The sequence below is a fragment of the Macaca thibetana genome, chromosome 5 (genome assembly GCF_024542745.1).
Source record: "Macaca thibetana thibetana isolate TM-01 chromosome 5, ASM2454274v1, whole genome shotgun sequence".
NCBI classification, from domain to species: Eukaryota; Metazoa; Chordata; class Mammalia; order Primates; family Cercopithecidae; genus Macaca; species Macaca thibetana.
The window spans coordinates 154,376,874-154,448,962 of NC_065582.1; the positions used below are offsets into that span (position 1 = coordinate 154,376,874).

The 72,089-nt window shown below is 34.0% G+C and overlaps 1 long non-coding RNA gene across 1 annotated transcript; it reads left to right on the plus strand.

The window, feature by feature from the left end:
- Positions 1–17,583: 17,583 nt before the first annotated feature.
- Positions 17,584–53,731, plus strand: LOC126955669 (uncharacterized). Its single transcript, XR_007726038.1, has 3 exons — positions 17,584–17,839; positions 17,957–18,134; positions 52,817–53,731. It is a non-coding gene; the product is annotated as an uncharacterized LOC126955669 (long non-coding RNA).
- The last annotated feature ends 18,358 nt before the right edge of the window (positions 53,732–72,089 follow it).

Genomic DNA, 72,089 nt, shown 5'->3' on the forward strand with positions numbered 1-72,089 from the left:
AAGTGTTGGCTGATTATTAGGGATTCAGAACGAATCTTCCCATGGGATCAGAATTAAACAAGGGATATGGGCACAGACTTCAAATATGGATACGTGCTGTTCCCATTATATACCCAAAGCCCAACATGGTTGCTGATGATATTGACAATAACTTTTCTAAAAGAGTTTGAATTCTGATGCCCAAACCTTATCACCACCATTTTCCTCCTTCCAAAATTCTCATAACAGGGCAAGCAATCAGGGAATTTGCGCCTTTATATTATAACCTCACCTGGAAATAGGAGTGGCAATTTCCTGTTTTGTAGGCCTCTCTTTCAGAGGCAGAATTGGAAGGTAGTAGTGTGGATGCAGAAAGTATCTGGAGGAGCGTGCAGAGGTGGCAGACAGGAAGAGTTGGAGCTTTGAGTCGATCTATGTGAGGTAGTGGAGGCAGGCTTAAGTTTTTTTTAATGATTTTAGAAAAACAAATAGGAACTATTTATGTCAGATATTTATCCATGCCGAACATTTTTGTGTGATCAGTAAAAGCTTAGAATAAACTTACTGTTGCTTACTCTGTTCACAACAGCCAGTTTCCTAGTCTTTACATGTTTCTCGAATTACTCCTTTTAACTCAAAATGGAAAGGAAATGATCCCCAATATGTTTCACAAATTGTTACTGCTCTTCTACTCTCCCAGATTACTGATGTAGCACCCAGTGACACTTAACACATTTAAGTATCTGGAAAAAATGACTGTCTTAAAAGTAAAGTTGTAGTTGATTCTGTAGCACCATTTCTTTAATGTCTCACTTGAAGCCACTTGCTTAAGTTAAATACTACTTCAGCTACACAGAGCACATCTGTAAACAACTTACTTCACTGCTCCTCTTAGCAAAGTATATTTCCAGCTCCGTCTAGCAGACTCAAAAAAGTTCTAATTGCCAGGCTCCAACTATTAATCAGCTCCATGACTACCCCAAGCACAGACAGATGTATCCCTTGTAGGGATACAACTTATGCATGTTACTATCTTCCTTTTTTAATCAGAATTTTCACTGACGACAGAAAAAAAAAAATATTTTAACATAGTGGCTAATGTATTTATAGTTAGAGGAAAACACGAGTTTCCAGCTATGCCATTTCTGTGTCAAAAACCACATTCATGAACTATTATGATGTAAAAAAGTTGACTTGGGGCCGGGCGCAGTGGCTCAAGCCTGTAATCCCAGCACTTTGGAAGGCCGAGACGGGTGGATCACGAGGTCAGGGGATCAAGACCATCCTGGCTAACAGGGTGAAACCCCGTCTCTACTAAAAAATACACAAAAACTAGCCGGGCGAGGTGGCGGGTGCCTGTAGTCCCAGCTAATGTAGTCCCAGCTACTCGGGAGGCTGAGGCAGGAGAATGGCATAAACCCGGGAGGCGGAGCTTGCAGTGAGCTGAGATCCGGCCACTGCACTCCAGCCTGGGCGACAGAACGAGACTCCGTCTCAAAAAAAAAAAAAAAAAAAAAAGTTGACTTGGGTGTGTGAGTGCATGTGTTTATATATGAAGATACCTGTGTATGTATATGTGCTGGCACACGTTGACATGTGCATACCTGCAAGTAAAACTGTGAGCAGACGTGAAAAGAAGTAATAATATCTAGTTGTTTTGGCTTCTGTTTAGTTTGGAGTATGCTTCCAATAAACCTCTGTCTTAAAAAAAAAAAAAAAAAAAACTGGGCAGTAAACTAAAAACACATTTGCTGAATAGAGTCAACTGCTGTTTTTCAATACAGTTATTTTCCTTTAAGCCACTTAGGTTTTTCAGAATATTACTTTACCAAGGACAAAATTGACATTAAATATTTTGCAAGTTCAAAGAAATAAGAGGATCTCTTTGAACCTGTCTTTCCAGAAAGGACTAAGTGGAATAGATTGGACCTGAACAGCTGGTCATAAAAGATAAAGATCATTGAGGCCAGTGAGAAGAAGCAGGGAGGACATTTTTGATCAATACTACCAGTTGTTAAAATAATTCTCAATCTTACTGCCTACTACCTTGGAGTGATTGAAGACAAGAGGTACAGGAGCAAAATAATTCTATAAATACACAAACATGTATGATATTACCTATAGGATTACGTTGTGATAGATTCTAGTACAGAGTCTCGGATGCTTTTTCAGCTGAAAATCATCTTCATACATACGTGTGTCTGGACAATTCTATCACTGAATCTAAACTTAAAGATTTTTTAGGGCCGGGCGTGGTGGCTAACGCCTGTAATCCCAGCACTTTGGGAGGCCAAGGCAGGCAGATCACGGGGTCAGGAGATCGAGACCATCCTGGCTAACACAGTGAAACCCCTTCTCTACTGAAAATACAAAAAATTAGAATTACCCAGGTGTGCTAGCGGGCACCTGTAGTTCCAGCTACTCGGGAGGCTGAGGCAGGAGAATGGTGTGAACCTGGGAGGCGGAGGTTGCAGTGAGCCGAGATAGCGCTACTGCACTCCAGCCTGGGTGACAGAGCAAGACTCCGTCTCAAAAAAGAAAAAGAAAAGATTTTTATAGTTAAAATTATCTTAAACACATAAATGTAAAACATATATTACACATATAAATGTAAGTGCATATGCATGTACACATATCTCTATATACATGAATTTATATATATGTACAGCTGTATCTGTATATTATGCATACTCACAAATATATATTAAAATCTATATTAAATTATCAACATAATTAATAATTTATAGACAATTTATTTTTAATAATTTATATAATTAATATAATTCTACTATACTGATTAATTGTATTATATATAATTACATTAATGATTTATAGTAACATAGCTATCATTATTATCATAATGTATTATTTCATTTAACTGAGATTAAATATTAAATAGTCTTCAAATTACATTAAATTAAATATTAACATTAATATTTGATATTTGATTAGATTAAATATTGATATTCAATTATGATAGCAATATTAATAATTTAATATAGATTTAATATAGATTTTAATATGTATAATATACAGATACACCTGTATGTAATATACATTTATGAATATATAGATATGTGTACATGTATATGCACGTATATTAATTAAATATTTACATATTAATATTAAAATTAAGTTGACATTAAATTTTAATATATATTAAAATATTAAAGTTACAGTCAAGGAAAATAGGAAGTATAATTGTACTCATCTTATTCTTACTTTGAAGTACTCATGAATTCAGACAAGTCAAATTTGAATTCGTGCTTCTAAATACTGACTCAAATCCAATGTTTTTTCAAATCTAATAGAGCTCTAATTTGAAATAATTATCCTTTTATCATATCTCTCTATTTGACCTCTAAAATACCTTCAACTACATTGTATTTGAGGCTATCATTAGAATTGGCTCTCAAATATTTTTAGATAGATGGATGATGAATGGTTGAATTGGTGAATAACTGATAGTAGAAGAATCACTCATTTTCTACTATCTTGTGAAAAATCAAAACACTCTGACTGTGGGAACACCTTTACACTTCACAGCATATATCCTTTTGAGATCTCTTCAGCTAGTTGTCTTCTTTATCTCAGTATGTCTTCTTGGTCTGGCACAGTGCTGGGCAAATAGTAGAATATCAATAACTTGTCTATTCAATTTATGCCACTTCCAAACTTAAGAAGTTATGACCTAAAGACCAGTATCAATTTAATAGAATGATTAGGTCAACTCTGTGAAACTAGTCCTTTTTCAGTTGTTTTTTTCCTGTTTATTTTATCTGTGTTTTGCAAATGATCCTGATTTGCTTTAGCATTCCTTCTTCTCCTTTCTGGGAAGTGTGCATCTGCTTCTGACATCTGTCTTCTATCTTCCTTTGTAAATTATGAAGTGCTGCCAACTCCTTTTATCAACAAATTACCCGTAGAAGCATTTAGAGGGCTATAATGATTCTTTGATTTCCTTTGATTCTTTATGAATTTGCAAAATGGCATGATGCTTATATTAGCTTTGTTTGTCCTTTCTTTTTCCATATTTAATATTTATAGTTGGCAGGCCCAGATGGTGTACTTTGTTATGTCCTGAAATGTTGCTATTTTTTTATTCCTTAATTACAGTAATGTCAATCTGTAATATCCCCAGCCTCCATCTCTAGTTGACATTGTAGATTTCACATGTCGTATTATTTATTGAACAGACTGTATGTTTGACACTGTAAAATATACAGTATTTTTTTCTTAACCTTGCTGCTTTTTCATATTTGTCTACATCAACCATTTGCTTTTTATCATTACATGATGCCCTCGATGTATTGTACTTTTTAAAAATCTTGCAGATATTTAGATATAGATAACTCCTCATAGACAAGACATGGGATGATAAAAAGAAAACAATTGTTTCATGGTAGCGATGAGACGCCTTGTTGAAATATATGCAAACAAACCTTTTTTTTTTTTTTTTAATTTTAATATCTGGAAGGGGCCTTCTTTTTTTTTTTTAAGACAGAGTTTCACTCTTGTTGCCCAGGCTGGAGTACAATGGCGTGATCTCGGCTCACCGCAACTTCTGCCTCTGGGGTTCCAGCGATTCTCCTGCCTCAGTCTCCCAAGTAGCTGGGATTACAGGCATGCGCCACCACGCCTGGCTTATTTTGTACTTTTATTAGAATCGGGGTTTCTCTGTGTTGGTCAAGCTGGTCTCAAACTCAGGACCTCAGGTGATCCACCTGCCTCGGCCTCCCAAAGTGCTGAGATTACAGGCTAGAGCCACGATGCCCGGACTGGATCCCTTCTAATAATGTAATATTTGATAAAGAAAAGTTGACTATTTCATTTCAAATTTGACAGATTTTGTAGTTTTAAAAAATGCATTTTATAAAAGCTTATATTGAAGAGCCTGATTCATATCATTAAAAAAACATTGATTTGTTTTCCTTAACTTATTTGGTTTTCATTATTAGATTTTGATCCAGATCTCATTTATGCTCAAATAATCTGTGACAAATTCATACCACTCATTTTCCTCAGAAGCTTTTATAAAATTTACGAGGACTTTACACGTCAATCTCTTAAGGTCTTGTTATTGAATTCTATTCTAGACTTCCACAAAGGCTTTTCATTCTCCAACTCCATTTAAATTTTGTAAATGCTAATTTACAGAGTTTATTCTAATTAAGTTGAATGTCCTATATCAATAATCATCCAAATAACATATCATTCTTAATTTCTTCATTTAGCTAGATTGTATTTATTTATTTATTTATTTATTTATTTATTTATTTATTTTGAGATGGAGTCTCGCTTTGTCGCCCAGGCTGGAGTGCAGTTGGGCGATCTCAGCTCACTACAAGCTCCGCCTCTTGGGTTCTCGCCATTCTCCTGCCTCAGCCTCCCGAGTAGCTGGGACTACAGGTGCCCGCCACCTCGCCCGGCTAATTTTTTTTTTTTTTTTTTTCGGTAAATATTTTTAGTAGCTATGGGGTTTCACTGTGTTAGCCAGGGTGATCTCAATTTCCTCACCTCGTGATCCACCCACCTCGGCCTCCCAAAGTGCTGGGATTACAGGGGTGAGCCACTGCACCCGGCCCATTTAGCTAGATTATTAAGGAATCATCTTGGAGCATTCTCTCACAAATTCCCTGAGGGACAGACCTCGAAATAGAAGCATCCTATTCATATAACAGGGCCGGCTCTGGGCAACAAAGTTAGTACTTTGCCCTTGGATTCAACATCAAACAAGATTACAAAGATTTCTCAACTACTACACCTGACAGTGCAAGCCACCTTTTAAAAAGAAATTTGCAGTGTCACTAGAGACTGCTTTTCTCTGAGCTCAATGAGAGCCCTATACACATATCAGAGGGTGTTCTGTGACCCTTTGTTTTTCCTGTCTATTGTATCATTTTGTGTGTTCTAATTTCAATGTAGTACACAGGATCAAGAGCACTCTAAAATTATTACTTTAGAAGAATGACTGAGATTATGAAATATTTTTAAGTTAGCATTTTATTTTGTATTTAATTTGGAATATGTGAAATCACAATATATTTTTCCTAATATGATTCATATAAACAACACATAATTATTGAACTCTTACCCTATCCTAGGCAAAAATATTTACACATACACATTAAAATAATAGTTTATGAGAGAGCACTTCAAAGTTACAATATTTTTATGAACTAAAGGACTTGAAACTAATCATAAGGATAGACCTAACAAAACTGGAAAAGCTTCACCCCCCTCACCCCAGTGGTAATAACTAGCCACCCACAAATATCTCTGGCCTTCTGGGGCAAAAGTTTTCCACAATTCCCTGTCTTGTCCCTACTACTCCCTTTCTCCTGTTCTGTGGAAACATTGAAATTTCACCCTGGAAATTTTCACTCAGTTTATTAGCAATTAACAAAAGCAATTTTAAAGTTTTTAATAAAATATGCTCATAGACATGCTCATTTTCTGGCCTTTCTGTTCATACACCATGCTCCCTTTTGCAGAGTTCTGGTCTTTATATTCTTGGATTTCATTGGCTGCAGGTGCAGTAAAATCACGAGGCAGCTTAGGGCACAGGATCTCACCAGGTCTGAGAACAAGTTTCATCTCTTAAGCAACCCTGTTTATGCTATGCGCATTCCATCGCACAAATAGAAAATTTCCTTTTGTGGTCAAATGATGGTTTTTACTATCATATTTTCATTTCTCTTAAATCATTTCACAGTTTAGTTGGGTTTGGTTTTCTTGAACAGGACCAAGCATTCCAGAAAATGTTTTGAAACGCTTATTTGTTTGCTTGGTTAGTTGACCCCAGATAGTGACAGAGTGGAGGCTTTACTCTGAGTGTATTCATACTCAAGACATTTTTATTGCTGTGCAGAAAAGTGAACAAAATTATCTTACACACATTCCCCAACACCAAGATCTATGCTATTTATAAAGCTCTCTGTAGGCCATTAACTTTGTTTTCAGCCTGGCTCTTGTAGGCATTTTATTAAGCAGTTCCTTGTGTTATGCTAGAACTGAGAATTTTTAAAAAATGAATAAGATTTGTTATCCACTTCTAGAAACTTTGTCTAGACAATGAGATACACGTATAAACAGACATTTGGAAACTTTTGAAAAATAATGGAAGATGAAAGCTCAGCACTCTTGATTACAAAGCAATATTACTCATCTCTGGTGACTACTGCATAAAGCAAACAATAGCTTTCACCTGACGAAACTGCATGATGCTGATGATAAGGAAAGGGACAGGGAAATGCTGGGTAGAGAAGGACAGGGTCTCCGGCAAGGGCTCCACACTCAGGCCTGGGCCCAGGAACCTACGTGAGGACAGACACTACTGTATTCGCACCCAAATGTTGCATTTTCCAAAACCACTCTGCCTGCCATGCCCACAAGCAGCTGGACGTCGACAGGAACACACAGGCAGAAGAAGACACCAACAGACCCCGGCAGGCCATCGACGGTGGAAAGACATGGACACCAAGGAAAATTTGGCCAACAGTGGTCAGAGGTGAGCCCAGCCACAGAGTGGCCCAACTCCAGGGGAAGACCACCTTCCCACTCCGTCCCTCTTCTGGCTTGCCATCCATCTTCTGAGAGCTACCTCCATCACTCAATAAAACCTTGCCTTCATTCTCCAAGCCCACGTGTGATCTGATTTTTCTGGTACACTAGGGCAAGAATCCTGGATACAGAAAGCCCTCTGTCCTCACAATAAGGCAGAGGATCTAATTGAGCTGATTAACACAAGCCATCTGCAGATGGCTAAGCTGAAAAAGCACACTGTAAGACACGCCCACTGGGACTTTGGGAGCTGTAAACACTTAAGGATAGACACTGCTGTGGGTTCAGAACTCAAAAAGACTCCCCAAGACCTGCCCATCTGCATGCTCCCCCTAGGGGTTTGAGACCCCAGGCATCAAAGATGTGAGCCACACCCTTGTTGCATGCCCTGAGAGGGCTACAAGGAAATTCTCCTCAGGTTACAATGCCCCAAATGAAAAGAGCCCAGCTGAGCTTCATTTTTCCTAACCCCGACCACAATGAAATAGTTGCTGTTTAAGCTACTAAGTCTAGGGTAGTCACATATCAATAATATGGGGAAAAGCAAGTAATGAAATTGTGTATGCATTAGAAAATGAGAGTGAAAAAAGTTATCATCCTTCTCAATATTTGATGCAACACACTAAAGAAAAATGTATCTATTTTCCTTCTTCACAGGCTGTTTTTCTTTATTTCTCTTTTATATATCCATGACATCTTTCTATTGATTTGACTATTAGAAGCCAAGAAAGTGTTCATGTTTCATTGTTTAAATTTTATTTTTCTTTTTACCATGTTTGCCTTCTAAATCAACCATTTACCTCGCCTGGACACTCAGGACACTCTGTCCTCACCTCTCTCTGGTTATCACATTACTTTGTAACTATGTATTTACATATTCAGGACCTTCCTACTCTGTATTATAGTGTCCTTCCAACAAAATCTGAAATTTACATTAAGAGGCAGTCTATGAGTTAAACAGGAAATTAGGAAAAGTGCTTAATGGAGAAACAAAAGAAGATCAGAAATTAAGAAGTTAAATCAGTTCAGCAAGACACGATTCTGAGGAAAATGTGTATTACTTACATTTTTAACTTTATCTTCTACTACAAATTCTTGACACACAATCAAGTACTTCTTCCCTATACCTGAAATTGTCTGATGCCTTACTGACTTACCGTGATGCTTTTTCTTCATATTGTACTGTCATTTTATCAAAACCTGTTGGATTTTTCTAAGACCATTAATCAATTCAACATGTAGACTACACTCTCAAATAAGTATAATTTTCATGTCATAAAAGAATTCTCAACTATGAAAAAAATTCCCAATCATTTAAAAAGAACTGACAGGGAAATATGGTCACGTAATTAATTCTATGATCTTAATCTCTTTAGGGATAAATCATTGTTTACTTTTTCCCCCATCCTGCTTTCAGGATGATTTTGTACAGGTATTCAGGTGATCCAGTATTCATAACTTTCAAAACCCATGCATTTGTAAAATGTAGCTCTGCATAAAATATCCATATTATTTGTGTATACGATACTAAATAAGAACATATGCTGTGTGCAAGGTCACTATTGGGCTGGAGGAAGAAAATGAGAAGAAGAGGAAGTACTAAAACTTAAAATAACTGTGTGTTAGGCACAGTTGTTCCACGACTTTGCAGGTTTTTGATCATTTAATCCAACAAGAACCTTCCTTGATATGTATTCATGTATGGACCAGCCAGGCACACAAGTATTAGGTAAATGTGAGGTTCCTTTCTCTGTTTTGAATTGAAAAATGTAACTTATTTCTGCTTTATTATATATTAGGAAAAAAAAACCCTCAATGTACCTTCAAATCATTTGTAATTATTTATGTTAGAAATATGAGTTAGCCCCCTTCATTATTATTCTATCTAGTTCTTTGGATTTATTTTAATTATTATTATTATTTTTTTTTGCTCTTCTCCACTGTGTTTGATTAATGAATTTATTCTGAAATGGAGAAAAGCACAAGATTATATACATTAATTTTAAATAAATGAACTCCTTTCACTTTAAACTTTCCAATAATGCTTAATAGAGTAGTAGCATGATATTTAGCAGCCTTATTACATCCAGAAGTCATTTATCAGGCTTGGGAAGCCATATTGATTGTGTAGCTCTTACTATAAAACAGTCATATCTACTTTATTTTCATTAAATTAATTTCATTAAAATGAACTCTATTTGCCTGAGGTCAGAAAAAAATTTTAAATGAATCTCAGTATTTTTCTATCTTTACTACCTCTGGATTTTAATAGACAACTGAAATGAAACATAATGCATTAAAAATATATGAAAAAATTAAACTCTAAGCTCAACACTATTGTTCAGGATTTGTAAGGATTTCAATTTTAATACCAGGTTTAATCAGTTTAACGTAAGGTTAAATCAAAGGTCATTATGTATTAAATGTTTTCATTTCTTTATTTTAAGCTGTATTATTTACATACTCTCCTTTTGAAATCTGAATAGAGGAAAAACATTGAGTATGCTTATAAAAGAATTAGATGTGGATTTTTAAAGAAAAATCCTACAAATAAGTTATAAAATAATTTATATTTTAATATGTAAAAAATTAAGCCTAAAATAATCAAAAAACATTGTCATATTTGTAACAGAAAAAAATATAACGCCTGATATTCAATATAAAAATACATATCATTGAAAATACTTGTTACATTAAAATATTACAAATTTCCCCTTTCTTTTTGATATAAAAAATATTTTTCTCACATTTACATATTATTTACTTTTAAAGCAAAACACAATTTTGTGTGTTCAGGTTGGAAGCATTGTAGTATTACTTAAACATGTATGCAAAAATAGAAATAAACTTCTAATATATGTACCATTTAATCAAAACGTGCAAATTTTTCAATTAAAAATGAACAACACAATAAAAACAATAAAATATATTTTAAAACTATTTTATTAATGTGCTCTTCTGCTGAAATAAAATAGTATTCAAACCGTGGATATAGTTCTGACTTCTGTAGCCTAAACATGTTTATAGTTCTCTGTGTTTGCTCAATTTTTGCTTAACATTCTCTGTTTTCACTAAAATCTCAATGAAAATCTCAATTCCTTCAAGGTGCCAGGACAATATTTGGTCTTTGCCTGGTAGAAATGCCTTTGTACAGTATAAAGTTAATAACATTTCTCATTAATTCAACTTAATTTAAACAATACTCTGTGGTAAGTGAGTAGAAACAAAAAAAGAAAACACTTAAAAAGTTATGAGAAACACACGCACAGTAAATACCTCACTGTAATATTTTATGATAATCAGCTAGATAGTCAAAGATAGATATAATGATATGTATGAGATACACATATCTTATTAAAATTATAGAAAAGTAAAAATAAATTCATATTCAGGCATTTCTGGGCTCTGGGGCAACTTCTGTGGACTTCCAGGTGCTTATTAATCTCAACTTGATGAATATATTTATTATCTTACTTCTTGTAATAATTGTTAGCAGTGGTGAATTTTGAGACTAGTTGCAATTATGAACATGACAATAAACAGGTACTGGAAGCTCATGAATATTGAATGAAATTGTGGCCAGATAAAGTATATCCTGGATTTATATGTGACAACATTTTTTCTCCTTCCGTTTTGAAATTTGAGAAGAAATATAAAAGTCTGAGTCTAAAAACTAACAATACTGATTAATTAACTCTTGAAATTAATCATTAAATTGGAAATGTTTAAAGGTACAGCACTGAGACAAAAATATGCAGTAAATTGTGTGCATATGAATTTTATGAGCATCTGTAAAGCAGATTCACTTTCATATTTCTGTCATCCTTAGCTTGTCGACTACATATCCTGAATTTTCTGACAGAGTCCCGGTTAAATTTTTTAGAACAAAAATAAGTTTTCATTCAACAAAGTATTCTAAATTTGTGGTCCGTTAGGTAAAACTATAGCAAATGCTCTGAGTTCTTAGAAAAACTTTAACTCAATAGTTAAAATAATGCTTCAACTAAATGCAAAATTTTCCCTGGGAAAAAAAAAAATTTACTACGGTTTATTGTGTAGGCAGAGGACAGAAATGCAGAGGATCAATGAGTTATGTAAAAAAAAAAGCATACCTCAAAAAATGTTATCAAAATAGATCAATGATCAGCTAAATCTTTCAGTATGCAAATAATTTGGTTATTTTGAATAATAACTTAATTAATATTAGTCCTCAAATATCAAGTGTAAATCAATTACATTAACAATGACTTGATAATTTTTTATTAATTAGAGGCCTTGCAGTGAGAAATGAAATAAACACTTAATGAAATATTTTTCTTAGAGAACCTTTTAATGTGCAACCTAGCTTTAATGTTACCATCACTCAGAGTAAATTTATCTTGCAAACTGAACTATTATATTTATTTTGCATAATTATTGTAAAGTGTACATGTTAAATTAAGCTCTTAGATCATAAAAACACAATCTTTAGCATAGATGTCCTCCCTGCCTACTAGAGCTTATATTATAAAAGTAACATATTCTACTTTTATATCTCTTCTGAAACCTAATATCAAGAAATAAGCATTTAAAGTGAAAGAATAAACCTCAGGACTCCATTTGATGCCATAATTTACTGTAAAGTTTTTTCTGAGGACAAAGGAGTTAGGGCCATTCCACTCTATGTATTCTTTACCTAAAATTAAATTTTTCATTGCTGGCTATGGATAATTTGCGTTGCAGCTCTTCCATATGAAATACAAGTTTTATGCCATAAAAGTGTATAATATTTCAGAAATAAAATCCATACAGATATCAGGGTTTCACTAACCTTGACTTTATTTTTGGAAGAAAATAATCACTGCACGTTTCCAAGAAGAGTTAATACAGTGAGTCAGACGCAGTACTATCTGGGAGGAATTAGAATCCAGATTATATTAATCGGTATCTACATCCTCTCAACTTTGTGACACAGAATTCAAGGACAAAAAATTAAGGCTGAGGATTAAAACAGAAACAATGTATTAAAAGTATTGAAATGTATTTTCTGAAAACTGTTATTATAATTTATTTTAAATCAAATTATGATTTAAATGTTTTAACTACAGTACAGATAACCTTTCTGAAAAAAAAAGGAGTGAATTTAGGAAGAGATTTTAGATTACTTGGGCATTATTTGCAATTACATTTCAAAACTAGCTAGATTTTAAAAGATTAACTCTTTTACAACAACTATATTTTCTGAACAAATCAATGAATTAAAATATAATTTTCTATTTTGGTTTGATTATATATATAACAAGTATGGGATAGCTGTTATTGAGTAATATTTAATAGAACATTTTAAGGAGAATCATTGTTATATTAGCATCGGATGGTCATTTTGTGACTTGGAAGCGTTTATCACTTTAATATTCGTTTCCTTGTAGACAAATGATAGAATACATTTTATTAACATGCAGAAGAATCTCTGATTTTTGAAAAAGTAATAATTTGACAGTTTTTGAAATATTTGTCTTCAAACTACTCCTATTCCTTTCTTTTAACAGAACACATTTGGAGGATGATGAGCCTGAATTTAGAAACAAAAAATTACCCCATAGTGAGCACATCTCACAATTTTACTCCATTGGGGAACCTCACACATTCTGGGATTTCAGTTTGTTAATAATAAATATTTCATTTAAACCTTAAATGTCCAAAATGATACTTAATTTTACTCTGAAATAAAACTAAACTGTTAGCCACTTAATACAATATTATATGGGAAAAAAACTTTGTTTTTCTACATCATGTGCAATGTAGGTTCTATTTATTACTTTCCCTTGTAAGAACTAAAAAATAAATTTTGTTTATTACATTTCATTTTCCTTAGTACACAAATAGAATCATTAACATACAATTGGAAATTTATTTCAAATATAATGCCATTTCTACTACATTAACTATAATTTTATTTTTTAAATTCCCTCCCTCTCTGTGTCTTCCAATTTTTCATTCTCTTTCAGTTACAGTTAAGTTACCAGGAGACTGGCATTTCCTCTGCACTCAATTAAAAAACAAACAAACAAACAACAAAAAAAAAACTTTTACTCTTCAAAGTTTTATGACATGAGTTTAGATACAAAATTAATTATATTTACTGTATGTGAAAGTATAACATTTAGTTTTATGACAACAGTTGAAAAATCAATGGACAAAATTATCACTAAAAAATATGTTTAAATCAGTAACCCCACATACTGTTGTTGCTGCTTTCCCTAAAAGGAAACAGGTATATAAGACTTTAATCACAAAAGTATAGGTTAGTAGGTTTCAGTTAGTACCTAGCAAAAAAGTCATTGATTGTCTATTTCAAGAAGAAAATTTATAAAGGCAGAGCATTTTTTAAACCATTTGTAAATAGTGTAAATATTTTTTTCTTGAATTAGCACTGCAGGAATTGTAAGATCATTTTGAGATATACAAATTCACACAGACACACAAATATGAGTGAGCAATATTCTACAGTAGAGTGTTTTAAATAAAATAACTATTTTTTTCTGCAACCAGAATATTGAGAAATAAAAACTGGAAAATCTAATGTGGATTTCTTATATATAACTTACAAGCTTGTTACTGAGGTGACAGTGTCATCTATACTCGGTAAAGCAATTTAGATTCACTGTAATTTGTACAGCAATGTCAATGTATTTGTTTGATATTCAAATGTGATGCTATGCGCAGCTTGAAACACTATTTTTATATTTTCCCATCAGCCTTGGTGGATGTGACTTCATATTCTTGTACATAAAATTTAATTCTCCATTATTTAGTTGTAAATGAATAATTCATATAATTCAAAACTCTGCTTACAAAAAGTATAACCATATATGCATATAACTACATATATGTGAATATAAACTAATATATAGAGAATAGATTTTTTCTGATATATGAAAACAAATGTGAATACAAGTCACTGTTATTTGGACTTACATAATATATAACTAAAACAGCATTAGCATGAAATGATCCTCAATATCTATAAATGATGAAGCAATAACCTCTTTTTGTCCTTTGTGATGCCTTTTTACAAGTCTGGAACATCTTTGGACTTGACTGAGGAGCTAAGAAAGCTTCTAAAAACTCTGTTCTTAGTAACACCTGAATTTTGACCTTGAGGTTCTCATCTGTCCTCTTTCCGTAAATTCTGTACCACTTCCAGAGACGATTTCTAATATAATACTATCTTTTACATATCCTAATAAGAATAACACTAAAAAATTAGTCTCTTAAATATCAAATAACATTCTTCCAAGATTGCTGCTAACACTGCAATAATTGAAGCCATTAAAATAATAGGTTAGGAAAGTTGTTTTTAAAGTTAATTTCTAGCTATAAAATGTTATGTGTTTGTAAATTATTCTAGGATAAGAAATTTACATAAGGATAAATAAGTTCAAAGAAAAAATTCTAAAAAGAAAAATATGAAATTAACATGTTTTCAAAAGCATGACTACTCAAGTCTTTAATCATTATTTTCTATGGCTTTTTCTTCCACAAGTGGCTAAGGTCCCAACATGAAAAGTCAGATAAAATGTGCAGTGATATGAAAAATGAAGTGTTAATTGTGCTTTTATGGATAAACTAAATCACTTTCTATCACTTATAATTTTAGGAAAAACTCAAAAATAGTTCATCAATGAGTTCATCCTATTTACACATGCTCTCACATATCTTCTCTACTTTTTAACCTTAATTTATTTAATTTACTGCTTTGGATTTTTCATTAATTCTTAAAAATTTGATCTTAGTACACCAAAAAGCAATTCCAATACTTTTTTCTCCTGGCCTTTTTACCTAATATTTATTTCCTTAAGTAGTATTGCAGTCTAAAATTTCCCTGAGGGCAGGACTCCAGTCAATCAATTTAGATGTTCATTGATTGATTTTTTAATGAATAAATATTTACATAACTTCTTAATATAACGCACACATGTAAGATATATTAAACTTAAGATCCTTTGCCACATTGTACCTCTCCGCCAAGTACCTATTAAGAGGCATTACTAATCACGCAGTGGTTGCCTGGATATGGAGCGCACACTGTTAAAAAATATACTTTTAGACACCTTTCTTTCCAGTGTCTCTGCTTTTAGCTGCCTCAGTTAAACTTGCTGAAATATAAACAAGCTTTTCAAATATTTATTTGAAAACCATATAAAGTTCAAGGGCATCCCAGTAGGCTCACTGAAATCATTCTGAGGATAAAGTTCTCAATCAGGTTTTTTTTGTTTTTTTTTTTTGAGATGAAATCTTGCTCTGTCACCCAGGAGGCAGTACAGTGGCACAATGATCACAGCTCACTGCAGTCTCGACCTCCTCTTGGGCTCAAGCAATCCTCCCACCTCAGCCTACAAAGTAGCAGGGACTACCACTGGGCACCACAATGCCTGGCTAATTTTTGCATTTTTTGTAGAGACACGGTCTCCCTGTTTCCCAGTCTTGTCTGGAATTCATAGGCTCCAGATACCAACCTGTCTCAGCCTCCCAAAGTGCTGGGATCGCAGGTATGAGTCACTGTGCCTGACCTATTTTCTTAGATTTCATGGCAATTCCAAGTTTTGCTACTATGAAATAGTTTTCAATCCCAAGTATGTATTTGTATATGCTATCTACATAGATAAGTTAATCTTTCTGATAGAGAAAAGGCCTACCAAAATAAATTTTGACCATATTCATAGCTATCTCATACTCTTTCTTGACAAACGAACCCTTATTTCTAAAAAAATCTGTTGGATATGTCCAAATGGAACATTTGCAGATACTTAAAGTTGTCCAATAACAAATACAAACTGATACTTCTAAAAACTTGTTTTTTTTTCTATTACTGTATTAACTTTACTTCATTTATTAAAAATGCTTTAGATTTTGAAGAGTTTTATCAGGACAAAGGTTAATTTTTTAAAAGTCTTTTGGACATACTGGGCTTGAGTCTGTTGGTCATATCTTTGTAGATTGCACAGATATATGTTGAATCACATCAACTCATTGTCAGAAATAAAGATGGAACATAAGAATACTAGCTGAACTTTGATGTGGTAGATAAAATTCATTTATAATGGTACATTTTTAAAACAATTATCATAGAGTATTAAAAATGTCCTTCTATATTTAGTAATAGATGGTATTAATATCATCTACTATTCACTTACCACAAAAATATTATATCATCTAATTCTTCTTCTTCTTTTCTGCTTTCTTTGTCTAATCATCTGATTTACTGGTGTAGAATCTCACATAGCAGCTTTCCAGACCAAGGCCATGGGCACATAACTATGAGATCCACAGACTGTACCACATATAGTACCATCCAGAAGCTTGTTCCTGATAGAACACCTGATAAGCCCTATTATAACCTCCTTAAGGCACAGTTAAGGTGCCAACTTGAAAATGAGGTTCTGAGGGAACCGGTTGCTATTCATTAGAATGTTTGCTATCTCCTGTAGGAAAAGAATACATTCACCTCTTGCCTGGATTACTCAGCCTCAGAAATCTCACTAGCTTTTACCCTCACTTTATTTGACCTCTGATCAAGGAAGTACCAAGGAATGACTCAGTAGGTCACTTGAGTACCAAAGTTATTTCTCCCTGCCCCATTTATAGTAGTTATTCTACCTTGTTATTATGATGAGGTTTCCTTATTTGTAAAAATTCTAGAAGTACGGTGTATCTTTCTTCCCCTACCAATGTACCCACATGAGTAGGCCTACATGGCCAGGATGCAGCTACAGTTTTATGTTTAATGGTATTCTTTAGAGTCTCTGAATAAAATAAGTCCTCTTCTGAGACCTAGTACCACTATTCCCACAAAGTCTAAAGTGTAATGGGCAAAAGCATATATCCACAATTAGGTCTTTGGAAGGGCTTGTTAGCAGGGTCACTTCTACCTTCTACCTTGAAACTACCTCTAGTCATTGGTTTCTGTACCCATGTGTCTTCCTATTAGGGCAACAGCATGAGATAATAATGCTTGGTGCATTCTACATTCTAATGAATAGCAACCTGTTCCCTCAGAACCTCATTTTCAAGTTGGCACCTTAGCTGTGCCTTTAGGAGGTTATTATAGTCCTTATTAGGCATTCTATCAGGAAGAAGTTTCTGGATGGTACTATATGTGGTACAATCTGTGGGTCTCATAATTATGTGCCCATAGCCTTGGTCTGGAAAGCTGCTATGTGAGATTCTATGCCAGTAAATCAGACACTGAAAATTCTCAGAAAACGTTGTTGGATGAGACACTATGACTGGAAAGGAGAAACTCTTACCTGAAAAAGTATGCCGGCTACAGTCAGAATGAAGCACTGCCCTTTCCATGAAAGATGGGGTCTGATGTAATCAACTTGGCATCTAGTGTATTTTATTTTTATTTCATTATTTTTCTGTCCTCAAGGTAATGCGTCATAGTTGGACCTAAGTGTTGTTCATTGTGAAGACAGGTTGGACACTACAGTGGCAGTGATTGGATGAGACTGAGTGCGAAGGAGCCTTTTCTGTTGGGTCCAAGTACTCTTTGAATAAGTTAATATTCAAGCAATAATATCAGAAACTGGTTGGATAACATCTTTTAGGTGAGTTATCTTGCCCATTTTTTAAGCTTTTGTTTCCTAAATGCTCTCTTGTGGGTATTAATGTGTAATTAAAATATTCCCACACTTTGTGCCTAATGTTGTAAGTCCAGTAACATGTCTTTCCTTTGGGTCTCCTTAAATTTGTCCTTCTCAGCATTCTGTATAATAATCAAAGGCATTTACCACTGCCCACACTTTCAAATAAAGCTCTGTATTGGGTAATGTGTCTTTCCAAATAGAGTGGATGTCCAAGAACTGTGCCCAAAGCTCTGCCCAACATGAAGATTGCTCATCACCACTATCATTTAGGCCTCCCAGTAAGTGAGGCTGTAATGGTAACAGTACGTTTTCACCTTCCACCCACAAACTTATCCAACCCTTCCTTGAAACAAGTCTGGCCTTTTCTATCTCTGTCAGCTGTTCATAAAGAACCGTTTGTAGAGGCATAGGTGTGAGTTACAAGGTATCGAGGGAATCTGAGCCAACTTTTCACACAGCTTACTTGTACCCTCTCAATCTTCTCAAACCCAACCTTCTATGTCCTGTATCTGCTGTATAATGAATTGCTATTGGTGTCACCAACTGTTTACATTTTGACTGTGTGACATTTGCCAATCTGGACTCAGGATTGTCAGTTTTAACAGGATGAGACCTAAGTTTTGTGCCTGGTCTTCAAATCTGTCTGTCCTCTGGGTTTAGGAAATAATCTGTATCTGTAAAAACTGCCAAGGAGACTCACACTCTTTCCTTTCATTTCTGAGTGATTAATTTGAGCCTGACATGTTCTCTTATTGGCCTATCAATGGTACTTGTTAACAAACACTTAATTCCTCAGTTCTTGAAGTTACTATTTTCTCTGTACCACTCAAAAGCTAGAAATGGTGCAACAGTGCACCAGTTAGTATATCTCCTTCCTAGTCCACCACAGATTAAAGTCTGACAATCACACTGCACAGCATTCCAGGGACCAGCAAGATCCTACCTACCACTATAAGAAGAGCATAGATTTCAGCAATTTGAAAAATTTAATTTGACCGTCTGTGAGGTGCCAAATCTGCCCTAAATTAATAAGATGAATTTTCTGTTTCATGCTTGCTTTATTTTTAAGCTCTCAGAGAACCAGGAGAACACAGACATTCCCTTGTCACTTGGGGCCGATAATCTCATTTGGATATATGTGTTTTAATGTTCAGACACAATGTTTTCAGTGGTTATCAAGAACAAAGCTGAACCTGCAACCTGTGTTCACATCATCATTCTCAACAAATATCAGCTTACTAAAGTAGGAAAAAAAGAAAAAAAAGTTGGAAGTCTGAGATAAATTTTTATTTATATTTATTGAATAATGGCAGTAAAGTATCCTCAGACAGAGGAATAAGTTCATGTAATTCTGGGACTTAAATGTCTCTGTATATAAATAGTTACTGTTCCATGGAAGTCAAATATATAGATTTAATATTTTGAATTTATTTCATTCTTTTTCACTCAAGCTGACATACTATAACAGTTCATTTCTCATAAGAATAAATTTGTAAAAATAAAACATTTATTATTACAATAAGGATTTTAAGTCTCGGAGATGTATTCTTGCTGGTACTTCAACATCAGTGCAATGTCACCATAGTGATGTACAATTCTGATAAATCGTTTCAGAGATACCATTGTGATGATGTATTATGACTCACATATACATCATCATGGTTATCATGATGCTTTATTAGTGTCATATGTCACCAAAATGATAGGGCTTTGATGATATAGAATTTCTCAGTAAAATAGTGATGACAGAAGTCATCTCTTTTGGACAAATGCTTTGTAACTGCATTCCTGAAAGTTTATAAATATGCCATCTACCTTTTCTATACTATCTTGAGAAAAAAAATACATTCAAGAATAGAAACAATGTGTGGTTCTTTTGATGCACAAAGCTGAATTTTGCAATGTGACATGCATGAGGCTTTCTTGTTATGGAATTCTTCCACATTGATTAACTTGGTTTTTTCCCATTCTAAATTGAAATATTTTTCTAATCTCCATATATCAGTAGGCTGAAAGGAATCTACCACAGTCTATGTTACTATAAGGAAGAGATTCAAAATGCAGTGACTTAAACAATACAGATATCCATTTCCTTTGTGGTAGTCTAGAGATACCTGAATATTACAGGACGGCCATACGGTCCTACTCCTTTAGGTCATTTTGCATTCAGACTACTTCTAACTTACTTCATTATCCTGTAGAATGTAGGCTTTATTTACACGGTTAAAACTGTCTCACCAAGTATATGGACTCTTTCCAGCACAATGGAAGGGGGAAAGAGACAGAGGAGAGAGCAAATGATCAGTTTCCTTTGAAGACAGTCATGCAGAATTTCACAACACTAGCCTACGTAGAGTAATATAATTCTATAGAACATAATACATTTCCTGTAATTTTTATATTTCTATTACTCTATTAAATACTTCATGTATCATATTCCTTAGATAAATATGTTTTATTAAAGTAAACTTATCAACAGCAAATAGAACAATATATAAAAGTGTCACCAAACTCTAAGACTAATATTTGTCACACAGTTAGAAAATACCATCATAATCTTAAAGTTGCCCAACACCACCTTATCACATCCATAATTACATGATCTATTGTACAAATAAAATAGCATATACAATCTTAAATAACCATAGCAATAATATTGTTACAATAACCTGTGACAATATTACTTCTTTCCTCTTCCACACTGCCATAAAACTTTTTTTATGTAACTCTGTTATAATACTTGATCCACATCTTGTAAATGGTCATCCTATCTACCACCAGAATAAAAGCTGATTGAAAGTTTACGTTTTGTTTTGATTTTTGCTATGACTTGCTCACAGTCCAGTGCCTGGCATAAGGAAGAGTCTCTACATTTGTTTCAAAGGAATAGTTTTCATGGTGTTGTAGATATTAACATTTAGAAACAAAACTACTAAATTATTATTTTACCTTAGCGATTTATGGACAACATTACTCATTTAAAATATACGCAAGCAGACTCTTTAACAGTAGGCAATTTTATATCATTAGTTTTCTTTTTAAAATGTATTACCATTTCACTTATACCACAGAATTTGTTCTAGTTTATTATATTTTTGTGCTATGAAACACTTTATTGATGACACTATACTTTTGGACTGAAAATAGGTATGTAGATAGATAGATAGATGGATAGATAGATAAATAGGTATATAAATATATAGAGAGAAATTTATAATAATCTTATAATAAAAGATCTAATTAGGAACAAAAATTCAACTGTATTGAATTATTATATACATTATGTTATTAATACTTGATTAAAAATAAAAGTATACTATGTGTCAATAATTATTAAACAATAAATACAATTTATTGGAACACAATCTTTCAATGAGATTAAGAGGGTCATTTTTGTAATTAGTTGATTATTACATTACTGTTAAAATTAGATAAGGTTCATAATGAAGTCTAGCTGTGAGTTTCATTTTTATAAGTAGGTGGGGAATATTAAAGAAAATATATTGGATTTTCTAAACTCCTCCCAGATTATAATTTAGACATAAAATAGTGATATATTATCAAAATGATGTACTCACTGAAAAATCTACTAGCTTTTTCTTTTTTGTTAGAGATAGAAAACTACAAAATCAATTGACTGGCTGGGCACAATGTTTTGTGCCTGTAATCCCAGTACTTTAGGATGCCAAGGTGAGAGGATGGCTTGAGTCCAGGACCAGCCTGGGCAACATGGAGAAACCCCATCTCTACAAAAACATACAAAAAAATAATAATTCAGCCAGGCATAGTGGCACATATTTGTAGTTTCAGATTCTCTGGAGGCTGAGGTGGAAGGATCACTTGAGGCTAGGAAGTCTAGGCTTCAGTGAGCTGTGATCGATCGTATCATTGCACGCCAGACTGGGTGATGGGAGTAAGACCCTGTCTGAGAAAAAAATATCAATTGCCTAAAAAAGAACACAGACATACTTAGTAGGACTATGGTTTTTGTTAATTTCATGTTACAAAATGTTCTAGCAAGACTAGTGGTTATGCTGTCATTTTTGTTTCAGTCCATGACAATTTCCTTGCCCACTTTTATCATAAAGAGTTGTGAATTTGTTTAAGTTTGTTTCAACCTATCCATTTCAACTTTTTTTTTCTAGAGAATATATGTCTGTCTTCCTTGGGTTTTACATATATTTTTGTCCCAACATTGTATGTGTATATATTTATCTTATCCAGTCTAGTAATGAATGTATCTATCATATTAATTCATCAGCATAATCAATGCCCAATCTTGTACCAAGTGGTTAAATCTGATTTCCTTTCCATCAAACAGAAAGGGTCTTCATATTTGAAGTAGATAAAGCTGTTTCTATACATGGAAATAAATATAAACACAATCAAAAACACATTTTAGAATATATATTTTAATTAGTATTATTAATAACATTCAAATCACAAATAACACAATCTAGGTCTAATGTAGAAATAAGTTTTATAAAAGGACAAGTCTATATGTTATTTCTTACTACTTAATTTCAAAAAATACGTAGCTAAAATTATAAGATACTTATGAAAAGATAATTAGCATAGAAAAGATGCTATCCCTTTAGGAAATGCGTTGGCATGAGTGTGCCTGGTATTCTGCCTGAAAAAAACATTAAGCTTCATATGTAAATATTTAGATATAACTCCATTAATTTCATTATACCTTATGATATATTTTTTTCTATCTCGTTATGAAAGACAAAGCCCTACATTATTTTCAATAAATATCTTTAGCAACTAATATGAGAATAGAGAGATTTTTAAATTAGAAGATAGCATATAGTAAACAGAGATAAATCAAGAAGAGAATAGGTTGTAATTATAAAAATGTGTTATAATTTGATTGGATTACATATTTTTAAGTACCTTTGTAAATAATAAATATACTACACATAAAATAAAATGTATAAAATATTTAGTCATGTCTATATCCACCATATATATTTTAAAAATATGATACTTTTGAAAACTTTTTCAGTTACATATAATTGTGTCAGTGTCACTAACCAGAATTGCTTTTGCTGCTTGAGATGCGTTTCATTTCGGCAGTTTATGAGAAGAACATAGCTAAGAAAAATTTCTCATGTTTAAATTTGTGGAAAAAATATTACTTTTTTGTTTTGTTTTGTTGAGATGGAGTTTCGCTCTTTGTTGCCCAAAATAGAGTGCAGTGGCGCAATCTCGGCTCACCGCAACCTCTTCCTCCCGGGTCCAAGAGATTCTCCTGTCTCAGCCTCCTGAGTAGCTGAGATCACAAGTGCCCGCTACCATGCCCGGCTAATTTTTGTATTTTTAATAGAGATGGGGTTTCACCATGTTGGTCAGGCTGACCTCAAACTCCTGACCTCAGGTGGTCCTCCCACCTCGGCCTCCCAAATTGCTGGGATTACAGGCGTGAGCCACCGCGGCCAGCCAATATCACTTGTTTTAATCAATGCTTTCTTTGTTTCGTTCTCACAACATTCTCTAAGGGCCATATATTACTTGAAAAATTTTAGAAAATTGCAGATGTAAAGTATCTCCTTGCTTGTATTCTTTAAATAGTCAATTTAACAATATTCTATCAGGCCAAACTACCCCATTTCTAACACCATGCTTATGTAGAGAAAGACTAGTTGCCTCAATGGGGTTTGCTGTGCTTTGATTCACCATAAAAATAGTCTTCATTGAAAATAATATTTCCTGTTACCTTTTTGTTTGGTTGCCTGGAAGTTTTTATACATGAGGCAATATGCTATAATAACATGCCAGGTGAGGGGAATGCCTTTGTTCTGTAAAGTGGGAGAGGTTACTTTGCAAAAGGGGAAGTAACAAAGGAGTGTTAGGATTCAGTAAATATAGAAAAGTATTAGTACACTCTTACTACCTTAGTTTGGTTTGTGCTGCTACAACAGGATACCACAGACTGGGTAATTGATGACAAACAGAAATGTATTTGCTTATGGTTCTGGAGGATAGGGAGTCCAGTATCAACATGCCAACATCTGGTGTAAGAATTAAAGAAAGAGGAAAGAAACATGAAAGGCGGCTTGCCAATCAAGACAGATTTATTTTGGAGAAAACGAGCCTGAGAGGCTCCTTCTGGCCCAGTTAGGTCAGAGGCACACTCTCTTACAGACTAAGAATTTTTAAGGATTCAGGGTGGGAGAGTCTGTTAGAGGCTCGGACTGTGTCTGTGTCTCTTTGTTGTGCTTATCTGGGAGGAAGAGTTGTGTGTCTGTTTCCATTCATCTTCCTGCAGCTGCAGGCATATTCCCAGAGTTTGCTTTTAGTTTCCCTATCTTAGTGCACCTGAAGGGAAAGGAATGTGCTTATTAAGGCCCACCGTTTTACTGGCGCCCATTGTATGAGGGTGAAGTTTGGCAGTTACCCAAGAGAGGTTCCCCCCACCTCCCTCTGTGCTGAGCTGCCTTATCTGTGTTTTACTGCCTGCTCTTTCTGGCTGCTTGTAGTTAGAAGTGATTTCCTTGAAATCCATGAGGCTAGAAAGGGAGCTGGAACTTAAAGTGGCGGTGTTTGTCTGAGATGATGGTGCTCTTGCTCTGTCATTCCAGGCCCTATAGTTATAAAAGGACAAGGGGTGACGTGTTCTTTCTGGCTACTTGCTGCTGAGAGTGAGGGTGGAGAGTTTCATATTCTTGGCGTTGTCTGCAGGAGCAACAAGGTCTGTAGATGTTTTTGGGTAGTTGTCTGCGAGATGGCCATGATTCTGTAGTTAAATTTTGTTGTTGGTTTTTTTAAGTTTAATTAAGCAGGGTAAAAACATTAGTCCTAGGCTTTTTAGCAGCATTTATTATTAGGCCCGATTAGTTGAGACAGAAGCAACATTATTATTATTATTATTTTTTTTTCCAATCACAGGCAGAGACACATGTTCAGAAAGACCCAAGTGTTATATTTTTTTGTTAGTAACTGTAATTCCTGCTCTGAGGATAATAATTAAACAAAATGCTACAGTAATTGACATTCTCTGTCCGATATTCCACCCTGAGGGTGCTACAATAATATATAGTCCTACTGCAAATAGTAGAGTGAGTAAAGCAATTCTCCCAAGGGTGGCATAGGAAATAATTTCCATTAATAAAAAAGCTTTTAATATTTGGCTTGAAAGGAAAGGTAGAAAAAACAAAAAGTATTTGATGAAGTAGGATTAAGACTGAGTAAGATGAGTAATTTTTACTGTTACTTTTAGGATTTTTCAGCTTAAGATTTATTTTACTTTATTTTATTTTGTATATTTATGTATGTATGTATGTATTTATTTTTTGAGACTGAGTCTTGCTCTGTCACTCAGGCTGGAGTGCAGTGGTGCAATCTTGGCTCACTGCAACCTCTGCCTCCCAGACTCAAGCGATTCTCCTGTCTCAGCCTCCCAAGCAGCGGGGATTACAGACACCTGCCACCATGATCAACTAATTTGTGTGTGTGTGTGTGTGTTGTTTTTTTTTTTTTTCAGTAGAGATGGGTTTTCACTATGTTGGCCAGGCTGGTCTCGAACTCCTGACCTCATGATCCACCCACCTCAGTCTTCCAAAGTGCTGGGACTACAGGCGTGAGCCACTGCACGCGGCCTTTATTTTATTTTTTTACATTGATAGGATGTTTGGGCTGTTAGGGGTTGCATTCTCTGCTCTTTAGGCTTTGACTTGAGTGTGATGTATCCAGAAGTTGACTTCTGTAACAGATATAATTTAAACTGTAGAAAATAATAAAAATTGAAAAATATTAGGCCAGACTAAAATTTAAAACAATTGTGCTATAGTTTTTGCGACATAATTTTCACTCTTCAGTTTCCTGTTTGTATTAAAAGACAAACATGGTAGGACTGGTTTGCTTTATTATACTTTGCTTAATGATCTGTATACAGTGAAACAAGAATAACGATTTGCTACAGAGGCCTTTTAAATCGGCTTTGATGGAACTTCCTTATATGGAAGGAATTTGAGATAAGACTTGTTAAAGTCAAGTCCAGCCATGGGTTTGTACCATAAAATACCTATGAGTTGGGTGAATTCCTCTCCTCTTGAGGTGTTAAGATGACTTGAGGTTCCTGGCCTGTTAGAAAGTGACATTCTTCACTCACCACAGATCAGAAACCCTGTACAGGGACTGTGTACACAAAATATGAGGCCAGTTTTCCAAGGGTTTTCTTGCTTTATAAGTCAAGTTCGGTTTCTTAAAGGCGAGCACACCATTCCAGTTAAAGCCTTGGTAAAATAACCAGTTTTTCCAGTTGTGTTCTGTTACAAAAGAAAATAAATTTCTATTGCACTGATGCAAGCAACTATATCGTTGTAATTTAAGAATACTTACAACTAGTTTTTAAATTGTAGAGGAACTAGGCAGAGAGAAACAAACACTATTTAGATTCTATTTTTAGGAGTATACTTAGTTGTTACAGGCTGTATCTAGTTTAAGACATTTTCTTTAATGAAAAATAAGAAAAAGATTAGCAGTGTTCTAAGCAAGAGGTAAAAACTCATTTTTTTTATTAGTTTAGCCAATTTTATTAACTTTTGTTTTGCTTGATATTTACAAACATTTTAGCTTTTCATGAGTTCTGTATGTTTTGTTGTGTTGTTGCAATTGTGAGAAACCTGCATTTGAGAGCACTTGTTAAGGTTTCACAGCCTGAATATAAACCATGTTTTGAAGAGAATTAAAACAAAATAACAGTTGTCTGTAAATAACAAAATGTCCGGTTGGATACAGTTAGAAACATAATTGACAAAGAAATTTGGTGACTTTCGCGGTTTACAATAACCCAATATCTGGTAAAAAATTCTTTCTGTTTCATTACACTGTGGAAGGTGAAGTGGGGAGAGAGAGGGCAGGAGGGGACTGAATTCACTCTTTTGTAATGGCATCAATCCCACTCCTGAGAATAGGGCCCTCGTGGCCTAACAACCTCCTGAAGTTCTCGCCACTTAGTACTGTTAAAATGGCACTTAAATTTCAACAGGAGTTTTGGAGGAAATAAATATTTAAACCACAGGACTTCCGTTTGAAACGTTTTTCTGTATATATATCTCTACCTGTTTGAACACCAGTGTTCAAGCAATCTGTATTTAACTTTGTAGTGGTGGAGTTTGCGTGATTTATTTCTTATTGAATAATTCATTAACTATGTAATGAATTAACTTGCAATAATTATCTGATTAATTAACTTCATTCTATTTATTTTCACAAAGTAGAAAACAAGGTTGATCTGTGTGTAAGCCTAGGACAAGGTCAGTTGATTTTGGCAAGAGAATGTGTGGAGCCAGGGGAAAAGAAAGAAGCTAAAAACATAAGACTTAGCACAAGTACTGATTATTTTCCATTTGACAATTCATTAATCCACTCTTGGTTTTAAAAGCTCTCTTAAGGCTGAATATCTTTTCTCTATGAATGGCAGAGAAGGAGTAGAAAAAACAAAATAAATATGATATGAATCAAAGAAAAGTGCTGGAAAAGTTATTTTGCCTAATGTCTCTAGTTATAAAAATCTTTGACTTTTTTGTTGTTACAAATTTAGTGAGTACTAGTCACTTAAAGATGCAATCTAGAAAAATCCTTTTCTTCATTAAAATAATTGTATTTTCATTCTTTTCATAATTCTTAGCATGTTAAAAATTGTTTTCACCACTAAGGAATAAGGTTGACATGCAGGAAATAAGCCCTGAAATCTAGACAATAAAAATTATCATCAAAGAAACAGATTCTGTGAGGTTTAGCTTATCTCTAACATATCTAGAAAAAGTATATATTACATATTCTACAACTTTTGAAATATTATAATTAAAGCGTAAAATAATAACCTAAATATTATCATATGTTTACATATATGCATCAGTAAATGTGGTATAACTTACATGTGCTATATAATAGTCTATAACTTAAAACAATCATATATTGAACTTTTGTGCCCAAAGGGCTATGTCTTTAAGAACCGTTATCTCAGGAAGGTTCTCACTAATGTAAAATGGTTAGAAATCAGGTCAAAAACTGACCAAACTAAAATTTATCCCATTTGTTCACTGAGCTAAGATGGCTAGAATTTGTCTGGCCTTCTCAGATTTACATCGTACTGATTAACTTAGTGATGATTTCAATACAGATTATTTATGTCAGAAGCCACTGATTGATCTAGTCTTGAATAACAGTCACAGACCTCACTCAAAGCTCTGAGCTTCTATCCATTCATTGAGTACATATTCTACCATAGGCATCCACCTTTTTTTGTATCTTGGCTTTACATATGTGTAATGCTTTTGAAAATGTACCTCATACGTTATTTCTAAAGTGTCATGACCTTGAGATATACTGCGCTATCAATATAATAATAAAAATTCACAGATGACCTGATATAATGGATTGAACCAGAATGTCAAGACACATTTTACACTAGACAAATATGAAAAATAGCTAACTAGACTTATACCAATTGATAACTATATTTCAAAAAGTTTTTCTGTACCTTAAGAATCACCATTATAGTGAGTAAACATTTTGGTCAAACTTAAGTTTGTTTTCATGTGAAATATTTTCCTTCCCTTTTTCAGCTATTTTTAATTATAAACCTAATCCACCAGTAAAAGTGGTTTTGCAACCCACTTGATCTCTAAGTGAATCTTTGATCTCTAAGTGAATTAGTTACCCACACACAAAAAAGAATATTATACAATAGACATGCTAAAAATAACTACATAATAGCAGGAATCTACAATGTAAGCAATATTATAATTTCTTTTCTATCAAAAAAGCAAGGTTATATAAAATTTTGGAATTTTATTTCTAATTCCAGTACTTGAAGATAGTTACCTGCTCTAATGCTGTCAACTGCCCTTTATTATCACTATAATTATTTTGGCTCCATGAAATGACAACAAGAATTTACAATGGTTCTTTTTTTTATATAAGACATGTGCAAAAATAAAGTTGATGAATCTACTCAAGACTAAGAGCTAACCAAAATCCAAAATCATTTTAATTTATCAAAATTGATGAGAGGCCTTCACTGCCAAAGTCATTGCTGGGTTTTCACAATTCATTGCAGACAATCTGCCACCCCCATTACATTGAAAAGATAGGAGATTCATAATCAGTGAAGAAAATGAGATTAATACTTGCAATTATTATGGTGAGATTAATACTTGTAATTATTATGGAATTATGTAGCCTGCTATAGGATTATTATTATTATTAGTGTCATTTGACAATTCTTTCTCTCATTTTATTAAACACAACTGGGAGTAATTTTCCTTCCTAATATCATTCTGTATCGGCTGACCTGCTAGCATATATTCATGGAAATATCCATTAACCACACAGATAAAATGTTTTATTATGATGCTGTTGATTCAGTACATGTCACTACACGATTCTTTAGCTCTTCGGGAATTTAAGTACCAATTAACTGTGTGTTTTCTGGATTCTTTTCAATATCCAGTATAATATGAAAGTATTATTATACTCTTAATGATCATTATTTTTACCATATTACACCTGCAATTGCACTTTAAGTTTACAACAAAAATATAAATATAAGAGTATATGAATTTTGATCATTTTTGCATTATCCCGTCTAGACTCTAAAATTCTATCCTTAGGTTAAGATACATCAAATATTTTGATTGAACAATGAATGAGATAGTTCCGAGACATTCTGTTCAGTGTTCCCCAAAGGACTATACAACTCATTTCTTATATTGTTACAGTGTCTTATACCAATCTTATACAGTGTCTTATACATATATTAACATTTTAAATAATCAATAAATGTTATTAAACCTGAGTAAAATATAAAGTTTTCTCCTTTATGATTTTATACCCTCCATTTGCAGTTTATTTATAGCCTTCTGATAAGTAGAGTCCCTTTGTTTATGAGAATCTGGACAGCAGTGGCTCCAAAAGCACCTTTAGACCTAGATATAAGGTTATCGATACCTCTTTTGGCTTGGTTTCTCTTGACACCAAAGACTTGGACAAGGATTTGAGTAGGGATAACTTATTTGGGAAATTATTTAAGGTAGAAAATGTGAGAAACTAGGAAGAGTGTGACAGAGAAGAAGCAAATCAATCATAGACGTACATTATTTATTTTATTGTAATGGGAAAACAATGGGGGCATGCTTCATTGGAATCTTCTGAATAGCTTCCCAACGTTATCTCCATGAAGATATGGAAGCTGACACATTTATCAATGGTTCCTATCTTCTATTTACTGGGAGTTGTCCTCAGAGGATATTAACTCCTTGTACTACTGGGCAGTGCTTAGGTTAGCCTTCACAAACTTATGTTTTGGAGAAGTCCTAAGATGAGAAATAAGAGTTGAGAAACTACTAGTGTGAAGTAAGTGTAATTTCCCATGGTACCATCACCACAGGTATAGCCAAAGTCAAAGGTTGGGATGTGACATTATAGATGTTTGTGATGGTATCATTTTAAGATAATTACTGTATTTGAAATTTTTAAAGACCTCAAGAAATAAAGCTTTACTTATAAATCTATAAATAGAAAAGTTTTATTTTTTATTCATGTATTTTACGGCAAATGTGCAAAAAGCTACATCAATTGACTTAATATTTAATTGTCAGAGAAAAATTTAACTGAAAGAACTCTTTGCTAGACTTTTGGAGCAAAGAAGCTTATAGTCAAAAATGAGTGAGAAGAACTCATGCTGCTATGGGGATTTTCTGAAATGAGGAGATAACCGAACATCTTTACAGGTTTGCTAAAAAATCATTGACTTTCAGTCCTCTGATGATTAGGCAGGAATTTTAAACATTTTCCAAGAAACTATTATATCTGATTACATAATGGCTGTAAAGGGTGGATGAGGGTAAATAACATACAAATCCACAAGGACAGAGAATATGAGAGAGAAAACAATAATCGAATAATAAGAATAACACCTTTGAGGAAAATAGTAATTGAACTACGCAGTGGTAGCTGAACTAGACAGTGAACTTTGAGACAGAAAAAAACAAGATATTAGTTCACAAGGTCTTAAATACATGATAAGCTATGATACCATATGGAATCCTAGGAAGCTCAAAACTTGGAATGGACAGGAGGAACTGTGTGTTGGGACATTTGGAGACAAATGAATTAGAAGACAGCTTGATGAGTTTTGTTTGGTACAGTTAAATGCTCAGATTTTTCTTCCTTAACTTATTCAGGGAATAAAATATCTTTTCGCTTGCCTTTCAGGAGATCATTGGTTTGAAAATAGGTATTTCAGTTAGGATTTACATTTTGCTGCATGCAAGATAAACTGACTAGAGTGGTTTAACTATATTTTCTAATTTAACAAGAGGATTGGAGAGAATAATTTCTGATGTTGCTTCAGACACTTAAAGAAATCAAGTAAAATGTCTTGGGGATTTGTATGGCCTTTTACTTATGACTGCAAAAATGGCTGCTAGAATTTTAACTAAGCCCAGATTTCTGGAAGAAAGATAAAGATATCAGAGAATGATATATTTTATTGATTAATGCTGTGTCATAAGGCCATGATCTAACCACAAGGAGTCAGGAAAACATTTGCTCTTGTTTTAGGACTGTCTGTTGCCAATCTCCCATTGGGTTCTAATATTAAGGATAAGGGGAAGAATATTGGCCTGATGTCTATCAATATCTGCCAGTTCCTCTTTAGTAGCCAAAATCTCTACATGCTGTCTTCCCAGGAAAAGAAGATAGTCACAACATACACAATGTCATCTCCAGAGTGTATCAAGATAAAATCACAATGAAGCTTGTTTCTCCCCATATGGACAACTGTCCTTCCTTATCATCTGCGTACCTGTAAAATAAAAGACAGTCTGTCTGCCTCTAATATGCCCAGATAAAATTGCAGAAGAGATATAAGGAAAAAACATACAATATTTATTCAGAAAAAGGGACCACCAAAAATACCTAAAAAGAGTAGTTTATAGTAATTCTTAAGTTATTTTAGTAAGGAGTAGCATAGAATTTTTGCCCATTAGCCGGACAATATGGCGACCCTGACTGCTGAGGATTCATTCTTCCCCCGATACTTGAATGCTACAGCTGAGAAGTAAGGTAGATGATGTCTTCCCTTGGGGTGATCCTGTTTTCACAGACACATTACTACTGAAGGAAATGTGGGGACACTGGATTGTTTTAAGAATTTGTTTACTATATCAGTTTTTAATTAATTTGAAGTGGGTTTCAATTTGTACAAAAATTAGTAGAACTCTAACTTATTTTCCATTTCTAATTGCCGTGTGCTAATAAAGCCAATGATCTTGACTGCTGGAACTCTTGAATACTAATGATTCTCTAATTTTTTGTTTAGCCTAAGAGCCTCATGTTTTACTCATGCTGCTTTAAAGTAACAGAAAAAAAAAAAAAAAGCTGCAATGGGACAGTAACACCCTTAAAATCAGCTTATTTTAATGTACAAAATTCCTTTTCCTGGGAAATAATACTTAAGGAAAAACCTTTGCGACAGTACTGGAGAATCAACTTAAATTTAAGTGGCAAAAATTTATGACTTGCCTAAATATACAGGGAACCAAATGATGGGACACTCTCAATCAATTTACGTTGAGAGGCTACAGGGTGAGAGTATTCCTCTAAGCACTATTTTATTTTCTGTTTGCTAATTATAATTCAAGTTTTTTTTCTCTTTTTAAACAGTGTATAGTGCAAATTGGCAATAGATAACAATCACATGCTAATATTCTACCTTTTTCTATCATTTTCCCCAAAAGTATTAGCACTGCTGTGCTATTAAGGTGACTTCTGTGATAAAATTGGTGAGGATTATGACTTCATTCTATGGTTATGCTAAAATGTATTTGGTTTTCCCAAATTATAAATGCATATTTATCATAAAAATATAAAATACTCGTGTCAAGAAGTTTTATTCAACTCTTTAATGAGATAACCAGTAAGATGTTAAAATTGGTTCACATGAAAATTTGACTTGAAGAAATTTATGTTTTCTAGTGGAAATAATTTAATAGCATTATCATTAACAGGAATTATTTGCATTGCAATCAGTTTTTATAACTTCTATCGCTGCAGCATTGTAAATAGCCTTGTCAATAGCAAGCACCCTATAGAATCAGATAATCCCCAGAGATCCTGCTAGACAATGCCCTCTATTTCCTGAAGAGAAAACCCTGGAATTTATTTTGCCCAAGTGTTGGAATTTTAAAAAAAAATTCATAGTCTCTACCCATTTTCTAAGCCTAGTCCTTCAGTCCATCCCTTGAGTCTATGAGCAACCCAGTATCTGACTAATTCGTTATTTCTGTGAGTGGTTCTCAGATTGGTTTGCCAGTCAGTGCTTCTTATTAACACCTGAAAACCCTAACTGGTTAAGACAACATTATTAACATTTTCAAAGCTCTCTACGATCATCACTACATTGTAAGTAATTCATGACAATAATTTATTATAAAGAATTCTGACAAAAACACACAATAGCTTCCCAGTGGTAGAGAAAGCACATTTGAATACATCAAATTTGAAAATGGCAAATGAGACAGAAAATAAGGGAAAGCATTTATATCATCTATTAATATATTGAAGTATTATATATATTTTCTTTATTTCTAGTAATGTTAATGCTACATCATTAAATGAGGTGTTTTCATAAACCACACTTTTTTTCTAATGTATTGCTTATGCTAATAAATTTCACTTTAACCAAAAAAACTGTAAGTATATTGTGAGATCATAGTCTATATTTTGCAGACGAGAAAACTGAGATTTAGGAAAACAGAATATGAGCTACAATTCCTCTGTTAGGAAGATACCACATAGAAATGTCTGTTTTTCTTCTCATTTGTTCAAAAGAATATTTAAAATTAGTTCTACAATGCCTTTAAGGGCTTGGGGACGTAGCTTAGAATTATGTTTAAGTGTTCAGTCTATGATATCAATACCTTGGCTTAAGATCTTACTAACTGTGTTATTTAGTACAAGTTATTTAACCTTTTTAAGCCTGAAAATCCTCATCAGTAAAATAGGAACAATGATAGTTTCTAAATGAGAGGAATGTTTTGGAAGTTAAATAAGATGATGAATGCAAGGCTAAGTGTCATGCATTTGTAAGCCCTCAAGAAATGATTACAACATCATTTTATAAAAGATTATTTCTAGCCGACGATACTGCTTCACAAATTTTTCTTTGTAACAACAGGATTTTTTTTCACCCACCCAATACCAATATTACTCTTCATTCTTTTCTCAGTGTATCACTTCCTAACATGAGTAAAGAGGTTACTTAGGTTCTTTAGAGGTTATGAGGTTAAGATGCAAGAGGTCTGATCAGTTTTTCAGCGGCAGTTTGATCACTCGCATCATAAAGAAACTCTTTTTATTATGACACTCCAATTCCAAGTACTTTGAATTACACAATAGATTACTGGGTGTGTCATTAGTGAGAACTCTATCTTCGTTTTGAAATCATAAGAAACTGAGCTGAGGATGCAAAGAAGATTTGGGTGTATGGCATAAAAACTTAAGAAACTTCATGGGAGTTACAATGAGCAAACTATCAGGTGATTTCTGTTGTTAAGACAGGGGATTCCAGGTATCCTGATTTCAGAGACAGGTCAAGGTAAGTCAGTAAGTAAAGTGATGAAATTTCAGAAACCAGAGGTCAGTGATAATTTTGAGTTTTAAAGGATGCATGCATCTCGAGCTTTCTTTGTGCCTAATGACTAAGGTTTTTCCTGGTTCCACTGGTGAGAAAAATTACCACAACACTAGAGGAATGGTAAGGTCTACATAGGAGCCAAATCTCAGTGTATTATTCAATATCCACGTCCTACAGCTTCCTCTAAAAGTCAGAATGTGCTGTTACTCTTTCAAATATAAGTACATTGATACGTACATCTTTAAAAATAACAAAACACTCTGCAAAGTCATCTACTTTATTTTCCTATTTCCATAAGGTCCCAACACAAGCAAAGCAGACTGTCTCAACATTTTAATGTCGTCACAGTTCTGGAAGGATAGAGGATGATTAGAGTCATCAAAATGTGGGGTGCTAAAATGTATTGCAGGGAAGTGACTACTATCAGGAATCAATGCTTTGATCAGCTGGCTTTGTAGAGGAAAGAATGGAATGAATGACACATCCCAGGTGGAAAAATAAAAGGCAGTCATAGGAGTTCTGTAAGATATCAGCAGCACCCAAAGACTTGCTTGATTCAAAAGACAAGGAGTTATGATGAAATATCCACTAATGATTCGATTGGCATAATAATATCAGTTTGTATCAGATATTTACTATTGTTCTATTACTGGAAGCTTCTGATTGTACTCTGGATATGTGCACCTTGTGAACATATGCAATTTTTAGCTAATAAATTTCCCCTCTCTGCCCTGGGATTTTTATTGTGGTTTATTTGCTTCTTTTTTGTAATGTTTCAGACTATCTGAAAACGGTAAAGCGACTATATAAAAGCCACTGTAGGCTGGGCGCAGTGACTCACATCTGTAATCCCAGCACTTTGGAAGGCTGAGGTGGGCGGATCATGAGGTCAGGAGTTCAAGACCAGGTTTGCCAACATGTTGAAACCCCATCTCTACCAAAAATACAAAAATTAGCCAGACATGGTGGCGCACACCTGTAATTCCAGCTACTTGGGAGGCTGAGGCAGAAGATTTGCTTAAATCTGGGAGATGGAGGTTGCAGTGATCCGAGATCACACCAATGCACTCCAGCCTGGGTGACAGAGCAAGACTAAATCTCGGGGAAAAGAAAAAAAAAAAAAGCATTGTAAAGGACTATAAAAAATAAGTCCTTATTAAATATCACATTTACGTATATATTCCTTCTTTGAATTTATTTTTTCTCAAAATGTCTTTATCAATTTGAACTTTTTTCATTATAAAATTTCTTCTTGAGTCTGTCAAGGTTATTGCCACCAGTAGCCCTCTGAAGGGTTTGTCAAAAGAATTGAAAAATAAGAAAGATGTAAATGAAGATGTTTGCCAAATACAAAAGGAAGCCTCTGAAGCATCACTCATACTCTTACTTCTACTTCTAAGCCTTTAGATGTCTGACCTTCGAAAATTTTGCTTCTAGCAAAAATCCCTAGGTAATTCTCACTGTGAGAAACAGTTTACTTTTATGATTTTCCATCACTTTAACATCTGATATTTTCATTTAAATTAAGGTCTGTTATTATTTTTTAAATTAATACAAAATAAATTTTTAAACTTCTGAACAGTACCAACGTGAGGAAGTTTCATAATATTGAACCTATATAATTTTTAATAGTCTTAAACCTTTGTTTCTAGTATATTTCTTATCAATAACATGTTGAGTGACTACAATATAATAGCCATTGAGGATAAAATAGAACCTAGCAGGCACTTCTTATCTTCAGGAAGTTGAGAGTCTAGTGAGGGAGTCAAACCATTCATTCATTTAGTGAATGCCTGGTGTGGGTTGAGCACAATTCTAGTTAAGCAAAATTCTAGATACTGGGAATAAAAATGGAAGATGAGAAAAGCTACTTCCCAGCCCTGATAAAGAATCATTTTCATGGGAGGAACATATAATAGAAAAGCCAAGTGTGAAAAAAAAATGCAGTTTTTAAAATAGTGATGCATATTTTGAAATAAAGCAGATAACAAGGATAGCAGTGACTGAGGAGGGCCTTTTAACTGAGTGGCCAAAAAAAAGCCTCTCTAAGGAAATCAGCTTTGAACAGATTTTTGAATGATATCAAATATAAAGCCATACAAAGATCTCTGGGAGGGGTTTTTAGTGAAACTCCGTCTCTACTAAAAATACGAAAAATTAGCTGGGTGTGGCGGTGGGCGCCTGTAGTCCCAGCTACTCGGGAGGCTGAGGCAGGAGAATCACTTGAACACAGGAGGGAAGGCTGCAGTAGCCGAGATCCCGCCATTGCACTCCAGCCCGGGCAACAGAGCAACACTCCGCCTCAAAAACAAAAACAAAACAAAACAAGACCTCAAAAAAGAATTTTAAAGGCTCTGAAGTCCAAATACAGACTGCAAGTTTCTATAACAAGGAAAACTCTAACCAAGAACAAAGAGACATAACTAACTGGAGCTTGAAAAAAAATGACTGACTCCCTGTGCAACTGAAAAATAATTTGAGCTCTAAAGGATAAATTGGGCCGGGCGCAGTGGCTCACGCCTGCAATCCCAGCATTTTGGGAGGCCGAGGCAGGTGGATCACGAGGTCAGGAGATTGAGACCATCCTGGCTAACACGGTGAAACCCCGTCTCTACTAAAAATGCAAAAAATTAGTCGGGTGTGGTGGCGGGCGCCTGTAGTCCCAGCTACTCGGGAGGCTGAGGCAGGAGAATGGCGTAAACCTGGGAGGCGGAGCTTGCAGTGAGCAGAGATCGCGCCACTGCACTCCAGCCTGGGCGACAGAGCAAGACTCCTTCTCGGGAAAAAAAAAAAAAAAAAAAAAAAAAAAGAAAAAGAAAAAACAAAACAAAAAAAAGAATAAGTTGGACTTAGTTTTCACAGTCCCAGACCTCAAGAACCTCACTTTCCACAAGACAAACAAAATATAGACAGATACACATGCAACAAAAAACAAAAATCAACAAAAAATACAACAAAGCATAATTGTGATGACAATTATACATATAGGAAATAAGTGTTTATATGAAGGGAAGGATTATAAACAATAGGCAGTTAGTCACGATTTCGTAGGCATGTCAATAAAATCGTGGAGAATGAGCAATCCATGAACATCTTAAATGAAAATTCTTGAGCTGTGTTTTCAAGCATAAGTCGGAGTTTTCCAAACTAATTAAAGAAGATGCCTGGACTATATGAGGCACAAAGCTGACAAGGTGTGAAAAAAAAAAAAAAAAAAAAAAAAAAAAAAAAGCAAATGTTTTGATGTGTGTTGGCTGCTGCTTCCAGTAATGGTGATTTAAATATTTAGCGCAACACCTCTTGCTGAGGACAATTTAAAAGGTACCAAAAATAGAGGAAAAAAAAATTTAAATTTAAAAATGCTACATGTTAAAAATAAGTGAAGCATTATTGGGCCAAGAGACAGAAAACAATAAGAACTTAGAGGTTCATGCCCTAAAAGCTACTTTTGCTGTGAGAGCACTTGTCCAACCTGAAGAACCACCTGGGGCACACTGATCTGTGCCTTTGATAGATTCTTCAGAGGCAAACCTCAAAATTCAGAAGCAATCAAATTTGAGGACTTTGGCTTAACCCAAATTTAAGTGGAGACCCCAAGAGTAGAACCAGATGCAAAAGTAAAGAAATCCACACAGTCTAGCTTGATTTCTGTGTAATCGGAGGAAGTCAAGTGTTGAACTTATAATGTGATTGCAAAGTAGAGTCCCAGGTGCAAAAGAAAAAAAAAATATTTCAGGAGGGTGAAAGCATGACTGTAGGTCATAGTGATTTCTAACAACAACAACAAAATTGTTTCCTTATACGTCTTAGACCCAGCCAAGGGAAATAAGGTTCTTATGGAAAGAAGATGCTATTAGTAAAATCTAGTAGAGGCAATAGAATTAAGATATAAAAATGATCTGACACAGATTATAAAGCAGAATATACTTACTATACACAAAATAATAAATTTATGGTATGAAAATATTAACAGAAAACTGAAAACTAAAAATGATGTCAAAGTCAAATTTTTATAAAAGGACCAGATAGATATTCTAGAAGCTAAAGATATGATAGTTGATTTTAAAACTAAACCAAACAAAACACAAAGCGAATTATAAAAATAAATGTGGAAAGTTTGAAACAAAAAACACATACAAAAATAAAACGGAGAAGGCCAGCAAAGCAAAAAGTTCACTCAGAAAGTACAAGGATCTTTTAAAATTTAAAAATAAATAAATAAATAAATAAATAAATAAAGACAACACTGTACTAAAATGTCAAGAGATTTGAACACACCCTTCACAGGAAGGGTGATTCAACTGCCTCCTCAAATATAAAAATTGTTTATCTTAACTAGATAACTGGAAATATAAATGAAAACTTACTATTAGACACTACTATATATCCATCATATTGGTCAAGGTAAAAAGTCTAACAAGAATGTGGAAAAACTGACAATGTTCTTATTTTGCTGGTAGGAATACATACTGATACAAGAGTCTTAGGTAATTTGGAAATACTTAGAAAACATGAAGATGTTTATAACCTCTGGTCCACTCCTAAAAATATACCTTAAAATGGAATGTACTTTTACAACTAAGTATGCATAAGGATGATGACTATAGCAGCTTTGTTCATAACAGTCAAATAAATTGTGGCATATTTATACAATTGTATATTATACAGTGATTCACATTAACAAATTGGGAGAAGGGATTAGATTTGTTTCAGGAAGAGGTCTTCTATAGTGCTATGTTGTATGTCTCAAGAAGTCAGTTATATAAGCTTTCAATTTATTTTTGAAATATATATGTCATGTGAAGTATATATGAAATATATTTATATAAAATAAATATACAAATGCATATATATATATATATCAGATTACACCTCAGTGTTCAAGTTGCCATTTGTTTCCTCAGTTTTCTAACATTTTGTTAAACTGACCTGATCTAGAATTTTGATCACTTTTGTCTAGATTATCCTATTTTACCAAAGTCCTTTTCAAAACTTACTCCCTAAAACTTGGTAAAATAATCTGTTGTTATCTCACCAGAATTAAGCATAGTTGTACCCATTAACTAATTATATCAACCTCTACCCTATGAAATGCATGTCTCTTTTAATTCTTGTGGAGCTCTTGGTTGAATAAATTTTCTACAGCTTTTTTTTATGATGTTTAAAGCTATTGGCTTATGAACCCAATTAAAAATGAAAACAAGCCAAAAACTTTATATTCTGTTATAGAATATGCAGTGTAAAGAGTAATGTTCTGAAGTTCTAAAGCCTAGGGTTATGTTTTGAGTGTGCCTTTTGCTAGCCATGTAACCATAAACTAGTTATCTAAATGTCGTTAATCTCAGTTTTCTGACTCATGAAATGGTGCTAATAATACTATGCAGAGTTGTATGAATTTAATGAACCATAGAACGTAAAAGTTTCACATTTGATGCTAAAACTATAGCTAACATTATACATATACCTAATTATTTAAATAATGGTAATTCAGTTGTTCAAAATAAATTGTCATATTTATGGGACTGTTGGTTGACTATAAGCATACATTTACCAAGATATATTTCATTCTAGTTTACTCTAGAATAAATTCCATAATTCAATACAGACCACATTATGATTAATAATAGATATAGTAAATACTCTGATTTTTTCTTACATTTATTTTTAAGGCAAAATCCTTTACTGTTGAATACAGAGAAGCTTTAATAAGCCTGCCTTGTTCCAAATTTGTATGATGCTTTCTTATAAAATTAGATTATAGAATTGTGTGAAATAAATTCATACAGTTAATACATTTATCTTTAAAAGACCAGATGGTCATTTTAGCATTTTTTAAAAAGATTTAAAATTTAAACCTTAAAGCCAAGTTCTTTCAGCATTATTTACAGTCTGTCCCCATGCACCGTAAATATTGCTTTAACTTAAACTAAATAATATGTGCATTCACAATATATATAATTTAAATGAATTTTGTACCATAGTTTTTCATGGTTAGTTGCTGTTTCTTCTTCTTCACTTACTTTTTTTGAAAATAATAAAGGTAATTCTACAAAAACAAATATTTATTAAACTTTACTTTGGCTTATATTGGATCATATTGTATTTTATATCTGCTGATGCTGTCAGTTTGACTGTTTTTAAAATTTCTTTTCTCTTTAACACAATAATTATTAATATCTATTTCCTTTTTAATTTTATAAATGCCACTACATTTGTGACGTCAGCCACAAAGTCAATTTAAAAATCTAGAACATAAACTCCATGATGGCAAGGATTTGTCTTGTTCATGACACAAATAATTGGCACTAAATGGATCTTTGTTGATTGAATGAATGAATTATGTGTCTGCCAGTAGCAGAGCTGACAGAAACCGAGATGAAGCAGAAAACGTAATGACTGTCAAATGAGTGAACCCGAAGATGAAAAGACACTTTTAGCTTAGTTACTATGACATTCACTCTAAATAACACTCCAATTTTGCATGAGTTTTTGGAATGAAAACTGCTCTACTCCTAAATAATACATGTATTAATTGCGCTCCTCATGAGTCCTGACAGCAGTCAGTTTTGTGAGTTTCTGATTTGATTCCAAGGAGTTGAGTGTCTCTGTGATTTATGTAATAGGCAGCAGTGTCATGAGGAAAGGTTTGTAGGATAGAACTTCTTAAAGACAGGGACACAGATGGCTGCCTGTGAGTGTGTGGCGAGTGTTAATGAAAATGCACTGAACGGTGAAGAAAGGCCGGCAAACAGAAAGGTGCCCAGAGTTTGTTTTTTTTTTTAAAGATATACTAGATACTTTTTTTTTCCCCCTTCATGGAAACTTTTGCTGTGGCAATCCACAAACACTTAGGAAATTATGAACACGAGGTGGGCATTAAAGGATTAAAAACACCAACAAAAAAAGAACTGATTAAATTATAAGGGTTCATCATTGATGTCAGCTATGCTTCTCTGTGCTTAACTGCTAACCAATAAAATTACACAGGTGATTTTTTTCGAAACGACCTTCTCAGACCAGGCTGTTAAACCAATACAAAGGGCCTTATGCAATGCTTTATATCATCATCTAGATTTTCTACATTGATATCCTGAAAACCATCCGTTCATGAATGTTCATGCATTGAACCACCATATGCTTATTATAACCATACTCACTATATAATTAGTTTACTACTCTATTTTTATCCCACCAATTGTTCGATTTCTTCAGTGTTTTGTGTCTCTTGTTTCTCACAGAAGTCAATTCAATGCATATTAGGCAAAATAAAACAAAGAGCCATGGTTGTTCAGAAGGTGATTTGGTAAGTGTTTTTCTGAGAGCATACTATGTCACAGACAAGGTATTTCTATAACATCTTTCTAACATCTTCATGTAATACTGCACACTTAGTAAGCTTTCATTCCACAGTCCGTCTTTACACATTTTTCTAATTCAAGAGTCAACCGTTCATAGCCCAGGCAAAGTCCACTCATTTTATTTGAAAATTGCTTTGACCGCCCAGTCCAATTTTTCATTTAATCCACTGCTGTGGAAATCTAAAAGGACAGAAAAGGAATATTTTATAAAATGGCATTTTGTGCTCCTAACCTGTGGAGTCTGTATAAGCATTTGCTCAGAGATCTAAGAAGGAGTTACAAACTGACAAAGAACAAACAAATATATTACTTGCTCCTAGCCATTCAACATTATTTTATCTACAGGAACCACAAAAACAAAGTGAGAAAAGTTTTGTTTTGTTTTGTTTTGTTTAATTTTTTAATTGGACGGTGCTCTTTAAACTCATCTGGTGCCATGGACGTAAATTGAAAGTAATTCATATAACACGACAATTCAAGGTGCTGCCCTTCAGAAATTTCACTGGTGGGGAGTCTTAGTCTCTAAAGCAGGTGAGTTTTGGAATCAAAACTGTGAGCCTCGGCTTTGTTAACTGTTAAGGGCAGTCATCTCATATCTACATGGTATCTGGCTTCCCATGCCCAATCATCTAATGCATCTTATTTTTACGTCCATAACTCATAAAAAGCTACCCCTGTATTCCAGACACTCAGTCAAACCACCTTGAGAAACATATTTTTAAGTATACACATAGTTCAAAAAACTCTTAGTGTGCTAGGAACACAGCAATTCCCACAGCTCCTGCTGCCATATTGCAGTACCTCTGCTTCCCTATGTTTAGCTCCATAACCACATGGCTATTACCAATGAGTCAATATTTTTCCTTTCAAAGAATTCTCTTAACAGATACTTAGCCAAAAAGCCAGAGAGCTGTCCTTCTATTGATACATTGTTCTGCAACAGCTTTCAAAATTATTATTTTCAGTTGTTTTAGTACTTGTATCTATTAACGAAGATCTTTGTTGATCATGCCTGTTTCACTATATCAGGGTCAGAGTGTCAGAAGATAGAACGTGATCCAATCTTCCTTCCTACTGTACTTGCACTGTTCCTGAATATATGAGCTCGCTTTAGTTAGTGCCTCCTTGTGGAGTTCTGTAGTAGAAACTATAACGCCAACTATTTTTTTTTTTCCTCAAAGTAAGAACAACTGATGGAAGTGATTTATACTCAGTATAATCCAAAACAGTAGAATTTGGCACTCTAGCAAATTTTGTAAAGAAAATATTGCATGGACCCTATGTCAATTATTTGGTAGTTTGGACCAATTAACGTCTCTAAATGTTGGATACAATTTCTTCAGATTTCAAAAGAGCTCACAAAATAATGAGCTTCTCACAATTTCTGGTGGGCGCAAGGCAACACCTAAGTTTGAACTGCCTGGGTCCTCTTAAACATAGATTCTTTTTCAACAAAAAGTGGATCAAAATATAGTATTCATGGGATTTGAAACTGATGTATATGAGAATGGTTGACTTTTAGTATACACGAGTTCCACGGGGTGGTTGAATATCTTGATTATGCACTGATTTTGGTATACGTGGGGGTCCTAGAACCAATCTCTGTGCGTACCACAGGACAACTGTGCATCACTTACTGAAAGGAGGGAGTTCAGGTTGGCCACAGACCAAGAAAAATCCTGAATTCACTCTTTGGTAAGGACTTTGCACTTTGCAGCAATTATATTTCTTTCTAAAGTAAATACTATAAATAATTTTAAAATATTTTTGTGAAAAGTAAAACAGTTAATTTTCTCATCAGTAATAATGCACCATCATTTACAACAAACTAGCCTTCTCTTATGGTTTAAACTGTGCTGGCACCACAAAACCAATAGAGAAAAATCACTTTTTTCAGATCTTAATAAGCTTCTGTCAGTCTCGATGAGCCATCTGCTTTTCAAACCTGCCAAATCAGGCCCTTTTAAAAAGAATTAGTTAATTATTAATTCAATGTTATCTTTTTCTAAAACCACTTTAAGTTTTCACTGAAATCTGCCTTTTTGCCTTCACATGTGCTTTATACCGATGGATCCTTAAGTGGTTGATGTTAGCTCTGGCATCATCTAGAAAATAAAAATTCTAGAAAATAAAATATATTTGTTGCATACTTATTATATACATGTTATATTGTCCATTGGATTTCACTCGTCTTATGCTTATTCATTAAAAATATTTTGAGCAAATTTATATATATATATATATTTACATAAAATCTGCGTTAGAATTATGTGAACTAATTAAAATTGTATTTTGCTATTGGGAAAGCTTTTGAGATATACACTGGATTGTTGAAGTAGGGTTTATGAATTGAGTTGGGAATCATTAATTTACATTTCATTCTGCACATTATAAAAGCTGAAAAATTGGTAAATTCAGTTCATGGAGGTAGCTTACTTTATAATACCTAGGCCCCTTAACCTTTTTGTAATTTAAATTACAACTGGGGGTAAAATAATACCTATAATTAATTAATAAGATGCAAACTGAGTTTAATCAGGGAACTACCACACCTTTATCTTTAAAAATTCTTACAGTAATTTGCAAAGTAACTTATTATTATGTCATTTTTACTGATGGGGAGATTTGAAGTTCAAAAATTAGCTTCTAATACTTGCAAATACTTTATTATCTACATTTTTAATTACTTTCAAAATTATATGGGAAAAAATTTCAGATATGTAATCACATCTTAAATAATTACTTTTTTTTTCAGTTTTCTGGAGCAGAACAATGAAGGATTCAAAGATGAGACTGTTCCCCATTCTTAAGAATACAAGCACGGGGAGCTAACCAAAAGCCTACACAAGGGCAAATTAGCAAGGAAGGGAGGTTTTGCTATACACTGCATAACCAAGTGACTGCTGAGTCAGCTGTATAGATGAAAAAAGGCTTCAATGAGCAACTATTACTGTTGTTGAATTTTGTAATGTGAACAGTCTCATCTGCCTGTTTTTTCCTCAGAACTCTTATGTTTGGGTGCTGGTTTCCTAACACTAGAATAAGAATATTATGGTAAGAATAATTTAGTAAAAGCAAGTTTATTTATCATCTAGATATTGGGCTGACTGTATATATTCACTGGATGTATGAATTACCTGGAAATGCAAAGCATATTGAAGTCAACAGCATTTGTGTTTTTTTTTTTTTTTTGTTCAGTGTTGTATCTTTAGTACCAGGTTGTTATGGGAAATTTAAAAAATATTTATTGGATGAAAGGATTATTTTGTACTTAACTATAGTTTTCTGAATTTCTACCTACATGTCTGGCACCAGCAGACACTCTGGGGAGGTAAAGTATGAAATTCAGTCCTCAATATCCTATAAATTAGGTCTTCATAATTATTTTTAAAGACAAATTCTAAAATCTAATGTGAAAGAATGTTTATAACCTGTATAGTGCCCATAGACAGTGCTGTGGGAATTTACTTCAACAATCACAGTGATCCTTTTAAATGCAAGTGAGATCATGTTACTCCACAAAACCCTGGGATCCACAATTAATTCAGTGTCAGAAACAAAGTCCTTTGGTAATGCTGGCATGATCTGAATCCCTTATTAGCTCTTCAATCTCATTCACTATCCCCCCACCACACATTTTAACTCTCATCCACACCTACTGTCCTATTTTCAATTCCTTAAACATCGGAGATATTCTTGAACCTCAGGACAGTTGTACTGTTGGATTTCTTTTTCTAGAACACTGTTTCCCTAGACATCCACATGGCTATTTCACCTTTTTCAAGTATTTGCACAACTAAGTTCTCAAAGAGACATAACTGTTATCACTCAATATTAAATTACTTATCGCCTCCCACAGAAATCTTGTTCTTTCTTTTTCTGATCTCTGTCTCCTTGCAATAAGCATGACTTCTAATGCATTGTAAGATTTATTCATTACTTATTCTGTATCTTCCGCTAGCATGTAAGCTCTATAAATTTAGGGATCTTTCTTTTTTGTTTTTTGTTTTTTTTTTTAGGTCTTCTAAGCATCTAGACCAGAGTCTAACTTTTAGATGGTACTTAGTAAACTTAAAATTATTTTTAATTTTGTCATTATATGGGATAAAATTGTGTTAAATGGCAAAAAATGTTTGAAAGTACATTATATCTCATTTGTAAAAATGCACATCAGTATATTCAAAATATTCAGAATATTTAATTCAGCTGTAAGCACCTGCCTATCAGTTACCTTATCTTATATTTCTTTGGGATTATTTTGCTAAGTACATTACCATCTGCCAAGTAAGTGCTCACAAAATACATGTCACATTCACTGAATAAATATGAGCATTATTGTTTCTAACAACTTTCATAAAACAAGCATAATGTAAAATGTCAGATTTGATTGAGCCAGTCTTTCCTCGTACTCTCATCTAATGCAATGAGAGCATATCAAAGCACTTGGTAACAGACAGATGGTTTAAGTTCCTTAGATGTTAGCAGCATTGCTAATTATGCCTATTCAAATTTTTTTACACATTTTCAGATAATATTACAACTCAACGAGTTTCTCCTAAAGCATTGGAACCAACTTATACAACTTTGGGTAGAATTTTGTTAAGTGTATGAGAGATTTTCTGGGGCATGATTTTTTTTTTTTTTAATTTCTGTTCATTAAAAGCCACATACAGAATCTTCACATAGATATCTTCATGTAGAGAAGGTAAGGAATCTTCAATGCCTGAGATAACCCTGGAATTTCCTGGCAAATATCCTATATGGGTAAACTTGCAGTGAAAAGATAATGGCGGAGTGGAAAAATCATTTTCCAAAGCATAAATTTATTCGCCAGCAAATAACCAGTAAAAGGTGAAAATATTTTAAGATTAGGAATTTATTTCTTTGTTTTGTTTTTATATAGAAAGAAAAGCTGTTATAAATGTTTAAATATTAAATTTATCATATAATCCTTTCCTTTTATTTCAAAGAAATGTTTATTTAGTCAACTTCGTATATTTTTTAAAATAGAAGCATTTCTTTTTCATCCTGATAGATTTCTGTAAGAAAGGTCACTGGAACTTCACAGAACAACCTTCAATTTCATACTATAAAGCTGTGGACTTCTTGCTATATTTAGTTTATCTACTGGAAAAAAGATAAACAATATCAAGGACTTCCAAATCACAACTCTATCTTCTGTCTTTGTAGTTAATGAAATAATAAATTATAGGCTACAGTTACAAATTACTGCATCAAATACCAAAGACACCTATTAAAATGAGATTTAAACACTTTCCATATTTTTATACCTTCAAACAGAAAGCACAATATATTAAAGTGGAGGATATCCTAAAAATATTGTTATATTGTTTTTCTTCAAAAGTGATATTTCTTTGGGGAAAATTACTGTTTTTTGCTATATCTCTAAAATTTTGTTTCTTTGATTTAATTGACAAAGATCTTTCCTGTGGTAAAAGAATAAAGGAGGACGTATGGCTCATTTGATCTGATGATCATTATCAGATCAGGCTTTAAAGTGAAACAAAAAATTAACGTATTAAATTGTATGAGCCATGCAGCCTTCAATTATTGAGAAAAATTTTAGTGATAGAAAATTAATTTCTCCAATTATTTTCTAACTACTCTTCACTTTTTTACATATTTATTTTTCTAGGATTTGTTTTACTATATCATGATAGGTTGTACTCACATATTACCTTTCAACAGAAATATTTTGTCCCAAACATCACATGCAAAACAGAGCCCCTCATTGCCATTGTCTCTCCTTATCATGCTTTATTCTCTTTCAAGGCACTTGTAACCACATGGAATGTTATTTTGTCTATTTGTTAATGATCTACATTCCTTGCTTTCTCTATCCCATCCCCACTCATAAGCTCTTAGAGAACAGGGGCTTTGTTTTGTAACATATATCTAACATGTAGAATTTTCTGAGGCAGGTAAAAGATGGTCAAATGACTATTGAATAAAACAAGTGTTCAGATACCAAGTAAAAACATTAGATCAATATGAACTTGCTCATTTTTCTGATATTATAAAGAATCATTTTATAACAATATTGTAATATAGTCAATGACTATGATGGGAAAAACAATAGTCAATAAATTATTATTTATATTGAACTCTTTACCATTATGCAATATCCTTCTTTGTCTTTTTCATCTTCGTTGATTTAAAGTTTGGTTTGTCTGAAATTAGAATTACAACTCCTGCTGTTTTCTCTTTGCCATTTGCTTGGTAGATTTTTCTCCATCCCTTTACTTTGAGCCTATAGATGTCATTGCATGTGAAATTGGTCTCTTGCAGACTGCATACCATTGGGTCTTGCTTCTTTATCAAGCTTGCCACTCTGTGCCTTTTAATTGGGACATTTAACCCATTTACATTCAAAGTTAGTATTGATATGTATGGATTTGATCCTGTCATCATGTTAACTGCTTATTATATAAGCTTGTTTGTATGGTTGCAGTGGTAACAAATTCCCTTAACATTTGCTTGTCTGAGAAGAATCTTATGTCCCCTTTTCTTAAGAAGTTTAGTTTGGCTGGATATGAAATTCTTGGTTGGGATTTCTCTTCTTTAATAATGTTGAATCTCTTCCGTCTTGTAGAGTTTCTGCTGAGAGGTCCACTTTTAGTCTAATGGGCTTCCCTTTGTAGGTGATCTGTCCTTTCTCTCTAACTGCCCTTAACATGTTTCAATCACTTTGATCTTGAAGAATCTAATGATTATGTGTCTTGGGGATGACTTTATTGTGAAGTATTTTGCAGGGGTTCTTTGCTTTTCCTGAATTGAATGTTGGCCTCTCTAGCTAAGTTGGGGAAACTCTCATAGATGGTATCTTAAAATGTGTTTTTCAGGTTGTTTCTATTCTACCCATCTCTTTCAGAGATACCAACGAGTCATAGATTTTGTCTATTTACATAATCCCATATTTAACAGAAGTTTTCTTCATTTCTTTTAATATTGTTTTATTAATTCTTGTCTGATTGTCTTATTTCTGAAAGCTGTTCTTCAAGGTCTGAGGTTCTTTCCTCAGCTTGGTCCATTCTTATGTTAATACTTGCAATTTCATTATAAAATTTTTATAGTAAGTTTTTCACCTCTATCTGGTCAGTTACACTCTTCTCTGTACTGACTATTTTATCTGTTCACTCCTGCATCATTGTATTGTGATTCTTAGCTTCTTTAGATTAAGTTTCAATGTTCTCTTGAATCTCCATGATCTTTGTTCCTATCTATATTCTGAGTTCTATTCTTGTCATTTCAGATACCTCAGCTGGGTTAAGAACCTTGCTGGAGAACTACTGTGGTCATTTGGAGGAAATAACACATTATGGCTTTTTAAGTTGATAGAGTTCTGGTGCTGGTTTTTTCTCAACTTTGTGGGCTGATATTCCATCCATCTTTCAAGTTGCTGTCTTTGTTTTTAATTTTTTATTATTATTTATTTATTTATTTATTTTTCCTATATGATGACCTTGAGAGTTTGATTTCAGTATAAGGTGGGTTTAGTCAGCTGGCTTCATTTCAGGAAGATGTTAGGGAGCCAAGCTCAGGACTCCTGGACTACATACTCTATCTAACTCTGGGGGACTGATATTAAGTTCTTGCTTTGTTCTTTGGCTTCTTGAGGTTAGGGACCTGCTGCACCAGAAGGGCTGACGTGTTCCTGGACTGCTGGTCACAAGATTCCAAGGGATGGTGCCAGCACTTCATAGGGTGGTAGCAGTGGGATCCATCCTCATTCACATATGCCAGTAGCAAATGTAGCTGCAGTGTGGTGGGATGTACCCCTGTCAGCTGCAGCAGGATGTAGCGGCCCACCTTAAGGTAAAGGGTGCAAAGAGAGAGAGGAGGGGAAAAAATAACAATTGGGTAGTAGGCTTAGTACCTGGGTCATGAAATAATCTGTACAACACACCTTCATGACACTAATTTACCTATATGAAAAACCTACAAGTGTATCCCTGAACTTAAAATGTTTTTTTAAAAAAATAAAAACATAAAACATACTATTGCTAAAATATTATTTTTCATAATATTGTGAACAATTGAAGTAAAAACAAGTGAGAATGTAGGTGAATATATGACACTATGTAAAAATATTTTTCGAATTTAGGCCTCATGTACAAATATTTCCATATATAAATATAAATATTTATCATATATAAAACATAAATATATGGAAATATGTACATATAAATATATATCATATATAAAACTATTTTTTAAATTTGACATATACATGTAAAGATAACCATAACTACTAATTAACTGATATTAGGAAATTATATGTATAAAATATGTATAGATTCAAAATTTAGACTTTCTTAGAAAATTTAGTGACAGGAACAGATGTGTGTAGATGTATAAATGTAGGAATATAGATATAGGTACACAGTGTTAAGTACTTACATATGCAAGAAATATAACCCATTAAAAAACCAATTTAATTATGCTTTTAGTTCTCATTTAATGGGGTTAGTAAAAAATTTGATGTGGAGCCTCTCTCCATCCCCTAGAAATCTAGTGGTTATTGAAGTTCTAGAGCCATGCTTTCATGAGGAAATTTTTAAAAAACTGTTTAGAATACCATTTGTCTATATGCATCAAGTAGCTATTCCTCTTTGGAGTTTTACTACATTGTTAAGGCAGAGCAAAGTATCAATACAAAGCTCTCACAGCTCTTTTTCCTCTCTCCCAAACTGGCCCAATCTCTATTACTGGAGTAAAACACACTGTGATGATTAATACTGAGGGTCGACTTGGTCAGATTGAAGGATGCAAAGTATTGCTCCTGGGTGTGTCTGTGAGGATGTTGTCAAAGGAGATTAACATTTGAGTTGGTGTACTGGGAGAGGCAGACCCACCCTCAATCTGAGTGGGCACCATCTAATCAGCTGCCAGCGCAGCTAGAATAAAGCAAACAAAAGAAGGTGGGATAAACCGACTTGCTGAGTCTTCTGGCCTTCATCTTTTTCCATGTTAGATACTTCTTGCCCTCGAACATCAGACTCCAAGTTCCTCAGCTTTCGGACCTACACCAGTGGTTTGTCAAGGGCTCTCGGGCCTTCAACCACAGAGTGAAGGCTGCACTGTTGGCTTCCCTACTTTTGAGGTTTTGGTATTGGGACTGGCTTCCATGCTCCTCAGCTTGCAGACAGTCTATTGTGAGGCCTTACCTTGTGATGGTGTGAGTCAATACTTCTTAATAAACTACCCTTATATATATATATCTATCCAATTAGTTCTGTCCCTCTAGAGAACTCTGACCAATTACACACATCTTATCTGCTTTCAAACTGTTCTGCTTGTTCCAAGAAAATTGCCACTACTTGCCATGCCTTCTGCAATACAATGACTTTCCTCAGAGTCTTAGGTGTTGAGAAAATAGAATATTTTGTATGAAATTTTGCTTTTAGACATATGACCTTGCCTGAACCAACATCTTACAGAAATAACTACTTTCTTGAATGGAGTATGGTGGAATGAAAGTACAATGCAGAGAGACAATATATATATACATATATTTTAAAACACCATTCAATCATATGCAGACATAAAAATATTTGTAATATAAATATATTTGTAAAATTCGTTTGTTACTTCTTTAAACCTAGTAAAGGAAGCATATAACTCTAGTTAAAGCTTAGCTCTCATTAAAGGTTAGATTAGTGTTAAAAGATATTTAATCAAATTTGAAAATTTTGAAGATTTTAATTTTACAACAATATTTTACTGAACTGATGTATGAAATTTCAAGAGAATGGGTTTTCCTTCATGTAATAAGCACTATGTAAGCTTGCATGTGTTCTCAGACTATATTCTGACCTCTACATTACACAAAAATGTTCACAAACATATGTTGAATGCTTACAGAAACTTGAGTTAACTTCTTCCTTTGTCATGCATCAGCTGGCCAACTGAGTTGGTTACTAAAACCACCTAAATTATTGGTAAAATATATCAGTGTGCCACATTGGTAAAATATATTAGTCCTTATTCCTGAGACTAAGTAAATAAATGCATAAAGCAAATATAAAAATATAAAATAAATGTAGGCCCAGCGTGGTGGCTCAAGCCTGTAATCCCAGCACTTTGGGAGGTCGAGACGGGCAGATCACAAGGTCAGGAGATCAAGACCACCCTGGTGAACACAGTGAAACCCCATCTCAAATAAAAAATACAAAAAACTAGCCAGGCGCGATGGCGGGCACCTGTAGTCCCAGCTACTCGGGAGGCTGAGGCAGGAGAAAGGCATAAACCTGGGAGGCGGAGCTTGCAGTGAGCTGAGATCCGGCCACTGCACTCCAGCCTGGGTGACAGAGCGAGACTCCATCTAAATAAATAAATAAATAAATAAATAAATAAATAAATAAATGTAACACATTTGCTGATTAAACTAAATAAAATACCTTTAATTCATAAATAATATATGCAAATAAATTAGCTCAATGCCCTATATAAAATATGTATATACTAAATATTTGTGTAAATAAATAAACTTTTCTTTTATAAGTCTATTTTATATTTATTAATATCTATATGAATTAAAGTGTGGTTGTGTGTGTGCCTATATGTCACTACCTAATTTATGCATGTTTTATCTGTCTGGTTATTTTCCTCAGATCTATTTCCTGGCCGTGAGATTGTTCCTGTCTCAAAGAAGTTAAGAATAACTTGTGTTCTTGACAAGAGATTCTTATTTTGCCATAATTATATGATACAACAATACAGTTTAAACTGTTTCCAATTCATGTTAATTCAAACAAGGAATCCATTATCCATTTTCAAAGGCAGGATAAATGTGTTCGTTTTCCATGATTTATGTTGGATCAAGGCAGAGACTTTATCTACATAGTTTATTTTATTCTTTGTTGGACAATGATAACCATTTCCTGTTGGCAAAAGCACAACAGTTTGCTTCCTTTCTTAATGCAATTATCTTACATTCATTGGAGACAAGAGGCATAACTATTTGAAAGCTCCATTATTTTCTCTTGCTTTATGCTCAAAGCATATAATGTAATCCATACAATAGAAAAGAATTACGGCAGTGATGATTAAATATGCTTAACTGCAGATCACGGAATGAGTAAAAATGAGAAGAAATTACATATCTGTATAAACAATACAAATATTAAATGACTATATTCCTGTAAACATCTGATTAAACATCAAAAATTAAAATTACTATTACCATACCAAGAACTGCTATTTGGATCTGCACATCAAATCTTACATTTATTATTGCAGTAATTGGATACATGTAAAATAGATATGATTAGCAACCCTGCCACTCTTAAGTCATTATCCAAATAATGCTTTGATTGTACTTTTTAAGGACCTTGTACAGAAAGAGTTTTTACATCTGCCTACCAATATGGTATTTGTAACAGCAAATCTATACTCTGTTGTTTATTTAATCAGTGAAAAAATGTAATCAAAAAAACCTCACATATTCTATTTAGATATAGCAATTAGATGTATTCAGTAGTATTGTTGGATTTCATTTGGTTGTGTTATGATATTTAATACTTGAATGGGAATGCTTAATTATACTAAATAAATGCTGTATTTCTGATCCAGATGGTATTATAAGACATCATTTTTGCCTCTTCCACCTCTGTTGCACACTGCTGTGACAAAACCATAGCAATGGTAGACAAACTAATATTTTAATATTCAAAAATTATTATGCACAAAATTATTTCCTCAAAGAAACTATACATAACAGTGAATGGTGCTGAAGCTACTTTTCTTTGAGTTGTAGGTTCATATAAAGTAAAATATCACCTAAGATCCACTTTAACTGAATAATGGAAAGAAAAGTGCCCCATGTTAATTAAAGCAATGAAGTACATATATATATGCGCGCGCACACACACACACACACACACACAAACACGTATATATGTCACAGGTCTAATGACAATGTGGCTTAAATATATCAGCATGCCCCTCATAATCAAGTCCTGTATTAGACCTTAGAATTTTTGTTTTTTTTGAGACAGAGTCTTGCTCTGTTGTCTGGGCTGGAACACAGTGGCAAGATCTCAGTTCACTGCAACCTCCTCCTCCTGGGTTCAAGTGATTCTCCTGCCTCAGCCTCCTGAGTATCTGGGATTATAGGTGTCTACCACCACATCAGGCTAATTTTTATATTTTAGTAGTGATGGGGTTTCACCTTGTTGGCCAGGCTGGCCTCGAACTCCTGACCTCAAGTGATCCACCCACCTCGGCCTCCCAAAGTGCTGGGATTATAGACGTAAGCCATGGGGCCCGACCAAAACTTAGACTCTTTAATAATTGTATTTGCTGTATTCCAATGTTTCTGAACAACATTTTTTTGTGATAGATGGAGACAAACCCTTCTCACCAAAGTTGTTCAAGTTGAAATTACAAAACTCATATACTTCTTCAATACAAAGCTCTTAATTTTGCACTGGGGTTTACTCTGGACATATTTCTCATTCTAGCTGTCAAGAGAAGGGGGAGGAAAGCTCATGGAGGTGTGGTTATAGGAAGTTTTTATGAACATAGTGTCAATTTTGCATCTATAATCTATTGACTAGAATCAAGTGACAAATAACAAGAAAGGCAGAGAAATGTAATCTAGCTGTATAAAGCAAAGGATGTGAATTTCAGGGAGCAGCAGCTAGCAGTTTCTATGACTTGCTAAAATACATTACCACTAACAAGGATTGCTCACAAAATCAGTCATCAACACGTGAATTGAATCCAGATGAAACGAACATGATGAAGTGCCCTGAAAAATGACTGTACATAAGTAAATAGGCATCTCATATTCTACCTTGAAAATCAGATATTCTATACAAAAATATGCAATTGAAAGGTTTTTAGTATCTTATGGGAAGAAAATAATGTGTTGTATAACAACCTAAAAAGCCTAACCAATTTTATAAAATTTGACTGGAACATAATAATATTCTTTATATAAATAATAAATTATAATGTCAGAAAGTAATCTTTACATTATTGCACCTGATTATCAGGCAATGAATACAGCTTTCAAAATATCTACCAAATAATGTGTTATCTGAACAATTGTGATTTGAATAAAAATTGATACTATTTTTGCTCAGTGTTTTGCTAATATTTTCTACACAATGAATGCAATCGCTATATTTTCAGATGTAAATTTTGTTCTATATACAACTGATTATTCACATAGAGAAGGAACTCAATTCTACAAATTAAAAAAAGTTTTATAATCACAAATTAGAATATTACACTTTACTCTGGAATATGGTTACTTAATAGCACATTTTTTTTAGAATGTTTCCTTTGTACTGCAAGAGCTACCCTGAGAGTGTTGCTCTGTCACTTAGAATGACCTGAGAAACAATCATTAACAAATAACCAGTGAAATCAACAAGATGGCAGACTAGCAGGTGCCCATGCTTATCTCTCACCTAAGAACAACAAAAACAATAAAGAAACAACTACATGCTGATGAATGTAACTGTGGAATATAACAGAGGGCTCCAGAGTACAGCAAAAAAATAGCAGAAATGCCATGGAGCATAGAAACAAAGGCTGACCAAATAGAAGAGTAAGAAACCTTTTGTCTGCAGCAAACACTCCACTCTCCAGTCGGGATCAACAGGAATCCGAGAAAGATTCACTCATCCAAGAAAAAGGTAAGCAAGAGGGCCTTAGTAGCCCTCACCACCACTGTGGGGGAACTAATCATAATTTCCAAAGCACACAATGCCAAATGTTGTGTGCTTATAAAATATAGGGGCATCATAATCCCAAATATTGAAATCCTAAAAGATTCAACTCCCTGAAGTCTAAAATCCTAAAAATCACAATCTCAAATGATCAAATTATTGAAAACATAATTCTGGAAAATGTAATTAAGAAAAAATATTTAAAGATATTTTTTGTTTTTACAACAGGAAACTTAAAACACAGGAGAGCATAGGCCACTTTACACAAGTGTATTAGTCCATTTTCACACTGCTACAAAGAACTACCTGTGACTGACCAATTTAAAAAGAAAAGAGGTTTAATTGACTCACAGTTTTGCAAGGCTGGGAAGACCTCAGTAAACTTACAATCATGGTGGAAGGCAAAGGGGAAGAAACACACATCTTACATGGTAGCAGGAGAGAGATAGCAATGGGGGAAGTGCCACACTTTTAAACCATCAGATCCCATGAGATCTCACTTACTATCACGAATACAACATGGAAGAAATCGCCACCATAATCCATTCACCTACCTACCAGATCTCTACCCTGACACATGGGGATTACAATTTAAGATGAGATTTTGGTGGGAACACAGAGCCAAACCATATCCATAATAAAATAAGCAAAATAACATATATATTCTTGCATAAACATTTAGGTATACCAATGACAGTTATATGGGTATAACAGTTATGAGTAGACAAGCCATATTAATAAAGAAATAAGTCAAAATTCAAAGTGTATAAACAAATATTACTATGGTTGCTAGTTGTGTGCAACCATCTTTATAATTGCAGTCATCTGAAATGTTGAAATACAGTGATGGACAATCTAAGTATTTTGAAAAGATTGATAAAAATCCATGATAGGTCACTGCATCACCACACCAATTGCCCAAAGACCCAAGATTTTTAAAAATGTTATACTTCACAAAAGCAGATATACAACAAAAACCTCTTCAGCTAATCGAGGAAGTTTCAATGTCTTTACGTACATGCAAAATACATGTTCACAAAGTAAACATTGTGATAATACACTTTTATAAAATCACCTTGTAAAAAAATACTTAAAATGTATTAGAACTCTGTAAAAGTCTTTATATGATTCATACCTTTACTATGAGAAATGACAAAAATATAAACCACAGAGCATAGTAAATGGCAAAAAATAATGTTGACAATATAAAATATTTTTTAAAAAACTAAAAAAAGAAACTAAAAAGAAAATTTGTCATGTAAAAATGTGTATTACAGAGATAATACATAAGAAAAGGACAGCTTTCATGATCATTAACTATATATTGAAGTCTTGCATTCATCATGATGAATACCTGCTTTATTTGCTTAAAACATGGCTCTCCTCAGAACATATGTTTACATTAATTTTCTGTGTGACATTGCTATTTTTTCAGTTCTTCTATGATGTAATATACACTGACATGACCCTTCCTATCAAATTTTTCCTTCTTATGTGCCATGGTTCCTTGTTGTTTGGGGTATGCAGAAATCCACACTCCATGCATATGAAGAGCACAAATTTGATGGAAGCAATATGGTGATCTAACAGCAAACACCATTGCCTAAGTGTCTTCTTATCCTACCATGTACAAAATTAGTTACAAAACAGTAACTTCAGTGGCTTCTTCAGGCAAATGCACCTTTAAATTATTAAGAGCTCCTAAATTGTCATCAGCTGAGAGGAATGTCAATGCAGGCAAATGATGAATTTTTAATCTGAAGTTTCCATATCACATGACTAAGCCATTTATCTGAATTTTCTACCAAACGCATCAGAATAAATGGAAAAAATGATCTTTATTTGTAACACTTTGAAATTTACTTTTAGAAGACTTGATAGCACTTAATTCCAAATCTGTTGTTATATTTTGGGGATTCAATTGAAATTCATTTTCCTCTGCATAAAGATAGAAACAAGGTACTATTAGTCCAGCCTAACATGATGTAACTATCTTGTGATTATGATTTTCAAGCTATTAGACATTAGAGATTTATAATTTAAACACTTTGCTCTTTAGGGACTACGACTTTTCCAGATTTCGACATCAGAGAATATGGCGTTCGGTATTATGTCTTTCAAGATTATGATCCAAACTCCCACTGAGAATACCTGTAGCCTTTTGCCACTGGGAACTCCTACATCTTCAAGAGCACTGAGCCCAACTGAGAGAGCTTTCCAGAGTATGCTAGAAAGGCTAGTGCTGCTGATGTACTGTGCTGTGCCCCACTCCCCAGACCAGGGTAGTTTTTGCACTTTTGCATCTCTGGGGCCTCGCTGCCACTACACTCCACCCTACCTGCCTGGGATGCATGATATCCCTGGCATGAGTAGCTACTGTTCCCCCTCCTATGGTCGTGGGTCAATACATGCCCTTCCCTTTCTGGAGCCTGAGTTGCAATGGAGCCTGTAGTCCCAGGACGGGAGTCCTCACTGTGTTGTGCTGCCCCATCCAGGGAGGCCGAGCTGCTGCAGCATCAGCATTCCCAGGAACTGATATAATTGCTACACTGCACCCCTGCTACTCAGGTCTCTAGTGCCCTACTTACCCAGGGACCAGAATTGCTGCTGAGCAGTGCCCCACCCTCCAGGGCCTGAGTTGCGGTTTCACCCTTCCTGAAACTGAACTGCTACAAAGTCATATTAACCTTAGAGCCACAACCCTCAAAGGCAGAGTCACAGCTGTTCCCTGCTATTACTGGGGGCTTAATCATGCTGTATCTCACACCCCGGAAACTGAGCCACAGCTGTGCCTCAACATTCCTAGGGCCTTACTGCCACTTCATTCTCCCGCTGTGGCCTAAGTTGCTGTGGTGTCTGATATCCTAGGGAATGAAATCACCACTGTGCAAGGCCCTGCCTACTGGGACTCAAATTACCTCTGTGTCACAATCCCAGGGCTGCGCTGCTGTGGAGCCATATTGACCCTAAGGCCCAAGTAGCTATGATAGCCCACCAACCTTAGGCCTCACTGCTGTGGCATCGTACCCACCAGAGTCTGAATGACCAGAGTGTTGCAGCACCTCAGGGATCCAAGTGCTGCCTCCTGCCCTTCAGGGCCTCAGCACAGTTGCACTCATACATCTCTGGCAACTAAGTTGCCCCTGCTGTCTTCCTCTGAAGCCTAAACCACCAGACTATCTCTTAACCCCTAGGGCCATGCTACTGCTGTATCCTGCCCCCTGAAGTCTGACCACTGCTATAACTTTCTGGACTCTAACCAGTGGGGCTGAGACACCAGGGCCTGCCTCAGAGTCTCAGAACATGAATTCATGGATGAATTGTACATGTCCATGCATCAATGAGTATGCCCACATCCCAGGATTCAGGTGCTACAGTAGTTGTGAGAGACCCTGAGCCTAGGAAACAGGCTCTGCAGCTGATATAAGTGCCTATGCTGTAGAACATGGTACCTCTGAAGCTACCTGCAGATCATCCCAGAACTAGTGCTAAGAGGAGTCCGTGTGGCTTGGACTTCTCCCTGTCAAGAAGAAGGCACCTGAAGACGTCAACAACCCATATTACCATTGCTACCACCAGAAATAATTGTAGCCTTGGCTACAAAGTCCCTGCAGTTTTTACGAAAACTGACCTCAGCTGCAGAAGCTGCAGAGCCTACATTGCTCTGCTCCCCAGAACTGGAGTCACTATGCTCTACTCAAACATTGTCATGACATTCACTTACAGCTAAAATTATTTCCCACTGAAATCAGTCTGTAAAGTCTGAAAAGGGTGACTACTTCATCAAATGAACAGACACAAAGCAACAAGAAACACAAAAAATCAAGAAAATACATTACCAAAGTAACACAATAATTATCTAGTACTTAACTCCTCAAAAATGCATATCTATAAATTGTCTATAAATAAATTAAAAATAATTATTTTGAAAAAGCTCACTCAGATACAACAGCACACAAATAAACTAAATGAAATCAGAAACACACTACATGAATAAAACAAGAAGTTTAGCAAACAGATAGAAGTGTCAAATAAGAACCCAATGGGAATCCTAGAGCTGAAGAATATACTAAGTAAAATGAAAAAAAAAATGCAATAGAGATCTTCAACAGTAGACTTATCAAGCAGAAGGAAAATAATCGCAAACATAACAAGTTTTGAAATTACCCACTCAGGGGAGAAAAGAGAAAACAAATGAAGAAAGCCTGTAGGACTTACAGGACACCAGTAAGTGAGCCCATTATGCATTATCGTAGTTCCAAAAGGAGAATGGCATGAGAAAGAAGCAGAAAGCATGCATCAAAAAATAATGGCTGAAAACTTTCCAAATCTTAGGAGACATATGGATATTCATATCTATGAAGTATAAATATTTCTAAGCAGCTTCAATTGAAAGATTTCTGTTCTGAGGCACATTATAATTAAACTGTCTAATATCAAGAAAATTAGACAACGAAAATCCAGTATTTTACGTACTTTGGAATCTCTGTAAAGCAGTCAGTGGATTTCAGAGGAGAAACTTACAGGCTCAGAGTGAATGGAATGATACAGTACTTCCCTCTTATCTATAGGGAATATGTTCTAAGACCCTTCAGTGAATACCTAAAGCTCCAAATAGTATGAAACTATACATATACTATCTTTTGTCCATACATCCATACCTATAATAAAGTTTAATTTATAAATTAGGCACAGCAATAGATTAACAATAGCTAATAATAAAATTGAAAAGATATAATAACATATTGTAATAAAAGTTACATAATGTGGTCCCTCTCTCTCAAAATATCCTTTTATTCTGTTAACACATTTAAGGCCCTTTTCATCTTAACAAACTAAGCACTTATTTCCTGTGGCTGCAACTTTGCAGTTTCAGGTGGGAAAACAAAACTAGCACAATATTTTTTCCTTCTTCAAAATTTAATGGATAGAACATACATTTTTTATCATAGATTTTTGCAACTTCCAACGTAACATTATTATTATTTTTTTACTAAGTGGAGAACTCTCATCTTTTCACTTAGCAGCATTTTATGGCTTCTCTTTGGCATATACCACTTCTAGCATGACCACTATTGCACTTTTAGGTCATTATTAAGTAAAATTTGTGATACTCATATACAAGCACTGCAATATTGTAACAGTCTGTCTTGATAACTGAGATGGCTACTAAGTGACTAGAAGATGGGTGGTGTATAGAGGATGAATCCACTGAACAAAGTGATGATTCACATTCAGGATGGGACAGAGTGCAACAGGGCAAGATTTTATCACATTACTCAGAATGGTGTGCAATTTAAAAATTATGTATTGTTTATTTCTGGAATTTTCCATTTAATATTTTCTGACTACAGTTGACTACATATAACTGAAACCACAAAAAGCGAAACCACAGATAAGGAGGGACTAATGTATACACAAAGCCTTGAAATAAAAAAATATATATTTAAAATAAGAATACTTTACCTGACAAAGTAGTCCTTTAAAAACAAAAGAGAAATAAAGACTGTCCTAGACAACAACAACAACAAAAAAAAAGATAAGGGAGTTTATCAGTCCTAGACTTGCCTTACAAGAAATATTTAAGGGAGTTCTTCAAGTTGAAATGAAATAATGTGAATTACTAACATGAAAAATATGACAGTATGAAATTCACTAGTAGAGGAAAATATATTCTTCAGTTTAGAATAATATTGTAATAGTGATGTGCAAATCATTTTAAACCACAGAATAAAGACTAAAAGACAAATGCATTACAAGTAACAAAAGATACAACATTTCCTTAATGGCTACATAATATAAAAAGATTTTAAGTTGTTACATCAAAAAAAGATTTTAAGTTTAATGTAATAAAGGATGAAAGGAAGGAAGATTTGAGGTGTAGAATTTTAGTGTAAAATCAAAATTGCTATTAAGTTGAAATACACTGTTATATTTACATCATGTGTTATGTAGTCCTCATCATAACCTATATGATTTGGCTCTGTGTCCCCACCCAAATCTATCTTGTAGCTCCACTAATTCTTATGTGTTTTGGGAGGGACCCAGTGAGAAATGATTGAATCATGGGGGTGGGTCTTTCCCATATTGTTTTCATTATAGTGAGTGGGACTCACAAGATCTGATGGTTTTAAAAACAAGAGTTTCTCTGCACGTGGTCTCTCTCTTTGCCTCCTGCCATCTGTGTAAGATGTGACTTGCTCCTCCTTGTCTTCCACCATGATTGTGAGGCCTCCCAGCCAAATGGAACTGTAAGTCCATGTAACCTCTTTCTTTTGTAAACTGACCAGTCTCATTTATGTCTTTATCAGTAGCCTGAAAGTGAACTAATACAATAAGAGAGAAAGTAATCAAAGCATACTAGTATAGAAAAAGAGGAGAAAGGAAGTTTCTACAAATAAACAATAAACAAAATGACAATATTAAACCTTACTCATCAATAATTACCTTGAATATAAATGGATTAAATTATCTACTCAAACGTGATAGAATGGCTGAATAAATAAAAACCATAATCTAACCATATCTTGACTACAAGACACTTACTTCCTCAGGATAAACCATATATTAGGACACCAAACATGTCTTACAATTTAAGAAGATTGAAATCATACCAAGTATCTTTTCTGACCACAGTGGTATGAAACTGAAAATCAATGATAGAAGGAATACTACTAAATGAACAACTATGTAGAAATTAAACAACATGTTTCTGAATTGTCAGTAGGTCAAAAAATCAAAAAAGAAGCTCAAAATATCTTAAGACAACTGAAAATAGAAACACAGCATTTCATATCTTATGGGATACAGCAAAAGTAGTTCTAAGAGGGAAGTTTATGGTGCTAAATGTCTGCATTAAAAAATAAGACAGATCTGAAATAAACAACATAATATTATACCCCAAGAAGATAAAAAAAAAAAAAAAAAAGCAAAACAAAACAAAAAACAAATGAAACCCAACATTATGAGAGTGAAGATAATAATAAAGATTAGGGTAGAAATAAATCAAATAGAGAATAGAAAAACTGAAAAAAAAAAACCTCAATTATTTTTAAGATGAAACAAATGTGACAAACCCTTATCTAGATTGAGAGAAAAAAATTAAATAAATAGAGTCATAAATGAAGGAAGGCACATTATAATGGAAGCCTCAGAAATAAAAAGGAACATAGAGGACTAATACAAACAATTATATCCCAACAAATTGAATAAACTAGAGGAAATGGATACATTTCTGGAAACATACAACTTAACAAGATTAAATGAGTGAAAAGTAGAAAGCCTGAAAAGACAACAAATAAAGATGGTGAAACAATTAAAAACCTCCGAACAACATTTTAAAAATCTAGCATCAGATGACTTCACTGGTGAATTCTACCAAACATTGACAAAATGAGTACTAGTCCTGCTTAAGCTCTCCAAATAAATAGAAGAGAAAGAATCACTTCTAAACTCATGTTACGAAGCAAGCATCAATTTGATATCAAAGTCAAACAAACACACCACAAAGGAAAAAGATTACAGCCCAATATCTCTGAAAAAAAGATTTGCAAAAACCTTCCATTAAATTCTAGCAAACTGATTCAACAAAACATTAAAGTGATTATATATTATGACCAATTGGAATTTATTCCTGTGATGCAAGGTTGTATTAACGTGTAAATCAATCAATGTGATACTCCACATTAACAGAATAAAAGATACAAATCACATGATCATCTGAAGAGATACAGAAAAATCATTTGACAAATGTCAGCATGATTTTTTGTTAAAAACTCTCAACAATTTAAGTATAGAAGTAAATTTTCTCAATCACGATAAATGGCATTTATAAAAATCTCACAGCTTTATACTCCCATAAAGGTAAAACTGAACACCTTTTCTCTGATATTTAGTAGTACAAAGCAAAGATGCCCATTCTCACCAGTTCTGCTCTACATAGTACTGGAAGTAATAGCAAACATAATCAGAAAAAAAAAAGAGAGAGAGAGAAAGAAAAAGAGAAGGAAGGAAGGAAGGAAGGAAGGAAGGAAGGAAGGAAGGAAGGAAGGAAGGAAGGAAGGAAGGAAGGAAGGAAGGAAGGAAGGAAGGAGGGAGGGAAGGGGAAAGATCAGACAAAATGTAAAGGCAGAAATACAATTATATCTATTTGCAAATCACATGATTTTACATGTAGAAAACCCTAAAGAATACACAAAAACATTTATAATTATTAAACGATTTCAGTAAAGTTGCAGTATGCAAAATCAACATACAAAAATCAGTTGCATTTATTGTTATATCAATAACAGAAAAAAAATCACTGTAAAATACTGAAATCAACCAACGATGCCACTTATAATGGCCTCAAAAGACTAAAATTCTTAAAAATGAATTTACCCAAAAGGTAAAATGTCTGTACATTGAAAAATATAAAATACCAGTGAAATAAATTGAAATGGACACAAATAAATGAGAAGATTCCTATGTTTATGGATTGAAATAATTGTTAAAATATCTATATTACCCAAAGCAATATACAGATTCAATGGAATCCCAATCAAAATTCTAATGAACTTGTTCAGTGAAATAGACAAAATTCTAAAATTTGTATAAAGCCTCAAGAGATTTCAAATAGCCAGAGAGCAAACTGGAAAAAAAAGAAATAGTTGCAGGCATCAGACTTCCTAATCTTAAATGTTATTATAAAGCTGTAATAATCAAAACAGTATAATACTGGCATAAAAACAAACACATAGACCAATGGAACAGGATAGAGAGCCCCCAAATAAATCCATGCATGTACAGTCAACTAATTTTTGACAAGGACACCAAGAAAACACATGGGGAAAGGATAATCTTTTTCAATAAATGACATTAGTATACTGGACATCCACATGCAGAAGAATAAAGGTGGATCTTTATCTAACGCCACAAATGTCAACTCAAAATAATTTGAAGACCTATACATAAGGCCTGAAACCATATATTTCTACAAGTAAACATCAGAGAAAATTTTCTTGACATTGACTTTGTCAATGATTTTTTTGGACGTGATACCTAAAGCTCAGATAACAGAAAAAATAATCAAATGGAGTTACATCAAGCTATAAAGCTCTCCACAAGAAAGTAAACAAATAACAGAATGAAATGAAGTTTATGTATTGGGAGAAAATATTTGTTAACCATATGTCTGATAAGTGGTTAATATTCAAAATATATAAAGAAGTTGTACAACTCAATAGCAATTAATTGATTAATTAAACAAAAAAACTCAATTTAAAAATGGGCAAATGACTTAAATAGGCATTTCCTGAAAGAAGACACGCAATTACCAACACTTATATGAAAAGGTTCTCTCAATCATTGGAGAACTACAAGTCAAAACTGTAATGATACATCACCACACATCTGTTAGGATGGCTATTACTTCAAAAACAAGAAATATCAATTGTTGAGAGTCAGCAGAAAAGAAAACCCTAGAACATTTTTGATAGGTATGTAAATTGGTACAACTATTGTGAAAACAGTATGGAGGTTCCACCAAAAAATTAAAAATGGAACTACCATGTAACCCAGCAACCCCTCTGGAAATAAAAATTTTGTTCAAAAGAAATAAAAATCATCACCTCATAGGGATATCTGCCCTCTCATGGTCATTACTGTATTACTGACAATTGAAGAGATAGGGAAACAACATAAATATTCATCAATGGATGAATGGTTGAAGAAATGTGGTATATACCTACAAGGAAATATTATTCAGCCTAAAAGAAAAAAGAGGAGACTCTACCATTTGCAACAACATATCAAAAAAGAATGAAATAAAAGCCAAATAAGGTAGTTTCTTGTAAAGATTTATAATTTAGGTTTGCACTAATTTTCACAAGGATATTGAAGCCCATGATATTTAAGATGAGAAAAACATTTTAAAGGTCTGGAAAATTGTCATTTAAAAATAACTAAATATTTGATAGTAGTACAAGAAACAGCTTTCACAACACATCAAAGAGCTTGGAACCACAAGGTAACAAAATTGCATGGTACCATAAAATATTTAAAATTTATCTCATTTATCAGCTCCTTTTGCTTTTAATAATTAATTTGAAATTCACCCTCTAAGTTTAGTGGGTATTTTATTCAGACATCTCCATAAAGCACTTCCAGACTCTATCTTCCCAGAAATGTCAATGAAAATTTAAGTTATTTTTATTTTTATTACATCTTCTAAAATAGCATAAAATAATATGCTGAACACACATGCACTCATAAACCCTATATTAAAATTTTAATATATTATCATGCATCCTTAAGATCTTTTTAAATGAATTAAATATTACAGATAGCATTTCAGCTCCATTATATCTCTACCAGACACCATTATCTAACTGTTCTACTTCCCTCACTAGAAGTTACTACCCAAGGTTTAGACAGTTATTATAGTTTCATAGCTAAAAATAGTTTTTATGTGTTCATTTTTAATTTATATAAACATATTATAGGCCCTGCACCATTCAATGTCTCTTTGTTAAAAGTCAATATCGTGTTTTAAGATAGTTTTACATTGAATTATGTAGATTTGCTTAGTTTATTCCGAAGTATGATATAGAGTATTTTAATGTACGAGAAGTCACATTTTATACCTCCATGTTCCTCCTTGTAGGCAATAAGTTTTTGTCACTCTTGTGTTTTCATTAAGTCATTCTATAGTGTATGGCCAAACGTATGTATATTCAAGAGCTAACTGGCCAGGTGTGGTGGCTCACACCTGTAATCACAACACTTTGGGAGGCTGAGATGGGTGGATCACCTGAGGTCAGGAGTTCTAAACCAGCCTGGCCAACATGGTGAAACCCCGTCTCTATTAAATATACAAAAATTAGCTGAGCGTGGTGTTGGGCACCTATAATCTCAGCTACTAGGGAGGCTGAGGGAGGAGATTTGAATGAACCTGGAGGTGGATGTTGCAGTGAGCCGAGATCATGCCATTGCACTCCAGCCTGGGCAAAAAGAGTGAGACTGTCTCTCTCAAAAAAAATAAAATAAAAGGCTAACTTGGGCTATGCCTTACATTTACTAAATATTTTCCAATTTTTCCCAAGCATTTTTACTTCTTGCATCTACCATATTATATAAGGTTTCATGTAGGCAGTAGTGCATATATTAAAACTATATTTTTTGCCAATATCATGACTGTGAAATTATATCTTTTAAAATTTATTAATCCTAACTAGTTTAAATTTATTTCTCCATAAAAGTGCTTATTTTTAAAAGTCACTCTTCCATGCATTTTCTTTATGATAATCTTTACATAGGATCAGTTGGTGGCTATCTATATATTCACTATTATTGATTGGAATGTGGATTGCATTTTTTTATTATTATACTTTCAGTTCTGAAATACATGTGCAGAACGTTCAGGTTTGTTACATAAGTATACACATGCCATATGGTTTGCTGCACCCATCAACTCGTCATCTACATTAGGCATTTCTCCTAATAATCCCTCTCCCAGCCCCCCACCCCCACAACAGGCCCCTTTTGTGTGATGTTCCCCTCCCTGTGTTCATGTGTTCACACTGTTCAACTCCCACTTATGAGTGAGAGCGTGTGGTGTTGGTTTTCTGTTCCTGTGTTAGTTTGCTGAGAATGATGGTTTCTAGCTTCATCTATGTCCCTGCAAAGGACACGAACTCATCTTTTTTATGGCTGCATAGCATTTCATGGTGTATATATGCCACATTTTCTTTATCCAGTCTAACACTGATGAAAATTTGGGTTGGTTCTAAGTCTTTGCTATTGTGCATAGTGCTGCAACAAACATACATGTGCATGTGTCTTTATAGTAGAATGATGTAGAAACCTTTGGGTATATACCCAGAAATGGGATTGCTGGGCCAAATGGTATTTCTGATTCTAGGTCCTGGAGGAATCACCACACTGTCTTCCACAATGGTTGAACTAAACTACACTCCCACCAACAGTGTAAAAGTGTTTCTATTTCTCCACATCTTCTCCAGTATCTGTTGTTTCCTGACATTTAATGATCACCATTCTAACTGGTGTGAGATGGTATCTCACTGTGGTTTTGATTTGCGTTTCTCTAATGACCATTGATGATGAGCTTTATTTTCATATGTTTGTTGGCCACGTAAATGTCTTCTTCAGAGAAGTGTCTGTTCATATGCTTTGCCCACTTTTTAATGGGGTTATTTGTTTTATTCTTGTAAATTTGTTTAAGTTCCTTGTAGATCCTGGATATTAGCCCTTTGTCAGATGGATAGATTGCAAAAATTTTCTCCCACTCTGTAGGTTGTCTGTTCACTCTGATGATAGTTTCTTTTAATGTGCAGGAGCTCTTTAGTTTAATTAGATACCATTTGTCAATTTTGGCTTTTATTGCCGTTGCTTTTGATGTTTTAGTCACGAAGCTTTTGCCCATGCCTGTGTCCTGAATGGTATTGCCTAGGTTTTCTTCTAGGGTTCTTATAGTTTTAGGTCTTATGTTTAAGTCTTTAATACATCTTGAGTTAATTGTTTTATCAGGTGTAAGGAAGAAGTCCAGTTCCATTTTGTGCATATGGCTAGCCAGTTTTCACAACACCATTTATTAATTAGGGAATCCTTTTGCCATTGCTCGTTTTTGTCAGGTTTGTCAAAGATCAGATAGTTGTAGATGTGTGGTGTTATTTTGTGGTTATTTTCTGTTACATTGGTCTATGTATCTGTTTTGGTACCAGTACCATGCTATTTTGTTTACTGTAGCCTTGTAGTATAGCTTGAAGTTAGGTAGCATGATGCCTCCAGCTTTTGTTGTTGTTGTTGTTTAGGATTCTCTTGGTTCTATGGGCTGTTTTTTTGGTTCCATAAGAAATTTGCAGCAGTTTCTTTCTAATTCTGTGAAGAAAGTCAATGGTAGCTTGATGGGGACAGCATTGAATCTACAAATTGCTTCCTCTCTTCCTATTTGTATAAGCTTTATTTTATTTTATTTTATTTTATTTTATTTTATTTTATGTCTTGTCTGATTGCCCTGGCCAGAACTTCCAATACTATGTCGAATAGAAGTGGTGAGAGAGGGCATCCTTGTCTTGTGCTAGTTTTCAAAGGGAATGCTTTCAGCTTTTTCCCATTAGGTATGATATTGGCTGTGGCTTTGTCATAAATTGCTCTTATTATTTTGAGACAGGTTCCATCAATACCTAGTTTATTGAGAGTTTTTAGTATGAAAGGGGGTTGAATTTTATCAAGGGCCTTTTCTGCATCTATTTAGATAATTATGTGGTTTTTGTAGTTGGTTCTGTTTATGTGATAGATTACATTTACTGATTTGTGCATGTTGAACCAACCTTTCATCTCAGGGATGAAGCCGACTTTATTGTGGTGGATAAGCTTTCTGATGTGCTGCTGGATTTGGTTTGCCATGATTTTATTGAGGATTTTCACATTGATATTCATTAGGGATATGGCCTGAATTTTTCTTTTTTGTTGTGTATCTGCCAGGTTTTGGTATCAGGATGATGCTGGCTTCATAAAATGAATTAAGGAGGATTCTCTCTTTTTCTATTGTTGGAATAGTTTCAGAAGGAATGGTACTGGCTCCTCTTTGTACCTCTAGTAGAATTCGTCTATGAATCCATCTGGTCTTGCACTTTTCTTGGTTGGTAGGCTATTAATTATTGCCTCAATTTCAGAACTTATTATTGATCAATTCAAGGATTTGACTTCTTCCTGGTTTAGTCTTAGGAGGGTGTATGTGTCCAGGAATTTATCCATTTCTAGATTTTCTAGTTTATTTGTGTAGAGGTGTTTATAGTATTCTCTGATGGTAGTTTGTATTTCTGTGGGATCGCTGGTAATATCTCATTTATCATTTTTTATTGTTTCTATTTCTTCTTTCTATTCTTCTTTATTAGTCTGGCTAGCAGTCTATCTATTTTCAAAATATGATACGGTTTTTCAAAAACCAGCTCCTGGATTCATTGATTTTTTGAAGGGTTTTTCTTGTCTCTATCTCCTTTAGCTGTGCTTTGATCTTGTTATTTCTTGTCTTCTGCTAGCTTTTGAATTTGTTTATTTTTGCTTCTCTAGTTCTTTCAATTGTGATGTGAGGGTGTCAAGTTTACATCTTTCCCACTTTCCCCTGTGGGCATTTAGTGCTATAAATTTCCCTCTAAACACTGCATTGGCTGTGTCCCAAAGATTTGTCATGTTGTCTTTGTTCTCAATGTTTCAAATAACTTATTTATTTCTTCCTTCATTTAGTTATTTACCCAGTAGTCAGTCAGGAGCAGGTTGTTCAGTTTCCATGTAGTTGTGCAGTTTTGAGTGAGTTTCTTAATCCTGAGTTCTAATTTGATTGTACTGTGGTATGAGAGACTGTTTGTTATCATATCTTTTTTTTTTTTTTTTTTTTTTTTTTGCATTTGCTGAAGAGTGTTTTACTTCCATTTATGTGGTGAGTTTTAGAATAAGTGGGATGTGGTGCTGAGAAGAATATATATTCTGTTGATTTGGAGTGCAGAATTCTGTAGATGTTTACTAGGTCTGCTTGGTCCAGAGCTGAGTTCAAGTACTGAATATCCTTGTTAATTTTCTGTCTCATTGACCTGTCTCATATTGGCAGTGGGGTGTTAAAATCTCCCATTATTATTGTGTGGAAGTCTAAGTCTCTTTGTAGGTTCCTCAGAGCTTGCTATATGAATCTGAGTGCTCTTGTATTAGGTGCACCTATATCAAAAATAGCTCTTCTTGTTGCATTTATCTCTTTACCATTTTGTAATGCCTTTCTTTGTCTTTTTTGGTCTTTGTTGGTTTAAAGTCTGTTTTATCAGAGACTAGGATTGCAACTCCTGGTGTTTCATTTTGTTTTGTTTTGTTTTTATTTTTATTTATTTATTTATTTATTTATTTATTTATTTATTTATTTTTTGCTTTGCATTTGCTTGGTAAATATTCCTCCATCCCTTTATTTTGAGCCTATGTGTCTTTGCATGGGAGATGGGTTTCCTGAATACAGCACACTGATGGGTATTGACTCTTTATCCAATTTGCTAGTCTGTGTTTTAATTGGGGCATTTAGCCCATTTACATTTAAGGTTAATATTGTTATGTGTGAATTTGATCCTATCATTATGATGCTAGCTGGTTATTCTGCCCGTTAGTTGATACAGTTTCTTCAAAGTGTCGATGGTCTTTACAATTTAGTATGTTTTTGCGGTGGCTGGAACCAGTTTTTCCTTTCCATATTTATTACTTCCTTCAGGATCTCTTGTAAGGTAGGCCTGGTGGTGTCAAAATGTCTCAGCATTTGCTTGTCTTAAAGGATTTTATTTCTTCTTCAATTATGAAGCTTAGTTTGGCTAGATATTGAATTCTGGGTTGAAAATTATTTTCTTTAAGAATGTTGAATATTGGTCCCCACTCTCTTCTGGCTAGTAGGGTTTCTGCTGACAGATCCGCTGTTAGTCTGAGGGGCTTCCCCTGTGGGTAACCCAACCTTTTTCTATGGTTGCCCTTAACATTTTTTCCTTCATTTTGACCTTAGTGAATCTTAAAATTATGTGTCTTGGGGTTGCTCTTCTCGAGCAGTGCCTTTGTGGTGTTCTCTGTATTTCTTGAATTTGAATGTTGGCCTCTCATGTTAGATTGGTGAAGTTCCTGGATAATATCCTGAAGAGTGTTTCTTAGCTTGATTCCATTTTCCCTGTCACTTTCAGGTACACCAATCAAATGCAGGTCTGGTCTTTTCACATAGTCCCATATTTCTCGGAGGCTTTGTTCATTCCTTTTAATTCTTTTTTCTCTAATCTTACTTCACCGTTTATTTCATTAAGCTGATCTTTAATTACTGATATCCTTTCTTCCACTTGATTGATTTGGCTATTGATAATTGTGTATGCTTCATGAAGTTCTTTTACTGTGCTTTTCAGCTCATTAGGTCATTCATATTCTTCTCTAAACTGGTTATTCTTGTTAGCAATTCCTTTAACCTTTTTTTCAAAGTTCTTGACATCCTTGTATTGGATTAGGACATGCTCCTTTAGCTCAGAAGAGTTTGTTATTACCCACCTTCTGAAGCCTACCTCTGTCAATTTGCCAAACTCATTGTTTGTCCAGTTTTATTCCCCTGCTGGTGAGGAAGTGTGATCCTTTGGAGAAGAGGCATTCTGGTTTTGCGAATCTTCACCTTTTTGCACTGGTTTTTCCTCATCTTCGTGGATTT